Raw genomic sequence first — 68,274 nt, forward strand, 5'->3', positions numbered from 1 at the left:
TTCTCTCCTCTTCCCACACAAAACAGCTCCCTCCCACCCACCCACCCTTTCCCCGAGCTCCATGGCCCCACATCCCAGGCAAGGAGACCTGAACGTGGCTAGGGGGAGAAGGTGGCCCCTTCCTTCCTCTCCCTCTAAGCCCCAGGGCCTGGGGAGCCTGGCAGCATGTCGAGGAGGGCCTGGTACTCGTCCTCACTGAGGGGTGTTTCCAGGGTGGCCTCAACTCCTTCTTCCCCCGCAGGGGACCCCGGGGAAGACCAGGGCGTGTCCTGGATGGCCGTGGCAGCCAAGAGTTCCTCTAGGAGGCTGGGTGGCCCGGGGAGGGCTGGGTGGGGCCCTGCGACGACAGGAGAGGACCCCGGAGAAGGGCCCGGCGAGCCCGGGAGGCCCGCGGCAGCCAGGAGCTCGCCTGGGAGGGCGAGGTGTGCTCGTTCATCGGCAGAGGGCCCCAGGGAAGGCCCCGGCGTGTCCGGGGTGCCCGTGGCCGCCAAGAGCTCGTCTAGGAAGCTGGGTGCCCCTGGGAGGGCAGGGCCCACCCCTTCGTCGGCAGCGGCCCCCGGGGAAGGCGCCCGCGTGTCCGGGACGCCCGTGGCCGCCAAGAGCTCATCTAGGAGGCTCGTCGAGCTTGGAAGGCTGGGGGCCTGGGGCTGTGGCTCTAGCGGAGGGGCCGTGCCTTCGCCGTAGGGTGACTCCGGCCACCGCGGGATGTGTGTCTCCGGCTGCCCAGGCGGCAGGATGGCCCCTTGCCCAGGCTGCCCGGGGGCCGTGACGGCAGGGGAGCACGCGGCCCAGGGAGCTGCTCCCTGGGGAGGAGGCGGTGGCCTCCCACTTGGCTGGAGGGCCACCGGGCTGGGCTGGACCACGAAGATCATCAACGGCTGGCCCACGCAGACCCCAGAGGCAGCCCCGGGCACCCAGAAAGTGGGGGCCCCAAAAGGAGCAGCTGCAGCCAAGGGTGGCATGCTCTCCTGTGGCTGAGAGGGGCGAAGGGGAGGAGAGGTGCTCTGGACAGCGGGTGGGGCCCTTCGGTCCTCTGGAGCAGGAGTCGTCGTCGTGGCTGGCGCGCCGCCTGGCCCCTGGGCCCGGCCGCTGCCGGGCCCGCTTGGGCTCCGCTGGGGGTGCCGAGCTCTTCGGTTTTGAAACCATATCTAGGGGAGCAAAAGGCAGACAGGCACATCAGAAGCCGTGGCCGTCCAGATCACCCACCGTGCTGGCGCCGCCGCGGCGCCCGTTCCACAGCCCGCCCGGCCGCCCGGCCTCTGGTCTGTCAGGCCCAGGGCGACTTCTGCAGGGCCATTTTCTGCAAGCGAATCCCTTGGCCCTGGGAAATGAGGGGTGCCCGCACGGCCAGAAGCGGCCCAAAACCCTCCACTCAGGCCGCCGACTTTCGGCCCCTCCCCCCCCCCCTCCCCCGGCAAGCCCCAGCCCCAGCCCCAGCCTACGTGTATCCAGCTCCAGACGCTTGGCAGGGCTGAACCCTCCTTGCTCCTGGGCCACGTCCCGGGCCCGTGCGCCGGCTGGAGAACTTACCTGGATGCGAGGTTCCGGGATTCCCGTCTGACGAGCCAGTTCCTCCCTGGCGGCAATCCCCGGGAAGCGATCCCTCGTGAAGGCTTGCACGAGGATCCTGGTCTGAGAAGGAGAGATGACTGTCCTCTTTCTCCGGGCCTCTCTGGCCGAGTCTTCTACCAACGAAAGGAACACACCGAGAGGGGAGGACGTTAAGGCCCGTGGGGCGTTCACGGCACAGACACCCTAGAGGGTGTGGAGGGGAGGGAGAGGCCCACACCCCTGAATCACTACAGGTGGCTCTGCCGCCGGGGCAGGGCTCTAAGGAATACACCCACAGATGGATCGCGTGCCTGGGTCCCTGGTGGACGCGTGCGTGTGCACGCACACTCCCCACACACGCATGTCCCTGTGTGTCTCTCTCCTCCTCCGGCCTTGCCGCCGAGTGCCCTGAAGCATGGTCCTCGGCCAAGGCTGCCCGGGCAGCCGGAGCCTAAGGTTCCCGACGGGGGCTGGGGAGGGGGTGCAAAGGGGGAACACTGCGGCCCGCCCACGCCGACTGGGGGCGTCTTGCCCCGATCTGGGACACTGATGGGGGCAGCAACCACACAGCCCTGTTTCCTCCTGCTCCTCACCCCCCCTCCCCCCTAACCCCCCACCCCCACCCCCTTGGTGTTTCTGGGCCTCCCGTGCTCATCCACCAGCAGAGAGTATTCTCTGGCAAGAGGGGGAGGGTTCGGGACCCCCTCTGGGGGAGACTTGCCTTTGGAGAGAACGCTGGCTAATTTACCTTGAGAGGAAGACTGAGGTCGGGGAGGTAGCGACGGTGGCCTGGGCGTGGACGTTGGCCCCCCTTCCCCTTCTTGGCGCACGTGTTCAGACGGCGGCCGGCTCTGCTTTGACCGTCTTCTACGTTGGTTTTGAAACCAGACCTAGGGGCAAACAGAGAGAATTCCTTCTCAGGAGAAAGGCCGCCAGAGGCTTTCAGCTGCCTTGGATCGGCATGGAGAGCCTGAAAGGGAGAACGGGTGGAGAGGCGGGGGGCCTACCTGGACTCTGCTTTCGTCAATGCCGAGCTCTCGGGCCAGTCGTTCTCTGGTCGCTATCCCAGGGTAGGGGTTCTGTTGAAAGAGCGCTTGCAGGGCGTCCTTCTGGCTCGGCTTCAGAACGAGCCTCCTCCTTCGAGATCCTGTGGCGATGGGGCCTGTGGAAGAAGAGAAGAAAGGGAAGCGCCTCAGACCAGAGCACCTGGTGGAGGACTCGACGGAGGAGCCCAAGCATGCTCCCCGCCCAGGGCAGTTGCCCCTGTGCCTGAGCAGAGCCGGGAGCCCGGGGACGGGGTGTGCATTTGGAAGTCGCTTGGCTACAGCCCGACAGCCAGGCTGAGAGGCAAGGGGCGGTAGCCCCCACACCCACCCCCACCCAGGCCGGAATGCAAGAAACGCGAGCAAGCAGAAAGGAAACCAAACCCAGCCCCAAAACAAAGGCGGCAAAGAGTCCCCACCCCCCCAACGAAGACCACGACACTATCCCGCCGCATGTTTCCACCCGTCTGGTCGAGATGCCTGGGAAACGTCTGGATGGGGCTTCTCCCACATTTCCCTCCATCTCGATGCCAACGGGAGGGGACCTGGCTTCTCCGGGCTAACACGAGCACGGGCCATATTTGCCGCCAGTAGCGGCAGAGGAAAGGGAAACGAAGCGAAGCCCAACCCTCAATGGCAGAAGGCACCAGGCCATTGTTGTGAGAAAGCCACTGAAGGAGGCCAAGCCCCAGAGCTCCCCGACTCCCATTCCGGCAGGAAGAGGAGGATAAAGGGCCCCGTCCCAGCCCCCGCAACCCCCACCCCCGCACCCCCTTCAAACAACACCATCTTCCCAGAAAAGAGAAGGGAGAAGCCACGTGTGTGCCAAAGGAGCAAAACGAACAAACGATGCCCCTTTGGGCACAGCCGACTCCTGGGAACCGTGGCCCCAGCCGGCCGGTCCCTGCCGTTCTCGGTGGTGGGTGGACACGTTTGCCGTGAACCCGTGGCCGAGGCGATCCACGGATCCCCCGAGACGTGACCCGACCCCAGGGACCCGAGGGCGAACGTACCGCGTGAGGTGCTGGAGGAGCCGGACGAAGCCATGGTGGGAGAGCCGCACGGACGCTGCAGACTGCTGGCCTAGTGGGCCGGGACCCAGCCGCTCAGGACCTTGGAGAGCGGGAGGCGGCTCCGCCCCTATTTATGTAAATAGGGGTGGGTGCGTAGATGGAGGGGACGCCCCTGGCCTCTTTCGCAGGAGAGACCCTGGACAAGAATCCAGTGGAGCCAGTGGGCTTCCACGGGCCCGGCCCGTGCCCCAGACCCCCAAGGTCCACGGTTGGGCTGGGCGGGCAGTTCGGGGGCTTTGGTTTGTGGCCCTCCCACGCAGCGGGTGGGGTCAACCCCGGGCCCAGGGGCCGTCAGCAGTGCCCAGAGAGCTAACTGCCCGGGAATTCCCCTGGGGTCCCTTTGACGTGGCCGGCCACGCCCCCTTGCCCAGCCTGCCTTGCCTTCCAAACCGCTCTGGGTTTTCCCGCCTTTTCACATTCCACACGTCCCTTGACCTCAATTGCCCCCGCCGGCTCCTGCGAGGCATGGCGGGACACCGGATGCTCTCTCCAATGCCTCCACCTAGATCCCTCGCTTTCCTTGCCTCCGTTTCCCACGCCCCTCCCCAACTCCTCCGTGCCCTCTTGGCGTCCTTTCCCTGCAGCAGTCCCAGACCACCACCCCCAGGGCTTTGAGCCGCCTGGAGCTCAAGGCTCCGGCCAGAGATGTGAAGGGCCAGCGTCTCAAACAGCAGCTCATGCCATTTGGGGCTTCTTCATGTGGAGCCTGAGGCCCGCGTCTCCCCAGCCCACCCCCCAGCCCAAGTGCCCTGGAGATACCCGCCAAAGGGGACAGACAGTGTACAACCTACCCCCCCCCACACACACACACACACACTCACACACACACACTCACACACACACACTCACACACACACTCACACACACACACACACTCACACTCACACACACACTCACACACACACACACACACACTCACACACACACACACACACACTCACACTCACACTCACACACACACACACACACACACACACACTCACACACACACACACTGTTAGGGAGGAGGTTCCACTAAGCCAAGGAAGGAAGCATGGACGTTCTGGACACAACGGAGCCGTCACCCGTGCGCCAACAAGGTGACATGGAAAGAGCGTGTGCTTTCTCGAAGACACGGAGGGCGGCGAGGAGGAGGAGGAGGAGGAGGAAATCAGGAGGCCGGAGCAGACAAAGGAGGAAGAAGGTGGTGTCAAGCACCGCGGGGGATGGACGATGAGAGGCACTTCTCTTTGCGCTGTGAACAGGGTGAGAAGAGTGAACTGAAAAGAAACGAACGAGCCACAGCAGCACACCACCACCGCCCCCCCCCCCAACTCCCCCTGCCCCCACCCCACCCCACCCCACCCCCCACCCAACCGTCTGGGCCGATGTATTCTTTGGCCAGCCGGGCTTCTAAACCCACCACGGGGCTTCACGTGAGAACAGGCAGGCGTTCGTATGTACTTCAAAACCATGGGGCCTGTGAAACTCAGGAACGGGTTTGCAAGTAAAGCACGTATGTCTGTCTGTATGTCTGCCGGTGACGGGAGGATGCTGGCGGCAGGGCGAGCTGAGTCACTGTGCTGTGAGGGTCAGAGAGAGAGACAGGGAGATGACGGGCCTTTGCAGATATACGACCGGGCATGTGGGCACACATGGACAGGGAGTCTGGTCGTGAAAGCGGTTGTGTGGGTAGGTCCCTACTGCTGGCTCCGAGGATCTGACCTCCGGACACCCGCCCAGAGAAGGCACCTTGAAACCCAGGGAAACGTGTCCCTGACGCAGCATTCTAGGGATACCTGCAGGGCGTGCCGGGGGCTTGAAGCTGAGTCCCAGACGCGGGCTCTGCCCACCCCCACCCCCCCTCCCCCGACCCCCCTCTCCCTCCCTCCCTCTGTCCCCAACTCCCCCCGCCTCCCTCCCTCTCCCGCTCTCCCACTCAGCCTTCCCCAACTCTCTCCCTTCGCCCCCCACCCACTCGGCCCCCTCCCACCCTCCCACCTTTGCACTCCCCGGTCTCCCGCTCCCCCTCCCTCTGCTGCCCCCGGCATAGGGAAGGAGTTCTCCTGTGTGGACTGCTGGAAAGACGGGACCAGAAGACAGAAGAGCCAGACACAAAGAACTTGTGCCGGGCACGGGGTTTCTTTCCCGGGCCCATGGAATGTTCCCTCTGAGGCTGCCCCTTGGTCACTGCCATGCAGGGAGGGCTTGAGGCTTCAGGTAGGGTGTCCCCGTTTGGGGCGGGGCCCAGCTTCCCAAAGGTCCAGCACTCGGGTTTGTCCCCAGGGTTGTCCGTAGACATCCCGTCTGTATTCTCTCCTCTTCCCACACAAAACAGCTCCCTCCCACCCACCCACCCTTTCCCCGAGCTCCATGGCCCCACATCCCAGGCAAGGAGACCTGAACGTGGCTAGGGGGAGAAGGTGGCCCCTTCCTTCCTCTCCCTCTAAGCCCCAGGGCCTGGGGAGCCTGGCAGCATGTCGAGGAGGGCCTGGTACTCGTCCTCACTGAGGGGTGTTTCCAGGGTGGCCTCAACTCCTTCTTCCCCCGCAGGGGACCCCGGGGAAGACCAGGGCGTGTCCTGGATGGCCGTGGCAGCCAAGAGTTCCTCTAGGAGGCTGGGTGGCCCGGGGAGGGCTGGGTGGGGCCCTGCGACGACAGGAGAGGACCCCGGAGAAGGGCCCGGCGAGCCCGGGAGGCCCGCGGCAGCCAGGAGCTCGCCTGGGAGGGCGAGGTGTGCTCGTTCATCGGCAGAGGGCCCCAGGGAAGGCCCCGGCGTGTCCGGGGTGCCCGTGGCCGCCAAGAGCTCGTCTAGGAAGCTGGGTGCCCCTGGGAGGGCAGGGCCCACCCCTTCGTCGGCAGCGGCCCCCGGGGAAGGCGCCCGCGTGTCCGGGACGCCCGTGGCCGCCAAGAGCTCATCTAGGAGGCTCGTCGAGCTTGGAAGGCTGGGGGCCTGGGGCTGTGGCTCTAGCGGAGGGGCCGTGCCTTCGCCGTAGGGTGACTCCGGCCACCGCGGGATGTGTGTCTCCGGCTGCCCAGGCGGCAGGATGGCCCCTTGCCCAGGCTGCCCGGGGGCCGTGACGGCAGGGGAGCACGCGGCCCAGGGAGCTGCTCCCTGGGGAGGAGGCGGTGGCCTCCCACTTGGCTGGAGGGCCACCGGGCTGGGCTGGACCACGAAGATCATCAACGGCTGGCCCACGCAGACCCCAGAGGCAGCCCCGGGCACCCAGAAAGTGGGGGCCCCAAAAGGAGCAGCTGCAGCCAAGGGTGGCATGCTCTCCTGTGGCTGAGAGGGGCGAAGGGGAGGAGAGGTGCTCTGGACAGCGGGTGGGGCCCTTCGGTCCTCTGGAGCAGGAGTCGTCGTCGTGGCTGGCGCGCCGCCTGGCCCCTGGGCCCGGCCGCTGCCGGGCCCGCTTGGGCTCCGCTGGGGGTGCCGAGCTCTTCGGTTTTGAAACCATATCTAGGGGAGCAAAAGGCAGACAGGCACATCAGAAGCCGTGGCCGTCCAGATCACCCACCGTGCTGGCACCGCCGCGGCGCCCGTTCCACAGCCCGCCCGGCCGCCCGGCCTCTGGTCTGTCAGGCCCAGGGCGACTTCTGCAGGGCCATTTTCTGCAAGCGAATCCCTTGGCCCTGGGAAATGAGGGGTGCCCGCACGGCCAGAAGCGGCCCAAAACCCTCCACTCAGGCCGCCGACTTTCGGCCCCTCCCCCCCCCCCTCCCCCGGCAAGCCCCAGCCCCAGCCCCAGCCTACGTGTATCCAGCTCCAGACGCTTGGCAGGGCTGAACCCTCCTTGCTCCTGGGCCACGTCCCGGGCCCGTGCGCCGGCTGGAGAACTTACCTGGATGCGAGGTTCCGGGATTCCCGTCTGACGAGCCAGTTCCTCCCTGGCGGCAATCCCCGGGAAGCGATCCCTCGTGAAGGCTTGCACGAGGATCCTGGTCTGAGAAGGAGAGATGACTGTCCTCTTTCTCCGGGCCTCTCTGGCCGAGTCTTCTACCAACGAAAGGAACACACCGAGAGGGGAGGACGTTAAGGCCCGTGGGGCGTTCACGGCACAGACACCCTAGAGGGTGTGGAGGGGAGGGAGAGGCCCACACCCCTGAATCACTACAGGTGGCTCTGCCGCCGGGGCAGGGCTCTAAGGAATACACCCACAGATGGATCGCGTGCCTGGGTCCCTGGTGGACGCGTGCGTGTGCACGCACACTCCCCACACACGCATGTCCCTGTGTGTCTCTCTCCTCCTCCGGCCTTGCCGCCGAGTGCCCTGAAGCATGGTCCTCGGCCAAGGCTGCCCGGGCAGCCGGAGCCTAAGGTTCCCGACGGGGGCTGGGGAGGGGGTGCAAAGGGGGAACACTGCGGCCCGCCCACGCCGACTGGGGGCGTCTTGCCCCGATCTGGGACACTGATGGGGGCAGCAACCACACAGCCCTGTTTCCTCCTGCTCCTCACCCCCCCTCCCCCCTAACCCCCCACCCCCACCCCCTTGGTGTTTCTGGGCCTCCCGTGCTCATCCACCAGCAGAGAGTATTCTCTGGCAAGAGGGGGAGGGTTCGGGACCCCCTCTGGGGGAGACTTGCCTTTGGAGAGAACGCTGGCTAATTTACCTTGAGAGGAAGACTGAGGTCGGGGAGGTAGCGACGGTGGCCTGGGCGTGGACGTTGGCCCCCCTTCCCCTTCTTGGCGCACGTGTTCAGACGGCGGCCGGCTCTGCTTTGACCGTCTTCTACGTTGGTTTTGAAACCAGACCTAGGGGCAAACAGAGAGAATTCCTTCTCAGGAGAAAGGCCGCCAGAGGCTTTCAGCTGCCTTGGATCGGCATGGAGAGCCTGAAAGGGAGAACGGGTGGAGAGGCGGGGGGCCTACCTGGACTCTGCTTTCGTCAATGCCGAGCTCTCGGGCCAGTCGTTCTCTGGTCGCTATCCCAGGGTAGGGGTTCTGTTGAAAGAGCGCTTGCAGGGCGTCCTTCTGGCTCGGCTTCAGAACGAGCCTCCTCCTTCGAGATCCTGTGGCGATGGGGCCTGTGGAAGAAGAGAAGAAAGGGAAGCGCCTCAGACCAGAGCACCTGGTGGAGGACTCGACGGAGGAGCCCAAGCATGCTCCCCGCCCAGGGCAGTTGCCCCTGTGCCTGAGCAGAGCCGGGAGCCCGGGGACGGGGTGTGCATTTGGAAGTCGCTTGGCTACAGCCCGACAGCCAGGCTGAGAGGCAAGGGGCGGTAGCCCCCACACCCACCCCCACCCAGGCCGGAATGCAAGAAACGCGAGCAAGCAGAAAGGAAACCAAACCCAGCCCCAAAACAAAGGCGGCAAAGAGTCCCCACCCCCCCAACGAAGACCACGACACTATCCCGCCGCATGTTTCCACCCGTCTGGTCGAGATGCCTGGGAAACGTCTGGATGGGGCTTCTCCCACATTTCCCTCCATCTCGATGCCAACGGGAGGGGACCTGGCTTCTCCGGGCTAACACGAGCACGGGCCATATTTGCCGCCAGTAGCGGCAGAGGAAAGGGAAACGAAGCGAAGCCCAACCCTCAATGGCAGAAGGCACCAGGCCATTGTTGTGAGAAAGCCACTGAAGGAGGCCAAGCCCCAGAGCTCCCCGACTCCCATTCCGGCAGGAAGAGGAGGATAAAGGGCCCCGTCCCAGCCCCCGCAACCCCCACCCCCGCACCCCCTTCAAACAACACCATCTTCCCAGAAAAGAGAAGGGAGAAGCCACGTGTGTGCCAAAGGAGCAAAACGAACAAACGATGCCCCTTTGGGCACAGCCGACTCCTGGGAACCGTGGCCCCAGCCGGCCGGTCCCTGCCGTTCTCGGTGGTGGGTGGACACGTTTGCCGTGAACCCGTGGCCGAGGCGATCCACGGATCCCCCGAGACGTGACCCTACCCCAGGGACCCGAGGGCGAACGTACCGCGTGAGGTGCTGGAGGAGCCGGACGAAGCCATGGTGGGAGAGCCGCACGGACGCTGCAGACTGCTGGCCTAGTGGGCCGGGACCCAGCCGCTCAGGACCTTGGAGAGCGGGAGGCGGCTCCGCCCCTATTTATGTAAATAGGGGTGGGTGCGTAGATGGAGGGGACGCCCCTGGCCTCTTTCGCAGGAGAGACCCTGGACAAGAATCCAGTGGAGCCAGTGGGCTTCCACGGGCCCGGCCCGTGCCCCAGACCCCCAAGGTCCACGGTTGGGCTGGGCGGGCAGTTCGGGGGCTTTGGTTTGTGGCCCTCCCACGCAGCGGGTGGGGTCAACCCCGGGCCCAGGGGCCGTCAGCAGTGCCCAGAGAGCTAACTGCCCGGGAATTCCCCTGGGGTCCCTTTGACGTGGCCGGCCACGCCCCCTTGCCCAGCCTGCCTTGCCTTCCAAACCGCTCTGGGTTTTCCCGCCTTTTCACATTCCACACGTCCCTTGACCTCAATTGCCCCCGCCGGCTCCTGCGAGGCATGGCGGGACACCGGATGCTCTCTCCAATGCCTCCACCTAGATCCCTCGCTTTCCTTGCCTCCGTTTCCCACGCCCCTCCCCAACTCCTCCGTGCCCTCTTGGCGTCCTTTCCCTGCAGCAGTCCCAGACCACCACCCCCAGGGCTTTGAGCCGCCTGGAGCTCAAGGCTCCGGCCAGAGATGTGAAGGGCCAGCGTCTCAAACAGCAGCTCATGCCATTTGGGGCTTCTTCATGTGGAGCCTGAGGCCCGCGTCTCCCCAGCCCACCCCCCAGCCCAAGTGCCCTGGAGATACCCGCCAAAGGGGACAGACAGTGTACAACCTACCCCCCCCCACACACACACACACACACACACTCACACACACACACTCACACACACACACTCACACACACACTCACACACACACACACACACACTCACACTCACACACACACACACACACACACTCACACACACACACACACACACTCACACTCACACTCACACACACACACACACACACACACACACACTCACACACACACACACTGTTAGGGAGGAGGTTCCACTAAGCCAAGGAAGGAAGCATGGACGTTCTGGACACAACGGAGCCGTCACCCGTGCGCCAACAAGGTGACATGGAAAGAGCGTGTGCTTTCTCGAAGACACGGAGGGCGGCGAGGAGGAGGAGGAGGAAATCAGGAGGCCGGAGCAGACAAAGGAGGAAGAAGGTGGTGTCAAGCACCGCGGGGGATGGACGATGAGAGGCACTTCTCTTTGCGCTGTGAACAGGGTGAGAAGAGTGAACTGAAAAGAAACGAACGAGCCACAGCAGCACACCACCACCGCCCCCCCCCCCAACTCCCCCTGCCCCCACCCCACCCCACCCCACCCCCCACCCAACCGTCTGGGCCGATGTATTCTTTGGCCAGCCGGGCTTCTAAACCCACCACGGGGCTTCACGTGAGAACAGGCAGGCGTTCGTATGTACTTCAAAACCATGGGGCCTGTGAAACTCAGGAACGGGTTTGCAAGTAAAGCACGTATGTCTGTCTGTATGTCTGCCGGTGACGGGAGGATGCTGGCGGCAGGGCGAGCTGAGTCACTGTGCTGTGAGGGTCAGAGAGAGAGACAGGGAGATGACGGGCCTTTGCAGATATACGACCGGGCATGTGGGCACACATGGACAGGGAGTCTGGTCGTGAAAGTGGTTGTGTGGGTAGGTCCCTACTGCTGGCTCCGAGGATCTGACCTCCGGACACCCGCCCAGAGAAGGCACCTTGAAACCCAGGGAAACGTGTCCCTGACGCAGCATTCTAGGGATACCTGCAGGGCGTGCCGGGGGCTTGAAGCTGAGTCCCAGACGCGGGCTCTGCCCACCCCCACCCCCCCCTCCCCCGACCCCCCTCTCCCTCCCTCCCTCTGTCCCCAACTCCCCCCGCCTCCCTCCCTCTCCCGCTCTCCCACTCAGCCTTCCCCAACTCTCTCCCTTCGCCCCCCACCCACTCGGCCCCCTCCCACCCTCCCACCTTTGCACTCCCCGGTCTCCCGCTCCCCCTCCCTCTGCTGCCCCCGGCATAGGGAAGGAGTTCTCCTGTGTGGACTGCTGGAAAGACGGGACCAGAAGACAGAAGAGCCAGACACAAAGAACTTGTGCCGGGCACGGGGTTTCTTTCCCGGGCCCATGGAATGTTCCCTCTGAGGCTGCCCCTTGGTCACTGCCATGCAGGGAGGGCTTGAGGCTTCAGGTAGGGTGTCCCCGTTTGGGGCGGGGCCCAGCTTCCCAAAGGTCCAGCACTCGGGTTTGTCCCCAGGGTTGTCCGTAGACATCCCGTCTGTATTCTCTCCTCTTCCCACACAAAACAGCTCCCTCCCACCCACCCACCCTTTCCCCGAGCTCCATGGCCCCACATCCCAGGCAAGGAGACCTGAACGTGGCTAGGGGGAGAAGGTGGCCCCTTCCTTCCTCTCCCTCTAAGCCCCAGGGCCTGGGGAGCCTGGCAGCATGTCGAGGAGGGCCTGGTACTCGTCCTCACTGAGGGGTGTTTCCAGGGTGGCCTCAACTCCTTCTTCCCCCGCAGGGGACCCCGGGGAAGACCAGGGCGTGTCCTGGATGGCCGTGGCAGCCAAGAGTTCCTCTAGGAGGCTGGGTGGCCCGGGGAGGGCTGGGTGGGGCCCTGCGACGACAGGAGAGGACCCCGGAGAAGGGCCCGGCGAGCCCGGGAGGCCCGCGGCAGCCAGGAGCTCGCCTGGGAGGGCGAGGTGTGCTCGTTCATCGGCAGAGGGCCCCAGGGAAGGCCCCGGCGTGTCCGGGGTGCCCGTGGCCGCCAAGAGCTCGTCTAGGAAGCTGGGTGCCCCTGGGAGGGCAGGGCCCACCCCTTCGTCGGCAGCGGCCCCCGGGGAAGGCGCCCGCGTGTCCGGGACGCCCGTGGCCGCCAAGAGCTCATCTAGGAGGCTCGTCGAGCTTGGAAGGCTGGGGGCCTGGGGCTGTGGCTCTAGCGGAGGGGCCGTGCCTTCGCCGTAGGGTGACTCCGGCCACCGCGGGATGTGTGTCTCCGGCTGCCCAGGCGGCAGGATGGCCCCTTGCCCAGGCTGCCCGGGGGCCGTGACGGCAGGGGAGCACGCGGCCCAGGGAGCTGCTCCCTGGGGAGGAGGCGGTGGCCTCCCACTTGGCTGGAGGGCCACCGGGCTGGGCTGGACCACGAAGATCATCAACGGCTGGCCCACGCAGACCCCAGAGGCAGCCCCGGGCACCCAGAAAGTGGGGGCCCCAAAAGGAGCAGCTGCAGCCAAGGGTGGCATGCTCTCCTGTGGCTGAGAGGGGCGAAGGGGAGGAGAGGTGCTCTGGACAGCGGGTGGGGCCCTTCGGTCCTCTGGAGCAGGAGTCGTCGTCGTGGCTGGCGCGCCGCCTGGCCCCTGGGCCCGGCCGCTGCCGGGCCCGCTTGGGCTCCGCTGGGGGTGCCGAGCTCTTCGGTTTTGAAACCATATCTAGGGGAGCAAAAGGCAGACAGGCACATCAGAAGCCGTGGCCGTCCAGATCACCCACCGTGCTGGCGCCGCCGCGGCGCCCGTTCCACAGCCCGCCCGGCCGCCCGGCCTCTGGTCTGTCAGGCCCAGGGCGACTTCTGCAGGGCCATTTTCTGCAAGCGAATCCCTTGGCCCTGGGAAATGAGGGGTGCCCGCACGGCCAGAAGCGGCCCAAAACCCTCCACTCAGGCCGCCGACTTTCGGCCCCTCCCCCCCCCCCTCCCCCGGCAAGCCCCAGCCCCAGCCCCAGCCTACGTGTATCCAGCTCCAGACGCTTGGCAGGGCTGAACCCTCCTTGCTCCTGGGCCACGTCCCGGGCCCGTGCGCCGGCTGGAGAACTTACCTGGATGCGAGGTTCCGGGATTCCCGTCTGACGAGCCAGTTCCTCCCTGGCGGCAATCCCCGGGAAGCGATCCCTCGTGAAGGCTTGCACGAGGATCCTGGTCTGAGAAGGAGAGATGACTGTCCTCTTTCTCCGGGCCTCTCTGGCCGAGTCTTCTACCAACGAAAGGAACACACCGAGAGGGGAGGACGTTAAGGCCCGTGGGGCGTTCACGGCACAGACACCCTAGAGGGTGTGGAGGGGAGGGAGAGGCCCACACCCCTGAATCACTACAGGTGGCTCTGCCGCCGGGGCAGGGCTCTAAGGAATACACCCACAGATGGATCGCGTGCCTGGGTCCCTGGTGGACGCGTGCGTGTGCACGCACACTCCCCACACACGCATGTCCCTGTGTGTCTCTCTCCTCCTCCGGCCTTGCCGCCGAGTGCCCTGAAGCATGGTCCTCGGCCAAGGCTGCCCGGGCAGCCGGAGCCTAAGGTTCCCGACGGGGGCTGGGGAGGGGGTGCAAAGGGGGAACACTGCGGCCCGCCCACGCCGACTGGGGGCGTCTTGCCCCGATCTGGGACACTGATGGGGGCAGCAACCACACAGCCCTGTTTCCTCCTGCTCCTCACCCCCCCTCCCCCCTAACCCCCCACCCCCACCCCCTTGGTGTTTCTGGGCCTCCCGTGCTCATCCACCAGCAGAGAGTATTCTCTGGCAAGAGGGGGAGGGTTCGGGACCCCCTCTGGGGGAGACTTGCCTTTGGAGAGAACGCTGGCTAATTTACCTTGAGAGGAAGACTGAGGTCGGGGAGGTAGCGACGGTGGCCTGGGCGTGGACGTTGGCCCCCCTTCCCCTTCTTGGCGCACGTGTTCAGACGGCGGCCGGCTCTGCTTTGACCGTCTTCTACGTTGGTTTTGAAACCAGACCTAGGGGCAAACAGAGAGAATTCCTTCTCAGGAGAAAGGCCGCCAGAGGCTTTCAGCTGCCTTGGATCGGCATGGAGAGCCTGAAAGGGAGAACGGGTGGAGAGGCGGGGGGCCTACCTGGACTCTGCTTTCGTCAATGCCGAGCTCTCGGGCCAGTCGTTCTCTGGTCGCTATCCCAGGGTAGGGGTTCTGTTGAAAGAGCGCTTGCAGGGCGTCCTTCTGGCTCGGCTTCAGAACGAGCCTCCTCCTTCGAGATCCTGTGGCGATGGGGCCTGTGGAAGAAGAGAAGAAAGGGAAGCGCCTCAGACCAGAGCACCTGGTGGAGGACTCGACGGAGGAGCCCAAGCATGCTCCCCGCCCAGGGCAGTTGCCCCTGTGCCTGAGCAGAGCCGGGAGCCCGGGGACGGGGTGTGCATTTGGAAGTCGCTTGGCTACAGCCCGACAGCCAGGCTGAGAGGCAAGGGGCGGTAGCCCCCACACCCACCCCCACCCAGGCCGGAATGCAAGAAACGCGAGCAAGCAGAAAGGAAACCAAACCCAGCCCCAAAACAAAGGCGGCAAAGAGTCCCCACCCCCCCAACGAAGACCACGACACTATCCCGCCGCATGTTTCCACCCGTCTGGTCGAGATGCCTGGGAAACGTCTGGATGGGGCTTCTCCCACATTTCCCTCCATCTCGATGCCAACGGGAGGGGACCTGGCTTCTCCGGGCTAACACGAGCACGGGCCATATTTGCCGCCAGTAGCGGCAGAGGAAAGGGAAACGAAGCGAAGCCCAACCCTCAATGGCAGAAGGCACCAGGCCATTGTTGTGAGAAAGCCACTGAAGGAGGCCAAGCCCCAGAGCTCCCCGACTCCCATTCCGGCAGGAAGAGGAGGATAAAGGGCCCCGTCCCAGCCCCCGCAACCCCCACCCCCGCACCCCCTTCAAACAACACCATCTTCCCAGAAAAGAGAAGGGAGAAGCCACGTGTGTGCCAAAGGAGCAAAACGAACAAACGATGCCCCTTTGGGCACAGCCGACTCCTGGGAACCGTGGCCCCAGCCGGCCGGTCCCTGCCGTTCTCGGTGGTGGGTGGACACGTTTGCCGTGAACCCGTGGCCGAGGCGATCCACGGATCCCCCGAGACGTGACCCTACCCCAGGGACCCGAGGGCGAACGTACCGCGTGAGGTGCTGGAGGAGCCGGACGAAGCCATGGTGGGAGAGCCGCACGGACGCTGCAGACTGCTGGCCTAGTGGGCCGGGACCCAGCCGCTCAGGACCTTGGAGAGCGGGAGGCGGCTCCGCCCCTATTTATGTAAATAGGGGTGGGTGCGTAGATGGAGGGGACGCCCCTGGCCTCTTTCGCAGGAGAGACCCTGGACAAGAATCCAGTGGAGCCAGTGGGCTTCCACGGGCCCGGCCCGTGCCCCAGACCCCCAAGGTCCACGGTTGGGCTGGGCGGGCAGTTCGGGGGCTTTGGTTTGTGGCCCTCCCACGCAGCGGGTGGGGTCAACCCCGGGCCCAGGGGCCGTCAGCAGTGCCCAGAGAGCTAACTGCCCGGGAATTCCCCTGGGGTCCCTTTGACGTGGCCGGCCACGCCCCCTTGCCCAGCCTGCCTTGCCTTCCAAACCGCTCTGGGTTTTCCCGCCTTTTCACATTCCACACGTCCCTTGACCTCAATTGCCCCCGCCGGCTCCTGCGAGGCATGGCGGGACACCGGATGCTCTCTCCAATGCCTCCACCTAGATCCCTCGCTTTCCTTGCCTCCGTTTCCCACGCCCCTCCCCAACTCCTCCGTGCCCTCTTGGCGTCCTTTCCCTGCAGCAGTCCCAGACCACCACCCCCAGGGCTTTGAGCCGCCTGGAGCTCAAGGCTCCGGCCAGAGATGTGAAGGGCCAGCGTCTCAAACAGCAGCTCATGCCATTTGGGGCTTCTTCATGTGGAGCCTGAGGCCCGCGTCTCCCCAGCCCACCCCCCAGCCCAAGTGCCCTGGAGATACCCGCCAAAGGGGACAGACAGTGTACAACCTACCCCCCCCCCACACACACACACACACACACACTCACACACACACACTCACACACACACACTCACACACACACTCACACACACACACACACACACTCACACTCACACACACACACACACACACACTCACACACACACACACACACACTCACACTCACACTCACACACACACACACACACACACACACACACTCACACACACACACACTGTTAGGGAGGAGGTTCCACTAAGCCAAGGAAGGAAGCATGGACGTTCTGGACACAACGGAGCCGTCACCCGTGCGCCAACAAGGTGACATGGAAAGAGCGTGTGCTTTCTCGAAGACACGGAGGGCGGCGAGGAGGAGGAGGAGGAGGAGGAAATCAGGAGGCCGGAGCAGACAAAGGAGGAAGAAGGTGGTGTCAAGCACCGCGGGGGATGGACGATGAGAGGCACTTCTCTTTGCGCTGTGAACAGGGTGAGAAGAGTGAACTGAAAAGAAACGAACGAGCCACAGCAGCACACCACCACCGCCCCCCCCCCCAACTCCCCCTGCCCCCACCCCACCCCACCCCACCCCCCACCCAACCGTCTGGGCCGATGTATTCTTTGGCCAGCCGGGCTTCTAAACCCACCACGGGGCTTCACGTGAGAACAGGCAGGCGTTCGTATGTACTTCAAAACCATGGGGCCTGTGAAACTCAGGAACGGGTTTGCAAGTAAAGCACGTATGTCTGTCTGTATGTCTGCCGGTGACGGGAGGATGCTGGCGGCAGGGCGAGCTGAGTCACTGTGCTGTGAGGGTCAGAGAGAGAGACAGGGAGATGACGGGCCTTTGCAGATATACGACCGGGCATGTGGGCACACATGGACAGGGAGTCTGGTCGTGAAAGCGGTTGTGTGGGTAGGTCCCTACTGCTGGCTCCGAGGATCTGACCTCCGGACACCCGCCCAGAGAAGGCACCTTGAAACCCAGGGAAACGTGTCCCTGACGCAGCATTCTAGGGATACCTGCAGGGCGTGCCGGGGGCTTGAAGCTGAGTCCCAGACGCGGGCTCTGCCCACCCCCACCCCCCCCTCCCCCGACCCCCCTCTCCCTCCCTCCCTCTGTCCCCAACTCCCCCCGCCTCCCTCCCTCTCCCGCTCTCCCACTCAGCCTTCCCCAACTCTCTCCCTTCGCCCCCCACCCACTCGGCCCCCTCCCACCCTCCCACCTTTGCACTCCCCGGTCTCCCGCTCCCCCTCCCTCTGCTGCCCCCGGCATAGGGAAGGAGTTCTCCTGTGTGGACTGCTGGAAAGACGGGACCAGAAGACAGAAGAGCCAGACACAAAGAACTTGTGCCGGGCACGGGGTTTCTTTCCCGGGCCCATGGAATGTTCCCTCTGAGGCTGCCCCTTGGTCACTGCCATGCAGGGAGGGCTTGAGGCTTCAGGTAGGGTGTCCCCGTTTGGGGCGGGGCCCAGCTTCCCAAAGGTCCAGCACTCGGGTTTGTCCCCAGGGTTGTCCGTAGACATCCCGTCTGTATTCTCTCCTCTTCCCACACAAAACAGCTCCCTCCCACCCACCCACCCTTTCCCCGAGCTCCATGGCCCCACATCCCAGGCAAGGAGACCTGAACGTGGCTAGGGGGAGAAGGTGGCCCCTTCCTTCCTCTCCCTCTAAGCCCCAGGGCCTGGGGAGCCTGGCAGCATGTCGAGGAGGGCCTGGTACTCGTCCTCACTGAGGGGTGTTTCCAGGGTGGCCTCAACTCCTTCTTCCCCCGCAGGGGACCCCGGGGAAGACCAGGGCGTGTCCTGGATGGCCGTGGCAGCCAAGAGTTCCTCTAGGAGGCTGGGTGGCCCGGGGAGGGCTGGGTGGGGCCCTGCGACGACAGGAGAGGACCCCGGAGAAGGGCCCGGCGAGCCCGGGAGGCCCGCGGCAGCCAGGAGCTCGCCTGGGAGGGCGAGGTGTGCTCGTTCATCGGCAGAGGGCCCCAGGGAAGGCCCCGGCGTGTCCGGGGTGCCCGTGGCCGCCAAGAGCTCGTCTAGGAAGCTGGGTGCCCCTGGGAGGGCAGGGCCCACCCCTTCGTCGGCAGCGGCCCCCGGGGAAGGCGCCCGCGTGTCCGGGACGCCCGTGGCCGCCAAGAGCTCATCTAGGAGGCTCGTCGAGCTTGGAAGGCTGGGGGCCTGGGGCTGTGGCTCTAGCGGAGGGGCCGTGCCTTCGCCGTAGGGTGACTCTGGCCACCGCGGGATGTGTGTCTCCGGCTGCCCAGGCGGCAGGATGGCCCCTTGCCCAGGCTGCCCGGGGGCCGTGACGGCAGGGGAGCACGCGGCCCAGGGAGCTGCTCCCTGGGGAGGAGGCGGTGGCCTCCCACTTGGCTGGAGGGCCACCGGGCTGGGCTGGACCACGAAGATCATCAACGGCTGGCCCACGCAGACCCCAGAGGCAGCCCCGGGCACCCAGAAAGTGGGGGCCCCAAAAGGAGCAGCTGCAGCCAAGGGTGGCATGCTCTCCTGTGGCTGAGAGGGGCGAAGGGGAGGAGAGGTGCTCTGGACAGCGGGTGGGGCCCTTCGGTCCTCTGGAGCAGGAGTCGTCGTCGTGGCTGGCGCGCCGCCTGGCCCCTGGGCCCGGCCGCTGCCGGGCCCGCTTGGGCTCCGCTGGGGGTGCCGAGCTCTTCGGTTTTGAAACCATATCTAGGGGAGCAAAAGGCAGACAGGCACATCAGAAGCCGTGGCCGTCCAGATCACCCACCGTGCTGGCGCCGCCGCGGCGCCCGTTCCACAGCCCGCCCGGCCGCCCGGCCTCTGGTCTGTCAGGCCCAGGGCGACTTCTGCAGGGCCATTTTCTGCAAGCGAATCCCTTGGCCCTGGGAAATGAGGGGTGCCCGCACGGCCAGAAGCGGCCCAAAACCCTCCACTCAGGCCGCCGACTTTCGGCCCCTCCCCCCCCCCCCTCCCCCGGCAAGCCCCAGCCCCAGCCCCAGCCTACGTGTATCCAGCTCCAGACGCTTGGCAGGGCTGAACCCTCCTTGCTCCTGGGCCACGTCCCGGGCCCGTGCGCCGGCTGGAGAACTTACCTGGATGCGAGGTTCCGGGATTCCCGTCTGACGAGCCAGTTCCTCCCTGGCGGCAATCCCCGGGAAGCGATCCCTCGTGAAGGCTTGCACGAGGATCCTGGTCTGAGAAGGAGAGATGACTGTCCTCTTTCTCCGGGCCTCTCTGGCCGAGTCTTCTACCAACGAAAGGAACACACCGAGAGGGGAGGACGTTAAGGCCCGTGGGGCGTTCACGGCACAGACACCCTAGAGGGTGTGGAGGGGAGGGAGAGGCCCACACCCCTGAATCACTACAGGTGGCTCTGCCGCCGGGGCAGGGCTCTAAGGAATACACCCACAGATGGATCGCGTGCCTGGGTCCCTGGTGGACGCGTGCGTGTGCACGCACACTCCCCACACACGCATGTCCCTGTGTGTCTCTCTCCTCCTCCGGCCTTGCCGCCGAGTGCCCTGAAGCATGGTCCTCGGCCAAGGCTGCCCGGGCAGCCGGAGCCTAAGGTTCCCGACGGGGGCTGGGGAGGGGGTGCAAAGGGGGAACACTGCGGCCCGCCCACGCCGACTGGGGGCGTCTTGCCCCGATCTGGGACACTGATGGGGGCAGCAACCACACAGCCCTGTTTCCTCCTGCTCCTCACCCCCCCTCCCCCCTAACCCCCCACCCCCACCCCCTTGGTGTTTCTGGGCCTCCCGTGCTCATCCACCAGCAGAGAGTATTCTCTGGCAAGAGGGGGAGGGTTCGGGACCCCCTCTGGGGGAGACTTGCCTTTGGAGAGAACGCTGGCTAATTTACCTTGAGAGGAAGACTGAGGTCGGGGAGGTAGCGACGGTGGCCTGGGCGTGGACGTTGGCCCCCCTTCCCCTTCTTGGCGCACGTGTTCAGACGGCGGCCGGCTCTGCTTTGACCGTCTTCTACGTTGGTTTTGAAACCAGACCTAGGGGCAAACAGAGAGAATTCCTTCTCAGGAGAAAGGCCGCCAGAGGCTTTCAGCTGCCTTGGATCGGCATGGAGAGCCTGAAAGGGAGAACGGGTGGAGAGGCGGGGGGCCTACCTGGACTCTGCTTTCGTCAATGCCGAGCTCTCGGGCCAGTCGTTCTCTGGTCGCTATCCCAGGGTAGGGGTTCTGTTGAAAGAGCGCTTGCAGGGCGTCCTTCTGGCTCGGCTTCAGAACGAGCCTCCTCCTTCGAGATCCTGTGGCGATGGGGCCTGTGGAAGAAGAGAAGAAAGGGAAGCGCCTCAGACCAGAGCACCTGGTGGAGGACTCGACGGAGGAGCCCAAGCATGCTCCCCGCCCAGGGCAGTTGCCCCTGTGCCTGAGCAGAGCCGGGAGCCCGGGGACGGGGTGTGCATTTGGAAGTCGCTTGGCTACAGCCCGACAGCCAGGCTGAGAGGCAAGGGGCGGTAGCCCCCACACCCACCCCCACCCAGGCCGGAATGCAAGAAACGCGAGCAAGCAGAAAGGAAACCAAACCCAGCCCCAAAACAAAGGCGGCAAAGAGTCCCCACCCCCCCAACGAAGACCACGACACTATCCCGCCGCATGTTTCCACCCGTCTGGTCGAGATGCCTGGGAAACGTCTGGATGGGGCTTCTCCCACATTTCCCTCCATCTCGATGCCAACGGGAGGGGACCTGGCTTCTCCGGGCTAACACGAGCACGGGCCATATTTGCCGCCAGTAGCGGCAGAGGAAAGGGAAACGAAGCGAAGCCCAACCCTCAATGGCAGAAGGCACCAGGCCATTGTTGTGAGAAAGCCACTGAAGGAGGCCAAGCCCCAGAGCTCCCCGACTCCCATTCCGGCAGGAAGAGGAGGATAAAGGGCCCCGTCCCAGCCCCCGCAACCCCCACCCCCGCACCCCCTTCAAACAACACCATCTTCCCAGAAAAGAGAAGGGAGAAGCCACGTGTGTGCCAAAGGAGCAAAACGAACAAACGATGCCCCTTTGGGCACAGCCGACTCCTGGGAACCGTGGCCCCAGCCGGCCGGTCCCTGCCGTTCTCGGTGGTGGGTGGACACGTTTGCCGTGAACCCGTGGCCGAGGCGATCCACGGATCCCCCGAGACGTGACCCGACCCCAGGGACCCGAGGGCGAACGTACCGCGTGAGGTGCTGGAGGAGCCGGACGAAGCCATGGTGGGAGAGCCGCACGGACGCTGCAGACTGCTGGCCTAGTGGGCCGGGACCCAGCCGCTCAGGACCTTGGAGAGCGGGAGGCGGCTCCGCCCCTATTTATGTAAATAGGGGTGGGTGCGTAGATGGAGGGGACGCCCCTGGCCTCTTTCGCAGGAGAGACCCTGGACAAGAATCCAGTGGAGCCAGTGGGCTTCCACGGGCCCGGCCCGTGCCCCAGACCCCCAAGGTCCACGGTTGGGCTGGGCGGGCAGTTCGGGGGCTTTGGTTTGTGGCCCTCCCACGCAGCGGGTGGGGTCAACCCCGGGCCCAGGGGCCGTCAGCAGTGCCCAGAGAGCTAACTGCCCGGGAATTCCCCTGGGGTCCCTTTGACGTGGCCGGCCACGCCCCCTTGCCCAGCCTGCCTTGCCTTCCAAACCGCTCTGGGTTTTCCCGCCTTTTCACATTCCACACGTCCCTTGACCTCAATTGCCCCCGCCGGCTCCTGCGAGGCATGGCGGGACACCGGATGCTCTCTCCAATGCCTCCACCTAGATCCCTCGCTTTCCTTGCCTCCGTTTCCCACGCCCCTCCCCAACTCCTCCGTGCCCTCTTGGCGTCCTTTCCCTGCAGCAGTCCCAGACCACCACCCCCAGGGCTTTGAGCCGCCTGGAGCTCAAGGCTCCGGCCAGAGATGTGAAGGGCCAGCGTCTCAAACAGCAGCTCATGCCATTTGGGGCTTCTTCATGTGGAGCCTGAGGCCCGCGTCTCCCCAGCCCACCCCCCAGCCCAAGTGCCCTGGAGATACCCGCCAAAGGGGACAGACAGTGTACAACCTACCCCCCCCCACACACACACACACACACACTCACACACACACACTCACACACACACACTCACACACACACTCACACACACACACACACTCACACTCACACACACACTCACACACACACACACACACTCACACACACACACACACACACTCACACTCACACTCACACACACACACACACACACACACACACTCACACACACACACACTGTTAGGGAGGAGGTTCCACTAAGCCAAGGAAGGAAGCATGGACGTTCTGGACACAACGGAGCCGTCACCCGTGCGCCAACAAGGTGACATGGAAAGAGCGTGTGCTTTCTCGAAGACATGGAGGGCGGCGAGGAGGAGGAGGAGGAGGAGGAAATCAGGAGGCCGGAGCAGACAAAGGAGGAAGAAGGTGGTGTCAAGCACCGCGGGGGATGGACGATGAGAGGCACTTCTCTTTGCGCTGTGAACAGGGTGAGAAGAGTGAACTGAAAAGAAACGAACGAGCCACAGCAGCACACCACCACCGCCCCCCCCCCAACTCCCCCTGCCCCCACCCCACCCCACCCCACCCCCCACCCAACCGTCTGGGCCGATGTATTCTTTGGCCAGCCGGGCTTCTAAACCCACCACGGGGCTTCACGTGAGAACAGGCAGGCGTTCGTATGTCCTTCAAAACCATGGGGCCTGTGAAACTCAGGAACGGGTTTGCAAGTAAAGCACGTATGTCTGTCTGTATGTCTGCCGGTGACGGGAGGATGCTGGCGGCAGGGCGAGCTGAGTCACTGTGCTGTGAGGGTCAGAGAGAGAGACAGGGAGATGACGGGCCTTTGCAGATATACGACCGGGCATGTGGGCACACATGGACAGGGAGTCTGGTCGTGAAAGCGGTTGTGTGGGTAGGTCCCTACTGCTGGCTCCGAGGATCTGACCTCCGGACACCCGCCCAGAGAAGGCACCTTGAAACCCAGGGAAACGTGTCCCTGACGCAGCATTCTAGGGATACCTGCAGGGCGTGCCGGGGGCTTGAAGCTGAGTCCCAGACGCGGGCTCTGCCCACCCCCACCCCCCCCTCCCCCGACCCCCCTCTCCCTCCCTCCCTCTGTCCCCAACTCCCCCCGCCTCCCTCCCTCTCCCGCTCTCCCACTCAGCCTTCCCCAACTCTCTCCCTTCGCCCCCCACCCACTCGGCCCCCTCCCACCCTCCCACCTTTGCACTCCCCGGTCTCCCGCTCCCCCTCCCTCTGCTGCCCCCGGCATAGGGAAGGAGTTCTCCTGTGTGGACTGCTGGAAAGACGGGACCAGAAGACAGAAGAGCCAGACACAAAGAACTTGTGCCGGGCACGGGGTTTCTTTCCCGGGCCCATGGAATGTTCCCTCTGAGGCTGCCCCTTGGTCACTGCCATGCAGGGAGGGCTTGAGGCTTCAGGTAGGGTGTCCCCGTTTGGGGCGGGGCCCAGCTTCCCAAAGGTCCAGCACTCGGGTTTGTCCCCAGGGTTGTCCGTAGACATCCCGTCTGTATTCTCTCCTCTTCCCACACAAAACAGCTCCCTCCCACCCACCCACCCTTTCCCCGAGCTCCATGGCCCCACATCCCAGGCAAGGAGACCTGAACGTGGCTAGGGGGAGAAGGTGGCCCCTTCCTTCCTCTCCCTCTAAGCCCCAGGGCCTGGGGAGCCTGGCAGCATGTCGAGGAGGGCCTGGTACTCGTCCTCACTGAGGGGTGTTTCCAGGGTGGCCTCAACTCCTTCTTCCCCCGCAGGGGACCCCGGGGAAGACCAGGGCGTGTCCTGGATGGCCGTGGCAGCCAAGAGTTCCTCTAGGAGGCTGGGTGGCCCGGGGAGGGCTGGGTGGGGCCCTGCGACGACAGGAGAGGACCCCGGAGAAGGGCCCGGCGAGCCCGGGAGGCCCGCGGCAGCCAGGAGCTCGCCTGGGAGGGCGAGGTGTGCTCGTTCATCGGCAGAGGGCCCCAGGGAAGGCCCCGGCGTGTCCGGGGTGCCCGTGGCCGCCAAGAGCTCGTCTAGGAAGCTGGGTGCCCCTGGGAGGGCAGGGCCCACCCCTTCGTCGGCAGCGGCCCCCGGGGAAGGCGCCCGCGTGTCCGGGACGCCCGTGGCCGCCAAGAGCTCATCTAGGAGGCTCGTCGAGCTTGGAAGGCTGGGGGCCTGGGGCTGTGGCTCTAGCGGAGGGGCCGTGCCTTCGCCGTAGGGTGACTCCGGCCACCGCGGGATGTGTGTCTCCGGCTGCCCAGGCGGCAGGATGGCCCCTTGCCCAGGCTGCCCGGGGGCCGTGACGGCAGGGGAGCACGCGGCCCAGGGAGCTGCTCCCTGGGGAGGAGGCGGTGGCCTCCCACTTGGCTGGAGGGCCACCGGGCTGGGCTGGACCACGAAGATCATCAACGGCTGGCCCACGCAGACCCCAGAGGCAGCCCCGGGCACCCAGAAAGTGGGGGCCCCAAAAGGAGCAGCTGCAGCCAAGGGTGGCATGCTCTCCTGTGGCTGAGAGGGGCGAAGGGGAGGAGAGGTGCTCTGGACAGCGGGTGGGGCCCTTCGGTCCTCTGGAGCAGGAGTCGTCGTCGTGGCTGGCGCGCCGCCTGGCCCCTGGGCCCGGCCGCTGCCGGGCCCGCTTGGGCTCCGCTGGGGGTGCCGAGCTCTTCGGTTTTGAAACCATATCTAGGGGAGCAAAAGGCAGACAGGCACATCAGAAGCCGTGGCCGTCCAGATCACCCACCGTGCTGGCGCCGCCGCGGCGCCCGTTCCACAGCCCGCCCGGCCGCCCGGCCTCTGGTCTGTCAGGCCCAGGGCGACTTCTGCAGGGCCATTTTCTGCAAGCGAATCCCTTGGCCCTGGGAAATGAGGGGTGCCCGCACGGCCAGAAGCGGCCCAAAACCCTCCACTCAGGCCGCCGACTTTCGGCCCCTCCCCCCCCCCCTCCCCCGGCAAGCCCCAGCCCCAGCCCCAGCCTACGTGTATCCAGCTCCAGACGCTTGGCAGGGCTGAACCCTCCTTGCTCCTGGGCCACGTCCCGGGCCCGTGCGCCGGCTGGAGAACTTACCTGGATGCGAGGTTCCGGGATTCCCGTCTGACGAGCCAGTTCCTCCCTGGCGGCAATCCCCGGGAAGCGATCCCTCGTGAAGGCTTGCACGAGGATCCTGGTCTGAGAAGGAGAGATGACTGTCCTCTTTCTCCGGGCCTCTCTGGCCGAGTCTTCTACCAACGAAAGGAACACACCGAGAGGGGAGGACGTTAAGGCCCGTGGGGCGTTCACGGCACAGACACCCTAGAGGGTGTGGAGGGGAGGGAGAGGCCCACACCCCTGAATCACTACAGGTGGCTCTGCCGCCGGGGCAGGGCTCTAAGGAATACACCCACAGATGGATCGCGTGCCTGGGTCCCTGGTGGACGCGTGCGTGTGCACGCACACTCCCCACACACGCATGTCCCTGTGTGTCTCTCTCCTCCTCCGGCCTTGCCGCCGAGTGCCCTGAAGCATGGTCCTCGGCCAAGGCTGCCCGGGCAGCCGGAGCCTAAGGTTCCCGACGGGGGCTGGGGAGGGGGTGCAAAGGGGGAACACTGCGGCCCGCCCACGCCGACTGGGGGCGTCTTGCCCCGATCTGGGACACTGATGGGGGCAGCAACCACACAGCCCTGTTTCCTCCTGCTCCTCACCCCCCCTCCCCCCTAACCCCCCACCCCCACCCCCTTGGTGTTTCTGGGCCTCCCGTGCTCATCCACCAGCAGAGAGTATTCTCTGGCAAGAGGGGGAGGGTTCGGGACCCCCTCTGGGGGAGACTTGCCTTTGGAGAGAACGCTGGCTAATTTACCTTGAGAGGAAGACTGAGGTCGGGGAGGTAGCGACGGTGGCCTGGGCGTGGACGTTGGCCCCCCTTCCCCTTCTTGGCGCACGTGTTCAGACGGCGGCCGGCTCTGCTTTGACCGTCTTCTACGTTGGTTTTGAAACCAGACCTAGGGGCAAACAGAGAGAATTCCTTCTCAGGAGAAAGGCCGCCAGAGGCTTTCAGCTGCCTTGGATCGGCATGGAGAGCCTGAAAGGGAGAACGGGTGGAGAGGCGGGGGGCCTACCTGGACTCTGCTTTCGTCAATGCCGAGCTCTCGGGCCAGTCGTTCTCTGGTCGCTATCCCAGGGTAGGGGTTCTGTTGAAAGAGCGCTTGCAGGGCGTCCTTCTGGCTCGGCTTCAGAACGAGCCTCCTCCTTCGAGATCCTGTGGCGATGGGGCCTGTGGAAGAAGAGAAGAAAGGGAAGCGCCTCAGACCAGAGCACCTGGTGGAGGACTCGACGGAGGAGCCCAAGCATGCTCCCCGCCCAGGGCAGTTGCCCCTGTGCCTGAGCAGAGCCGGGAGCCCGGGGACGGGGTGTGCATTTGGAAGTCGCTTGGCTACAGCCCGACAGCCAGGCTGAGAGGCAAGGGGCGGTAGCCCCCACACCCACCCCCACCCAGGCCGGAATGCAAGAAACGCGAGCAAGCAGAAAGGAAACCAAACCCAGCCCCAAAACAAAGGCGGCAAAGAGTCCCCACCCCCCCAACGAAGACCACGACACTATCCCGCCGCATGTTTCCACCCGTCTGGTCGAGATGCCTGGGAAACGTCTGGATGGGGCTTCTCCCACATTTCCCTCCATCTCGATGCCAACGGGAGGGGACCTGGCTTCTCCGGGCTAACACGAGCACGGGCCATATTTGCCGCCAGTAGCGGCAGAGGAAAGGGAAACGAAGCGAAGCCCAACCCTCAATGGCAGAAGGCACCAGGCCATTGTTGTGAGAAAGCCACTGAAGGAGGCCAAGCCCCAGAGCTCCCCGACTCCCATTCCGGCAGGAAGAGGAGGATAAAGGGCCCCGTCCCAGCCCCCGCAACCCCCACCCCCGCACCCCCTTCAAACAACACCATCTTCCCAGAAAAGAGAAGGGAGAAGCCACGTGTGTGCCAAAGGAGCAAAACGAACAAACGATGCCCCTTTGGGCACAGCCGACTCCTGGGAACCGTGGCCCCAGCCGGCCGGTCCCTGCCGTTCTCGGTGGTGGGTGGACACGTTTGCCGTGAACCCGTGGCCGAGGCGATCCACGGATCCCCCGAGACGTGACCCGACCCCAGGGACCCGAGGGCGAACGTACCGCGTGAGGTGCTGGAGGAGCCGGACGAAGCCATGGTGGGAGAGCCGCACGGACGCTGCAGACTGCTGGCCTAGTGGGCCGGGACCCAGCCGCTCAGGACCTTGGAGAGCGGGAGGCGGCTCCGCCCCTATTTATGTAAATAGGGGTGGGTGCGTAGATGGAGGGGACGCCCCTGGCCTCTTTCGCAGGAGAGACCCTGGACAAGAATCCAGTGGAGCCAGTGGGCTTCCACGGGCCCGGCCCGTGCCCCAGACCCCCAAGGTCCACGGTTGGGCTGGGCGGGCAGTTCGGGGGCTTTGGTTTGTGGCCCTCCCACGCAGCGGGTGGGGTCAACCCCGGGCCCAGGGGCCGTCAGCAGTGCCCAGAGAGCTAACTGCCCGGGAATTCCCCTGGGGTCCCTTTGACGTGGCCGGCCACGCCCCCTTGCCCAGCCTGCCTTGCCTTCCAAACCGCTCTGGGTTTTCCCGCCTTTTCACATTCCACACGTCCCTTGACCTCAATTGCCCCCGCCGGCTCCTGCGAGGCATGGCGGGACACCGGATGCTCTCTCCAATGCCTCCACCTAGATCCCTCGCTTTCCTTGCCTCCGTTTCCCACGCCCCTCCCCAACTCCTCCGTGCCCTCTTGGCGTCCTTTCCCTGCAGCAGTCCCAGACCACCACCCCCAGGGCTTTGAGCCGCCTGGAGCTCAAGGCTCCGGCCAGAGATGTGAAGGGCCAGCGTCTCAAACAGCAGCTCATGCCATTTGGGGCTTCTTCATGTGGAGCCTGAGGCCCGCGTCTCCCCAGCCCACCCCCCAGCCCAAGTGCCCTGGAGATACCCGCCAAAGGGGACAGACAGTGTACAACCTACCCCCCCCCCACACACACACACACACACTCACACACACACACTCACACACACACACTCACACACACACTCACACACACACACACACTCACACTCACACACACACTCACACACACACACACACACTCACACACACACACACACACACTCACACTCACACTCACACACACACACACACACACACACACACACACTCACACACACACACACTGTTAGGGAGGAGGTTCCACTAAGCCAAGGAAGGAAGCATGGACGTTCTGGACACAACGGAGCCGTCACCCGTGCGCCAACAAGGTGACATGGAAAGAGCGTGTGCTTTCTCGAAGACATGGAGGGCGGCGAGGAGGAGGAGGAGGAGGAGGAAATCAGGAGGCCGGAGCAGACAAAGGAGGAAGAAGGTGGTGTCAAGCACCGCGGGGGATGGACGATGAGAGGCACTTCTCTTTGCGCTGTGAACAGGGTGAGAAGAGTGAACTGAAAAGAAACGAACGAGCCACAGCAGCACACCACCACCGCCCCCCCCCCCAACTCCCCCTGCCCCCACCCCACCCCACCCCACCCCCCACCCAACCGTCTGGGCCGATGTATTCTTTGGCCAGCCGGGCTTCTAAACCCACCACGGGGCTTCACGTGAGAACAGGCAGGCGTTCGTATGTACTTCAAAACCATGGGGCCTGTGAAACTCAGGAACGGGTTTGCAAGTAAAGCACGTATGTCTGTCTGTATGTCTGCCGGTGACGGGAGGATGCTGGCGGCAGGGCGAGCTGAGTCACTGTGCTGTGAGGGTCAGAGAGAGAGACAGGGAGATGACGGGCCTTTGCAGATATACGACCGGGCATGTGGGCACACATGGACAGGGAGTCTGGTCGTGAAAGCGGTTGTGTGGGTAGGTCCCTACTGCTGGCTCCGAGGATCTGACCTCCGGACACCCGCCCAGAGAAGGCACCTTGAAACCCAGGGAAACGTGTCCCTGACGCAGCATTCTAGGGATACCTGCAGGGCGTGCCGGGGGCTTGAAGCTGAGTCCCAGACGCGGGCTCTGCCCACCCCCACCCCCCCCTCCCCCGACCCCCCTCTCCCTCCCTCCCTCTGTCCCCAACTCCCCCCGCCTCCCTCCCTCTCCCGCTCTCCCACTCAGCCTTCCCCAACTCTCTCCCTTCGCCCCCCACCCACTCGGCCCCCTCCCACCCTCCCACCTTTGCACTCCCCGGTCTCCCGCTCCCCCTCCCTCTGCTGCCCCCGGCATAGGGAAGGAGTTCTCCTGTGTGGACTGCTGGAAAGACGGGACCAGAAGACAGAAGAGCCAGACACAAAGAACTTGTGCCGGGCACGGGGTTTCTTTCCCGGGCCCATGGAATGTTCCCTCTGAGGCTGCCCCTTGGTCACTGCCATGCAGGGAGGGCTTGAGGCTTCAGGTAGGGTGTCCCCGTTTGGGGCGGGGCCCAGCTTCCCAAAGGTCCAGCACTCGGGTTTGTCCCCAGGGTTGTCCGTAGACATCCCGTCTGTATTCTCTCCTCTTCCCACACAAAACAGCTCCCTCCCACCCACCCACCCTTTCCCCGAGCTCCATGGCCCCACATCCCAGGCAAGGAGACCTGAACGTGGCTAGGGGGAGAAGGTGGCCCCTTCCTTCCTCTCCCTCTAAGCCCCAGGGCCTGGGGAGCCTGGCAGCATGTCGAGGAGGGCCTGGTACTCGTCCTCACTGAGGGGTGTTTCCAGGGTGGCCTCAACTCCTTCTTCCCCCGCAGGGGACCCCGGGGAAGACCAGGGCGTGTCCTGGATGGCCGTGGCAGCCAAGAGTTCCTCTAGGAGGCTGGGTGGCCCGGGGAGGGCTGGGTGGGGCCCTGCGACGACAGGAGAGGACCCCGGAGAAGGGCCCGGCGAGCCCGGGAGGCCCGCGGCAGCCAGGAGCTCGCCTGGGAGGGCGAGGTGTGCTCGTTCATCGGCAGAGGGCCCCAGGGAAGGCCCCGGCGTGTCCGGGGTGCCCGTGGCCGCCAAGAGCTCGTCTAGGAAGCTGGGTGCCCCTGGGAGGGCAGGGCCCACCCCTTCGTCGGCAGCGGCCCCCGGGGAAGGCGCCCGCGTGTCCGGGACGCCCGTGGCCGCCAAGAGCTCATCTAGGAGGCTCGTCGAGCTTGGAAGGCTGGGGGCCTGGGGCTGTGGCTCTAGCGGAGGGGCCGTGCCTTCGCCGTAGGGTGACTCCGGCCACCGCGGGATGTGTGTCTCCGGCTGCCCAGGCGGCAGGATGGCCCCTTGCCCAGGCTGCCCGGGGGCCGTGACGGCAGGGGAGCACGCGGCCCAGGGAGCTGCTCCCTGGGGAGGAGGCGGTGGCCTCCCACTTGGCTGGAGGGCCACCGGGCTGGGCTGGACCACGAAGATCATCAACGGCTGGCCCACGCAGACCCCAGAGGCAGCCCCGGGCACCCAGAAAGTGGGGGCCCCAAAAGGAGCAGCTGCAGCCAAGGGTGGCATGCTCTCCTGTGGCTGAGAGGGGCGAAGGGGAGGAGAGGTGCTCTGGACAGCGGGTGGGGCCCTTCGGTCCTCTGGAGCAGGAGTCGTCGTCGTGGCTGGCGCGCCGCCTGGCCCCTGGGCCCGGCCGCTGCCGGGCCCGCTTGGGCTCCGCTGGGGGTGCCGAGCTCTTCGGTTTTGAAACCATATCTAGGGGAGCAAAAGGCAGACAGGCACATCAGAAGCCGTGGCCGTCCAGATCACCCACCGTGCTGGCGCCGCCGCGGCGCCCGTTCCACAGCCCGCCCGGCCGCCCGGCCTCTGGTCTGTCAGGCCCAGGGCGACTTCTGCAGGGCCATTTTCTGCAAGCGAATCCCTTGGCCCTGGGAAATGAGGGGTGCCCGCACGGCCAGAAGCGGCCCAAAACCCTCCACTCAGGCCGCCGACTTTCGGCCCCTCCCCCCCCCCCCTCCCCCGGCAAGCCCCAGCCCCAGCCCCAGCCTACGTGTATCCAGCTCCAGACGCTTGGCAGGGCTGAACCCTCCTTGCTCCTGGGCCACGTCCCGGGCCCGTGCGCCGGCTGGAGAACTTACCTGGATGCGAGGTTCCGGGATTCCCGTCTGACGAGCCAGTTCCTCCCTGGCGGCAATCCCCGGGAAGCGATCCCTCGTGAAGGCTTGCACGAGGATCCTGGTCTGAGAAGGAGAGATGACTGTCCTCTTTCTCCGGGCCTCTCTGGCCGAGTCTTCTACCAACGAAAGGAACACACCGAGAGGGGAGGACGTTAAGGCCCGTGGGGCGTTCACGGCACAGACACCCTAGAGGGTGTGGAGGGGAGGGAGAGGCCCACACCCCTGAATCACTACAGGTGGCTCTGCCGCCGGGGCAGGGCTCTAAGGAATACACCCACAGATGGATCGCGTGCCTGGGTCCCTGGTGGACGCGTGCGTGTGCACGCACACTCCCCACACACGCATGTCCCTGTGTGTCTCTCTCCTCCTCCGGCCTTGCCGCCGAGTGCCCTGAAGCATGGTCCTCGGCCAAGGCTGCCCGGGCAGCCGGAGCCTAAGGTTCCCGACGGGGGCTGGGGAGGGGGTGCAAAGGGGGAACACTGCGGCCCGCCCACGCCGACTGGGGGCGTCTTGCCCCGATCTGGGACACTGATGGGGGCAGCAACCACACAGCCCTGTTTCCTCCTGCTCCTCACCCCCCCTCCCCCCTAACCCCCCACCCCCACCCCCTTGGTGTTTCTGGGCCTCCCGTGCTCATCCACCAGCAGAGAGTATTCTCTGGCAAGAGGGGGAGGGTTCGGGACCCCCTCTGGGGGAGACTTGCCTTTGGAGAGAACGCTGGCTAATTTACCTTGAGAGGAAGACTGAGGTCGGGGAGGTAGCGACGGTGGCCTGGGCGTGGACGTTGGCCCCCCTTCCCCTTCTTGGCGCACGTGTTCAGACGGCGGCCGGCTCTGCTTTGACCGTCTTCTACGTTGGTTTTGAAACCAGACCTAGGGGCAAACAGAGAGAATTCCTTCTCAGGAGAAAGGCCGCCAGAGGCTTTCAGCTGCCTTGGATCGGCATGGAGAGCCTGAAAGGGAGAACGGGTGGAGAGGCGGGGGGCCTACCTGGACTCTGCTTTCGTCAATGCCGAGCTCTCGGGCCAGTCGTTCTCTGGTCGCTATCCCAGGGTAGGGGTTCTGTTGAAAGAGCGCTTGCAGGGCGTCCTTCTGGCTCGGCTTCAGAACGAGCCTCCTCCTTCGAGATCCTGTGGCGATGGGGCCTGTGGAAGAAGAGAAGAAAGGGAAGCGCCTCAGACCAGAGCACCTGGTGGAGGACTCGACGGAGGAGCCCAAGCATGCTCCCCGCCCAGGGCAGTTGCCCCTGTGCCTGAGCAGAGCCGGGAGCCCGGGGACGGGGTGTGCATTTGGAAGTCGCTTGGCTACAGCCCGACAGCCAGGCTGAGAGGCAAGGGGCGGTAGCCCCCACACCCACCCCCACCCAGGCCGGAATGCAAGAAACGCGAGCAAGCAGAAAGGAAACCAAACCCAGCCCCAAAACAAAGGCGGCAAAGAGTCCCCACCCCCCCAACGAAGACCACGACACTATCCCGCCGCATGTTTCCACCCGTCTGGTCGAGATGCCTGGGAAACGTCTGGATGGGGCTTCTCCCACATTTCCCTCCATCTCGATGCCAACGGGAGGGGACCTGGCTTCTCCGGGCTAACACGAGCACGGGCCATATTTGCCGCCAGTAGCGGCAGAGGAAAGGGAAACGAAGCGAAGCCCAACCCTCAATGGCAGAAGGCACCAGGCCATTGTTGTGAGAAAGCCACTGAAGGAGGCCAAGCCCCAGAGCTCCCCGACTCCCATTCCGGCAGGAAGAGGAGGATAAAGGGCCCCGTCCCAGCCCCCGCAACCCCCACCCCCGCACCCCCTTCAAACAACACCATCTTCCCAGAAAAGAGAAGGGAGAAGCCACGTGTGTGCCAAAGGAGCAAAACGAACAAACGATGCCCCTTTGGGCACAGCCGACTCCTGGGAACCGTGGCCCCAGCCGGCCGGTCCCTGCCGTTCTCGGTGGTGGGTGGACACGTTTGCCGTGAACCCGTGGCCGAGGCGATCCACGGATCCCCCGAGACGTGACCCGACCCCAGGGACCCGAGGGCGAACGTACCGCGTGAGGTGCTGGAGGAGCCGGACGAAGCCATGGTGGGAGAGCCGCACGGACGCTGCAGACTGCTGGCCTAGTGGGCCGGGACCCAGCCGCTCAGGACCTTGGAGAGCGGGAGGCGGCTCCGCCCCTATTTATGTAAATAGGGGTGGGTGCGTAGATGGAGGGGACGCCCCTGGCCTCTTTCGCAGGAGAGACCCTGGACAAGAATCCAGTGGAGCCAGTGGGCTTCCACGGGCCCGGCCCGTGCCCCAGACCCCCAAGGTCCACGGTTGGGCTGGGCGGGCAGTTCGGGGGCTTTGGTTTGTGGCCCTCCCACGCAGCGGGTGGGGTCAACCCCGGGCCCAGGGGCCGTCAGCAGTGCCCAGAGAGCTAACTGCCCGGGAATTCCCCTGGGGTCCCTTTGACGTGGCCGGCCACGCCCCCTTGCCCAGCCTGCCTTGCCTTCCAAACCGCTCTGGGTTTTCCCGCCTTTTCACATTCCACACGTCCCTTGACCTCAATTGCCCCCGCCGGCTCCTGCGAGGCATGGCGGGACACCGGATGCTCTCTCCAATGCCTCCACCTAGATCCCTCGCTTTCCTTGCCTCCGTTTCCCACGCCCCTCCCCAACTCCTCCGTGCCCTCTTGGCGTCCTTTCCCTGCAGCAGTCCCAGACCACCACCCCCAGGGCTTTGAGCCGCCTGGAGCTCAAGGCTCCGGCCAGAGATGTGAAGGGCCAGCGTCTCAAACAGCAGCTCATGCCATTTGGGGCTTCTTCATGTGGAGCCTGAGGCCCGCGTCTCCCCAGCCCACCCCCCAGCCCAAGTGCCCTGGAGATACCCGCCAAAGGGGACAGACAGTGTACAACCTACCCCCCCCCCACACACACACACACACACTCACACACACACACTCACACACACACACTCACACACACACTCACACACACACACACACACACTCACACTCACACTCACACACACACACACACACTCACACACACACACACACACACTCACACTCACACTCACACACACACACACACACACACACACACACACACACTCACACACACACACACTGTTAGGGAGGAGGTTCCACTAAGCCAAGGAAGGAAGCATGGACGTTCTGGACACAACGGAGCCGTCACCCGTGCGCCAACAAGGTGACATGGAAAGAGCGTGTGCTTTCTCGAAGACATGGAGGGCGGCGAGGAGGAGGAGGAGGAGGAGGAAATCAGGAGGCCGGAGCAGACAAAGGAGGAAGAAGGTGGTGTCAAGCACCGCGGGGGATGGACGATGAGAGGCACTTCTCTTTGCGCTGTGAACAGGGTGAGAAGAGTGAACTGAAAAGAAACGAACGAGCCACAGCAGCACACCACCACCGCCCCCCCCCAACTCCCCCTGCCCCCACCCCACCCCACCCCACCCCCCACCCAACCGTCTGGGCCGATGTATTCTTTGGCCAGCCGGGCTTCTAAACCCACCACGGGGCTTCACGTGAGAACAGGCAGGCGTTCGTATGTACTTCAAAACCATGGGGCCTGTGAAACTCAGGAACGGGTTTGCAAGTAAAGCACGTATGTCTGTCTGTATGTCTGCCGGTGACGGGAGGATGCTGGCGGCAGGGCGAGCTGAGTCACTGTGCTGTGAGGGTCAGAGAGAGAGACAGGGAGATGACGGGCCTTTGCAGATATACGACCGGGCATGTGGGCACACATGGACAGGGAGTCTGGTCGTGAAAGCGGTTGTGTGGGTAGGTCCCTACTGCTGGCTCCGAGGATCTGACCTCCGGACACCCGCCCAGAGAAGGCACCTTGAAACCCAGGGAAACGTGTCCCTGACGCAGCATTCTAGGGATACCTGCAGGGCGTGCCGGGGGCTTGAAGCTGAGTCCCAGACGCGGGCTCTGCCCACCCCCACCCCCCCCTCCCCCGACCCCCCTCTCCCTCCCTCCCTCTGTCCCCAACTCCCCCCGCCTCCCTCCCTCTCCCGCTCTCCCACTCAGCCTTCCCCAACTCTCTCCCTTCGCCCCCCACCCACTCGGCCCCCTCCCACCCTCCCACCTTTGCACTCCCCGGTCTCCCGCTCCCCCTCCCTCTGCTGCCCCCGGCATAGGGAAGGAGTTCTCCTGTGTGGACTGCTGGAAAGACGGGACCAGAAGACAGAAGAGCCAGACACAAAGAACTTGTGCTGGGCACGGGGTTTCTTTCCCGGGCCCATGGAATGTTCCCTCTGAGGCTGCCCCTTGGTCACTGCCATGCAGGGAGGGCTTGAGGCTTCAGGTAGGGTGTCCCCGTTTGGGGCGGGGCCCAGCTTCCCAAAGGTCCAGCACTCGGGTTTGTCCCCAGGGTTGTCCGTAGACATCCCGTCTGTATTCTCTCCTCTTCCCACACAAAACAGCTCCCTCCCACCCACCCACCCTTTCCCCGAGCTCCATGGCCCCACATCCCAGGCAAGGAGACCTGAACGTGGCTAGGGGGAGAAGGTGGCCCCTTCCTTCCTCTCCCTCTAAGCCCCAGGGCCTGGGGAGCCTGGCAGCATGTCGAGGAGGGCCTGGTACTCGTCCTCACTGAGGGGTGTTTCCAGGGTGGCCTCAACTCCTTCTTCCCCCGCAGGGGACCCCGGGGAAGACCAGGGCGTGTCCTGGATGGCCGTGGCAGCCAAGAGTTCCTCTAGGAGGCTGGGTGGCCCGGGGAGGGCTGGGTGGGGCCCTGCGACGACAGGAGAGGACCCCGGAGAAGGGCCCGGCGAGCCCGGGAGGCCCGCGGCAGCCAGGAGCTCGCCTGGGAGGGCGAGGTGTGCTCGTTCATCGGCAGAGGGCCCCAGGGAAGGCCCCGGCGTGTCCGGGGTGCCCGTGGCCGCCAAGAGCTCGTCTAGGAAGCTGGGTGCCCCTGGGAGGGCAGGGCCCACCCCTTCGTCGGCAGCGGCCCCCGGGGAAGGCGCCCGCGTGTCCGGGACGCCCGTGGCCGCCAAGAGCTCATCTAGGAGGCTCGTCGAGCTTGGAAGGCTGGGGGCCTGGGGCTGTGGCTCTAGCGGAGGGGCCGTGCCTTCGCCGTAGGGTGACTCCGGCCACCGCGGGATGTGTGTCTCCGGCTGCCCAGGCGGCAGGATGGCCCCTTGCCCAGGCTGCCCGGGGGCCGTGACGGCAGGGGAGCACGCGGCCCAGGGAGCTGCTCCCTGGGGAGGAGGCGGTGGCCTCCCACTTGGCTGGAGGGCCACCGGGCTGGGCTGGACCACGAAGATCATCAACGGCTGGCCCACGCAGACCCCAGAGGCAGCCCCGGGCACCCAGAAAGTGGGGGCCCCAAAAGGAGCAGCTGCAGCCAAGGGTGGCATGCTCTCCTGTGGCTGAGAGGGGCGAAGGGGAGGAGAGGTGCTCTGGACAGCGGGTGGGGCCCTTCGGTCCTCTGGAGCAGGAGTCGTCGTCGTGGCTGGCGCGCCGCCTGGCCCCTGGGCCCGGCCGCTGCCGGGCCCGCTTGGGCTCCGCTGGGGGTGCCGAGCTCTTCGGTTTTGAAACCATATCTAGGGGAGCAAAAGGCAGACAGGCACATCAGAAGCCGTGGCCGTCCAGATCACCCACCGTGCTGGCGCCGCCGCGGCGCCCGTTCCACAGCCCGCCCGGCCGCCCGGCCTCTGGTCTGTCAGGCCCAGGGCGACTTCTGCAGGGCCATTTTCTGCAAGCGAATCCCTTGGCCCTGGGAAATGAGGGGTGCCCGCACGGCCAGAAGCGGCCCAAAACCCTCCACTCAGGCCGCCGACTTTCGGCCCCTCCCCCCCCCCCCTCCCCCGGCAAGCCCCAGCCCCAGCCCCAGCCTACGTGTATCCAGCTCCAGACGCTTGGCAGGGCTGAACCCTCCTTGCTCCTGGGCCACGTCCCGGGCCCGTGCGCCGGCTGGAGAACTTACCTGGATGCGAGGTTCCGGGATTCCCGTCTGACGAGCCAGTTCCTCCCTGGCGGCAATCCCCGGGAAGCGATCCCTCGTGAAGGCTTGCACGAGGATCCTGGTCTGAGAAGGAGAGATGACTGTCCTCTTTCTCCGGGCCTCTCTGGCCGAGTCTTCTACCAACGAAAGGAACACACCGAGAGGGGAGGACGTTAAGGCCCGTGGGGCGTTCACGGCACAGACACCCTAGAGGGTGTGGAGGGGAGGGAGAGGCCCACACCCCTGAATCACTACAGGTGGCTCTGCCGCCGGGGCAGGGCTCTAAGGAATACACCCACAGATGGATCGCGTGCCTGGGTCCCTGGTGGACGCGTGCGTGTGCACGCACACTCCCCACACACGCATGTCCCTGTGTGTCTCTCTCCTCCTCCGGCCTTGCCGCCGAGTGCCCTGAAGCATGGTCCTCGGCCAAGGCTGCCCGGGCAGCCGGAGCCTAAGGTTCCCGACGGGGGCTGGGGAGGGGGTGCAAAGGGGGAACACTGCGGCCCGCCCACGCCGACTGGGGGCGTCTTGCCCCGATCTGGGACACTGATGGGGGCAGCAACCACACAGCCCTGTTTCCTCCTGCTCCTCACCCCCCCTCCCCCCTAACCCCCCACCCCCACCCCCTTGGTGTTTCTGGGCCTCCCGTGCTCATCCACCAGCAGAGAGTATTCTCTGGCAAGAGGGGGAGGGTTCGGGACCCCCTCTGGGGGAGACTTGCCTTTGGAGAGAACGCTGGCTAATTTACCTTGAGAGGAAGACTGAGGTCGGGGAGGTAGCGACGGTGGCCTGGGCGTGGACGTTGGCCCCCCTTCCCCTTCTTGGCGCACGTGTTCAGACGGCGGCCGGCTCTGCTTTGACCGTCTTCTACGTTGGTTTTGAAACCAGACCTAGGGGCAAACAGAGAGAATTCCTTCTCAGGAGAAAGGCCGCCAGAGGCTTTCAGCTGCCTTGGATCGGCATGGAGAGCCTGAAAGGGAGAACGGGTGGAGAGGCGGGGGGCCTACCTGGACTCTGCTTTCGTCAATGCCGAGCTCTCGGGCCAGTCGTTCTCTGGTCGCTATCCCAGGGTAGGGGTTCTGTTGAAAGAGCGCTTGCAGGGCGTCCTTCTGGCTCGGCTTCAGAACGAGCCTCCTCCTTCGAGATCCTGTGGCGATGGGGCCTGTGGAAGAAGAGAAGAAAGGGAAGCGCCTCAGACCAGAGCACCTGGTGGAGGACTCGACGGAGGAGCCCAAGCATGCTCCCCGCCCAGGGCAGTTGCCCCTGTGCCTGAGCAGAGCCGGGAGCCCGGGGACGGGGTGTGCATTTGGAAGTCGCTTGGCTACAGCCCGACAGCCAGGCTGAGAGGCAAGGGGCGGTAGCCCCCACACCCACCCCCACCCAGGCCGGAATGCAAGAAACGCGAGCAAGCAGAAAGGAAACCAAACCCAGCCCCAAAACAAAGGCGGCAAAGAGTCCCCACCCCCCCAACGAAGACCACGACACTATCCCGCCGCATGTTTCCACCCGTCTGGTCGAGATGCCTGGGAAACGTCTGGATGGGGCTTCTCCCACATTTCCCTCCATCTCGATGCCAACGGGAGGGGACCTGGCTTCTCCGGGCTAACACGAGCACGGGCCATATTTGCCGCCAGTAGCGGCAGAGGAAAGGGAAACGAAGCGAAGCCCAACCCTCAATGGCAGAAGGCACCAGGCCATTGTTGTGAGAAAGCCACTGAAGGAGGCCAAGCCCCAGAGCTCCCCGACTCCCATTCCGGCAGGAAGAGGAGGATAAAGGGCCCCGTCCCAGCCCCCGCAACCCCCACCCCCGCACCCCCTTCAAACAACACCATCTTCCCAGAAAAGAGAAGGGAGAAGCCACGTGTGTGCCAAAGGAGCAAAACGAACAAACGATGCCCCTTTGGGCACAGCCGACTCCTGGGAACCGTGGCCCCAGCCGGCCGGTCCCTGCCGTTCTCGGTGGTGGGTGGACACGTTTGCCGTGAACCCGTGGCCGAGGCGATCCACGGATCCCCCGAGACGTGACCCGACCCCAGGGACCCGAGGGCGAACGTACCGCGTGAGGTGCTGGAGGAGCCGGACGAAGCCATGGTGGGAGAGCCGCACGGACGCTGCAGACTGCTGGCCTAGTGGGCCGGGACCCAGCCGCTCAGGACCTTGGAGAGCGGGAGGCGGCTCCGCCCCTATTTATGTAAATAGGGGTGGGTGCGTAGATGGAGGGGACGCCCCTGGCCTCTTTCGCAGGAGAGACCCTGGACAAGAATCCAGTGGAGCCAGTGGGCTTCCACGGGCCCGGCCCGTGCCCCAGACCCCCAAGGTCCACGGTTGGGCTGGGCGGGCAGTTCGGGGGCTTTGGTTTGTGGCCCTCCCACGCAGCGGGTGGGGTCAACCCCGGGCCCAGGGGCCGTCAGCAGTGCCCAGAGAGCTAACTGCCCGGGAATTCCCCTGGGGTCCCTTTGACGTGGCCGGCCACGCCCCCTTGCCCAGCCTGCCTTGCCTTCCAAACCGCTCTGGGTTTTCCCGCCTTTTCACATTCCACACGTCCCTTGACCTCAATTGCCCCCGCCGGCTCCTGCGAGGCATGGCGGGACACCGGATGCTCTCTCCAATGCCTCCACCTAGATCCCTCGCTTTCCTTGCCTCCGTTTCCCACGCCCCTCCCCAACTCCTCCGTGCCCTCTTGGCGTCCTTTCCCTGCAGCAGTCCCAGACCACCACCCCCAGGGCTTTGAGCCGCCTGGAGCTCAAGGCTCCGGCCAGAGATGTGAAGGGCCAGCGTCTCAAACAGCAGCTCATGCCATTTGGGGCTTCTTCATGTGGAGCCTGAGGCCCGCGTCTCCCCAGCCCACCCCCCAGCCCAAGTGCCCTGGAGATACCCGCCAAAGGGGACAGACAGTGTACAACCTACCCCCCCCCCACACACACACACACACACTCACACACACACACTCACACACACACACTCACACACACACTCACACACACACACACACACACTCACACTCACACTCACACACACACACACACACTCACACACACACACACACACACTCACACTCACACTCACACACACACACACACACACACACACACACACACACTCACACACACACACACTGTTAGGGAGGAGGTTCCACTAAGCCAAGGAAGGAAGCATGGACGTTCTGGACACAACGGAGCCGTCACCCGTGCGCCAACAAGGTGACATGGAAAGAGCGTGTGCTTTCTCGAAGACATGGAGGGCGGCGAGGAGGAGGAGGAGGAGGAGGAAATCAGGAGGCCGGAGCAGACAAAGGAGGAAGAAGGTGGTGTCAAGCACCGCGGGGGATGGACGATGAGAGGCACTTCTCTTTGCGCTGTGAACAGGGTGAGAAGAGTGAACTGAAAAGAAACGAACGAGCCACAGCAGCACACCACCACCGCCCCCCCCCAACTCCCCCTGCCCCCACCCCACCCCACCCCACCCCCCACCCAACCGTCTGGGCCGATGTATTCTTTGGCCAGCCGGGCTTCTAAACCCACCACGGGGCTTCACGTGAGAACAGGCAGGCGTTCGTATGTACTTCAAAACCATGGGGCCTGTGAAACTCAGGAACGGGTTTGCAAGTAAAGCACGTATGTCTGTCTGTATGTCTGCCGGTGACGGGAGGATGCTGGCGGCAGGGCGAGCTGAGTCACTGTGCTGTGAGGGTCAGAGAGAGAGACAGGGAGATGACGGGCCTTTGCAGATATACGACCGGGCATGTGGGCACACATGGACAGGGAGTCTGGTCGTGAAAGCGGTTGTGTGGGTAGGTCCCTACTGCTGGCTCCGAGGATCTGACCTCCGGACACCCGCCCAGAGAAGGCACCTTGAAACCCAGGGAAACGTGTCCCTGACGCAGCATTCTAGGGATACCTGCAGGGCGTGCCGGGGGCTTGAAGCTGAGTCCCAGACGCGGGCTCTGCCCACCCCCACCCCCCCCTCCCCCGACCCCCCTCTCCCTCCCTCCCTCTGTCCCCAACTCCCCCCGCCTCCCTCCCTCTCCCGCTCTCCCACTCAGCCTTCCCCAACTCTCTCCCTTCGCCCCCCACCCACTCGGCCCCCTCCCACCCTCCCACCTTTGCACTCCCCGGTCTCCCGCTCCCCCTCCCTCTGCTGCCCCCGGCATAGGGAAGGAGTTCTCCTGTGTGGACTGCTGGAAAGACGGGACCAGAAGACAGAAGAGCCAGACACAAAGAACTTGTGCTGGGCACGGGGTTTCTTTCCCGGGCCCATGGAATGTTCCCTCTGAGGCTGCCCCTTGGTCACTGCCATGCAGGGAGGGCTTGAGGCTTCAGGTAGGGTGTCCCCGTTTGGGGCGGGGCCCAGCTTCCCAAAGGTCCAGCACTCGGGTTTGTCCCCAGGGTTGTCCGTAGACATCCCGTCTGTATTCTCTCCTCTTCCCACACAAAACAGCTCCCTCCCACCCACCCACCCTTTCCCCGAGCTCCATGGCCCCACATCCCAGGCAAGGAGACCTGAACGTGGCTAGGGGGAGAAGGTGGCCCCTTCCTTCCTCTCCCTCTAAGCCCCAGGGCCTGGGGAGCCTGGCAGCATGTCGAGGAGGGCCTGGTACTCGTCCTCACTGAGGGGTGTTTCCAGGGTGGCCTCAACTCCTTCTTCCCCCGCAGGGGACCCCGGGGAAGACCAGGGCGTGTCCTGGATGGCCGTGGCAGCCAAGAGTTCCTCTAGGAGGCTGGGTGGCCCGGGGAGGGCTGGGTGGGGCCCTGCGACGACAGGAGAGGACCCCGGAGAAGGGCCCGGCGAGCCCGGGAGGCCCGCGGCAGCCAGGAGCTCGCCTGGGAGGGCGAGGTGTGCTCGTTCATCGGCAGAGGGCCCCAGGGAAGGCCCCGGCGTGTCCGGGGTGCCCGTGGCCGCCAAGAGCTCGTCTAGGAAGCTGGGTGCCCCTGGGAGGGCAGGGCCCACCCCTTCGTCGGCAGCGGCCCCCGGGGAAGGCGCCCGCGTGTCCGGGACGCCCGTGGCCGCCAAGAGCTCATCTAGGAGGCTCGTCGAGCTTGGAAGGCTGGGGGCCTGGGGCTGTGGCTCTAGCGGAGGGGCCGTGCCTTCGCCGTAGGGTGACTCCGGCCACCGCGGGATGTGTGTCTCCGGCTGCCCAGGCGGCAGGATGGCCCCTTGCCCAGGCTGCCCGGGGGCCGTGACGGCAGGGGAGCACGCGGCCCAGGGAGCTGCTCCCTGGGGAGGAGGCGGTGGCCTCCCACTTGGCTGGAGGGCCACCGGGCTGGGCTGGACCACGAAGATCATCAACGGCTGGCCCACGCAGACCCCAGAGGCAGCCCCGGGCACCCAGAAAGTGGGGGCCCCAAAAGGAGCAGCTGCAGCCAAGGGTGGCATGCTCTCCTGTGGCTGAGAGGGGCGAAGGGGAGGAGAGGTGCTCTGGACAGCGGGTGGGGCCCTTCGGTCCTCTGGAGCAGGAGTCGTCGTCGTGGCTGGCGCGCCGCCTGGCCCCTGGGCCCGGCCGCTGCCGGGCCCGCTTGGGCTCCGCTGGGGGTGCCGAGCTCTTCGGTTTTGAAACCATATCTAGGGGAGCAAAAGGCAGACAGGCACATCAGAAGCCGTGGCCGTCCAGATCACCCACCGTGCTGGCGCCGCCGCGGCGCCCGTTCCACAGCCCGCCCGGCCGCCCGGCCTCTGGTCTGTCAGGCCCAGGGCGACTTCTGCAGGGCCATTTTCTGCAAGCGAATCCCTTGGCCCTGGGAAATGAGGGGTGCCCGCACGGCCAGAAGCGGCCCAAAACCCTCCACTCAGGCCGCCGACTTTCGGCCCCTCCCCCCCCCCCTCCCCCGGCAAGCCCCAGCCCCAGCCCCAGCCTACGTGTATCCAGCTCCAGACGCTTGGCAGGGCTGAACCCTCCTTGCTCCTGGGCCACGTCCCGGGCCCGTGCGCCGGCTGGAGAACTTACCTGGATGCGAGGTTCCGGGATTCCCGTCTGACGAGCCAGTTCCTCCCTGGCGGCAATCCCCGGGAAGCGATCCCTCGTGAAGGCTTGCACGAGGATCCTGGTCTGAGAAGGAGAGATGACTGTCCTCTTTCTCCGGGCCTCTCTGGCCGAGTCTTCTACCAACGAAAGGAACACACCGAGAGGGGAGGACGTTAAGGCCCGTGGGGCGTTCACGGCACAGACACCCTAGAGGGTGTGGAGGGGAGGGAGAGGCCCACACCCCTGAATCACTACAGGTGGCTCTGCCGCCGGGGCAGGGCTCTAAGGAATACACCCACAGATGGATCGCGTGCCTGGGTCCCTGGTGGACGCGTGCGTGTGCACGCACACTCCCCACACACGCATGTCCCTGTGTGTCTCTCTCCTCCTCCGGCCTTGCCGCCGAGTGCCCTGAAGCATGGTCCTCGGCCAAGGCTGCCCGGGCAGCCGGAGCCTAAGGTTCCCGACGGGGGCTGGGGAGGGGGTGCAAAGGGGGAACACTGCGGCCCGCCCACGCCGACTGGGGGCGTCTTGCCCCGATCTGGGACACTGATGGGGGCAGCAACCACACAGCCCTGTTTCCTCCTGCTCCTCACCCCCCCTCCCCCCTAACCCCCCACCCCCACCCCCTTGGTGTTTCTGGGCCTCCCGTGCTCATCCACCAGCAGAGAGTATTCTCTGGCAAGAGGGGGAGGGTTCGGGACCCCCTCTGGGGGAGACTTGCCTTTGGAGAGAACGCTGGCTAATTTACCTTGAGAGGAAGACTGAGGTCGGGGAGGTAGCGACGGTGGCCTGGGCGTGGACGTTGGCCCCCCTTCCCCTTCTTGGCGCACGTGTTCAGACGGCGGCCGGCTCTGCTTTGACCGTCTTCTACGTTGGTTTTGAAACCAGACCTAGGGGCAAACAGAGAGAATTCCTTCTCAGGAGAAAGGCCGCCAGAGGCTTTCAGCTGCCTTGGATCGGCATGGAGAGCCTGAAAGGGAGAACGGGTGGAGAGGCGGGGGGCCTACCTGGACTCTGCTTTCGTCAATGCCGAGCTCTCGGGCCAGTCGTTCTCTGGTCGCTATCCCAGGGTAGGGGTTCTGTTGAAAGAGCGCTTGCAGGGCGTCCTTCTGGCTCGGCTTCAGAACGAGCCTCCTCCTTCGAGATCCTGTGGCGATGGGGCCTGTGGAAGAAGAGAAGAAAGGGAAGCGCCTCAGACCAGAGCACCTGGTGGAGGACTCGACGGAGGAGCCCAAGCATGCTCCCCGCCCAGGGCAGTTGCCCCTGTGCCTGAGCAGAGCCGGGAGCCCGGGGACGGGGTGTGCATTTGGAAGTCGCTTGGCTACAGCCCGACAGCCAGGCTGAGAGGCAAGGGGCGGTAGCCCCCACACCCACCCCCACCCAGGCCGGAATGCAAGAAACGCGAGCAAGCAGAAAGGAAACCAAACCCAGCCCCAAAACAAAGGCGGCAAAGAGTCCCCACCCCCCCAACGAAGACCACGACACTATCCCGCCGCATGTTTCCACCCGTCTGGTCGAGATGCCTGGGAAACGTCTGGATGGGGCTTCTCCCACATTTCCCTCCATCTCGATGCCAACGGGAGGGGACCTGGCTTCTCCGGGCTAACACGAGCACGGGCCATATTTGCCGCCAGTAGCGGCAGAGGAAAGGGAAACGAAGCGAAGCCCAACCCTCAATGGCAGAAGGCACCAGGCCATTGTTGTGAGAAAGCCACTGAAGGAGGCCAAGCCCCAGAGCTCCCCGACTCCCATTCCGGCAGGAAGAGGAGGATAAAGGGCCCCGTCCCAGCCCCCGCAACCCCCACCCCCGCACCCCCTTCAAACAACACCATCTTCCCAGAAAAGAGAAGGGAGAAGCCACGTGTGTGCCAAAGGAGCAAAACGAACAAACGATGCCCCTTTGGGCACAGCCGACTCCTGGGAACCGTGGCCCCAGCCGGCCGGTCCCTGCCGTTCTCGGTGGTGGGTGGACACGTTTGCCGTGAACCCGTGGCCGAGGCGATCCACGGATCCCCCGAGACGTGACCCGACCCCAGGGACCCGAGGGCGAACGTACCGCGTGAGGTGCTGGAGGAGCCGGACGAAGCCATGGTGGGAGAGCCGCACGGACGCTGCAGACTGCTGGCCTAGTGGGCCGGGACCCAGCCGCTCAGGACCTTGGAGAGCGGGAGGCGGCTCCGCCCCTATTTATGTAAATAGGGGTGGGTGCGTAGATGGAGGGGACGCCCCTGGCCTCTTTCGCAGGAGAGACCCTGGACAAGAATCCAGTGGAGCCAGTGGGCTTCCACGGGCCCGGCCCGTGCCCCAGACCCCCAAGGTCCACGGTTGGGCTGGGCGGGCAGTTCGGGGGCTTTGGTTTGTGGCCCTCCCACGCAGCGGGTGGGGTCAACCCCGGGCCCAGGGGCCGTCAGCAGTGCCCAGAGAGCTAACTGCCCGGGAATTCCCCTGGGGTCCCTTTGACGTGGCCGGCCACGCCCCCTTGCCCAGCCTGCCTTGCCTTCCAAACCGCTCTGGGTTTTCCCGCCTTTTCACATTCCACACGTCCCTTGACCTCAATTGCCCCCGCCGGCTCCTGCGAGGCATGGCGGGACACCGGATGCTCTCTCCAATGCCTCCACCTAGATCCCTCGCTTTCCTTGCCTCCGTTTCCCACGCCCCTCCCCAACTCCTCCGTGCCCTCTTGGCGTCCTTTCCCTGCAGCAGTCCCAGACCACCACCCCCAGGGCTTTGAGCCGCCTGGAGCTCAAGGCTCCGGCCAGAGATGTGAAGGGCCAGCGTCTCAAACAGCAGCTCATGCCATTTGGGGCTTCTTCATGTGGAGCCTGAGGCCCGCGTCTCCCCAGCCCACCCCCCAGCCCAAGTGCCCTGGAGATACCCGCCAAAGGGGACAGACAGTGTACAACCTACCCCCCCACACACACACACACACACACTCACACACACACACTCACACACACACACTCACACACACACTCACACACACACACACACACACACTCACACTCACACTCACACACACACACACACACACTCACACACACACACACACACACTCACACTCACACTCACACACACACACACACACACACACACACACACTCACACACACACACACTGTTAGGGAGGAGGTTCCACTAAGCCAAGGAAGGAAGCATGGACGTTCTGGACACAACGGAGCCGTCACCCGTGCGCCAACAAGGTGACATGGAAAGAGCGTGTGCTTTCTCGAAGACATGGAGGGCGGCGAGGAGGAGGAGGAGGAGGAGGAAATCAGGAGGCCGGAGCAGACAAAGGAGGAAGAAGGTGGTGTCAAGCACCGCGGGGGATGGACGATGAGAGGCACTTCTCTTTGCGCTGTGAACAGGGTGAGAAGAGTGAACTGAAAAGAAACGAACGAGCCACAGCAGCACACCACCACCGCCCCCCCCCCAACTCCCCCTGCCCCCACCCCACCCCACCCCACCCCCCACCCAACCGTCTGGGCCGATGTATTCTTTGGCCAGCCGGGCTTCTAAACCCACCACGGGGCTTCACGTGAGAACAGGCAGGCGTTCGTATGTCCTTCAAAACCATGGGGCCTGTGAAACTCAGGAACGGGTTTGCAAGTAAAGCACGTATGTCTGTCTGTATGTCTGCCGGTGACGGGAGGATGCTGGCGGCAGGGCGAGCTGAGTCACTGTGCTGTGAGGGTCAGAGAGAGAGACAGGGAGATGACGGGCCTTTGCAGATATACGACCGGGCATGTGGGCACACATGGACAGGGAGTCTGGTCGTGAAAGCGGTTGTGTGGGTAGGTCCCTACTGCTGGCTCCGAGGATCTGACCTCCGGACACCCGCCCAGAGAAGGCACCTTGAAACCCAGGGAAACGTGTCCCTGACGCAGCATTCTAGGGATACCTGCAGGGCGTGCCGGGGGCTTGAAGCTGAGTCCCAGACGCGGGCTCTGCCCACCCCCACCCCCCCCTCCCCCGACCCCCCTCTCCCTCCCTCCCTCTGTCCCCAACTCCCCCCGCCTCCCTCCCTCTCCCGCTCTCCCACTCAGCCTTCCCCAACTCTCTCCCTTCGCCCCCCACCCACTCGGCCCCCTCCCACCCTCCCACCTTTGCACTCCCCGGTCTCCCGCTCCCCCTCCCTCTGCTGCCCCCGGCATAGGGAAGGAGTTCTCCTGTGTGGACTGCTGGAAAGACGGGACCAGAAGACAGAAGAGCCAGACACAAAGAACTTGTGCCGGGCACGGGGTTTCTTTCCCGGGCCCATGGAATGTTCCCTCTGAGGCTGCCCCTTGGTCACTGCCATGCAGGGAGGGCTTGAGGCTTCAGGTAGGGTGTCCCCGTTTGGGGCGGGGCCCAGCTTCCCAAAGGTCCAGCACTCGGGTTTGTCCCCAGGGTTGTCCGTAGACATCCCGTCTGTATTCTCTCCTCTTCCCACACAAAACAGCTCCCTCCCACCCACCCACCCTTTCCCCGAGCTCCATGGCCCCACATCCCAGGCAAGGAGACCTGAACGTGGCTAGGGGGAGAAGGTGGCCCCTTCCTTCCTCTCCCTCTAAGCCCCAGGGCCTGGGGAGCCTGGCAGCATGTCGAGGAGGGCCTGGTACTCGTCCTCACTGAGGGGTGTTTCCAGGGTGGCCTCAACTCCTTCTTCCCCCGCAGGGGACCCCGGGGAAGACCAGGGCGTGTCCTGGATGGCCGTGGCAGCCAAGAGTTCCTCTAGGAGGCTGGGTGGCCCGGGGAGGGCTGGGTGGGGCCCTGCGACGACAGGAGAGGACCCCGGAGAAGGGCCCGGCGAGCCCGGGAGGCCCGCGGCAGCCAGGAGCTCGCCTGGGAGGGCGAGGTGTGCTCGTTCATCGGCAGAGGGCCCCAGGGAAGGCCCCGGCGTGTCCGGGGTGCCCGTGGCCGCCAAGAGCTCGTCTAGGAAGCTGGGTGCCCCTGGGAGGGCAGGGCCCACCCCTTCGTCGGCAGCGGCCCCCGGGGAAGGCGCCCGCGTGTCCGGGACGCCCGTGGCCGCCAAGAGCTCATCTAGGAGGCTCGTCGAGCTTGGAAGGCTGGGGGCCTGGGGCTGTGGCTCTAGCGGAGGGGCCGTGCCTTCGCCGTAGGGTGACTCCGGCCACCGCGGGATGTGTGTCTCCGGCTGCCCAGGCGGCAGGATGGCCCCTTGCCCAGGCTGCCCGGGGGCCGTGACGGCAGGGGAGCACGCGGCCCAGGGAGCTGCTCCCTGGGGAGGAGGCGGTGGCCTCCCACTTGGCTGGAGGGCCACCGGGCTGGGCTGGACCACGAAGATCATCAACGGCTGGCCCACGCAGACCCCAGAGGCAGCCCCGGGCACCCAGAAAGTGGGGGCCCCAAAAGGAGCAGCTGCAGCCAAGGGTGGCATGCTCTCCTGTGGCTGAGAGGGGCGAAGGGGAGGAGAGGTGCTCTGGACAGCGGGTGGGGCCCTTCGGTCCTCTGGAGCAGGAGTCGTCGTCGTGGCTGGCGCGCCGCCTGGCCCCTGGGCCCGGCCGCTGCCGGGCCCGCTTGGGCTCCGCTGGGGGTGCCGAGCTCTTCGGTTTTGAAACCATATCTAGGGGAGCAAAAGGCAGACAGGCACATCAGAAGCCGTGGCCGTCCAGATCACCCACCGTGCTGGCGCCGCCGCGGCGCCCGTTCCACAGCCCGCCCGGCCGCCCGGCCTCTGGTCTGTCAGGCCCAGGGCGACTTCTGCAGGGCCATTTTCTGCAAGCGAATCCCTTGGCCCTGGGAAATGAGGGGTGCCCGCACGGCCAGAAGCGGCCCAAAACCCTCCACTCAGGCCGCCGACTTTCGGCCCCTCCCCCCCCCCCTCCCCCGGCAAGCCCCAGCCCCAGCCCCAGCCTACGTGTATCCAGCTCCAGACGCTTGGCAGGGCTGAACCCTCCTTGCTCCTGGGCCACGTCCCGGGCCCGTGCGCCGGCTGGAGAACTTACCTGGATGCGAGGTTCCGGGATTCCCGTCTGACGAGCCAGTTCCTCCCTGGCGGCAATCCCCGGGAAGCGATCCCTCGTGAAGGCTTGCACGAGGATCCTGGTCTGAGAAGGAGAGATGACTGTCCTCTTTCTCCGGGCCTCTCTGGCCGAGTCTTCTACCAACGAAACGAACACACCGAGAGGGGAGGACGTTAAGGCCCGTGGGGCGTTCACGGCACAGACACCCTAGAGGGTGTGGAGGGGAGGGAGAGGCCCACACCCCTGAATCACTACAGGTGGCTCTGCCGCCGGGGCAGGGCTCTAAGGAATACACCCACAGATGGATCGCGTGCCTGGGTCCCTGGTGGACGCGTGCGTGTGCACGCACACTCCCCACACACGCATGTCCCTGTGTGTCTCTCTCCTCCTCCGGCCTTGCCGCCGAGTGCCCTGAAGCATGGTCCTCGGCCAAGGCTGCCCGGGCAGCCGGAGCCTAAGGTTCCCGACGGGGGCTGGGGAGGGGGTGCAAAGGGGGAACACTGCGGCCCGCCCACGCCGACTGGGGGCGTCTTGCCCCGATCTGGGACACTGATGGGGGCAGCAACCACACAGCCCTGTTTCCTCCTGCTCCTCACCCCCCTCCCCCCTAACCCCCCACCCCCACCCCCTTGGTGTTTCTGGGCCTCCCGTGCTCATCCACCAGCAGAGAGTATTCTCTGGCAAGAGGGGGAGGGTTCGGGACCCCCTCTGGGGGAGACTTGCCTTTGGAGAGAACGCTGGCTAATTTACCTTGAGAGGAAGACTGAGGTCGGGGAGGTAGCGACGGTGGCCTGGGCGTGGACGTTGGCCCCCCTTCCCCTTCTTGGCGCACGTGTTCAGACGGCGGCCGGCTCTGCTTTGACCGTCTTCTACGTTGGTTTTGAAACCAGACCTAGGGGCAAACAGAGAGAATTCCTTCTCAGGAGAAAGGCCGCCAGAGGCTTTCAGCTGCCTTGGATCGGCATGGAGAGCCTGAAAGGGAGAACGGGTGGAGAGGCGGGGGGCCTACCTGGACTCTGCTTTCGTCAATGCCGAGCTCTCGGGCCAGTCGTTCTCTGGTCGCTATCCCAGGGTAGGGGTTCTGTTGAAAGAGCGCTTGCAGGGCGTCCTTCTGGCTCGGCTTCAGAACGAGCCTCCTCCTTCGAGATCCTGTGGCGATGGGGCCTGTGGAAGAAGAGAAGAAAGGGAAGCGCCTCAGACCAGAGCACCTGGTGGAGGACTCGACGGAGGAGCCCAAGCATGCTCCCCGCCCAGGGCAGTTGCCCCTGTGCCTGAGCAGAGCCGGGAGCCCGGGGACGGGGTGTGCATTTGGAAGTCGCTTGGCTACAGCCCGACAGCCAGGCTGAGAGGCAAGGGGCGGTAGCCCCCACACCCACCCCCACCCAGGCCGGAATGCAAGAAACGCGAGCAAGCAGAAAGGAAACCAAACCCAGCCCCAAAACAAAGGCGGCAAAGAGTCCCCACCCCCCCAACGAAGACCACGACACTATCCCGCCGCATGTTTCCACCCGTCTGGTCGAGATGCCTGGGAAACGTCTGGATGGGGCTTCTCCCACATTTCCCTCCATCTCGATGCCAACGGGAGGGGACCTGGCTTCTCCGGGCTAACACGAGCACGGGCCATATTTGCCGCCAGTAGCGGCAGAGGAAAGGGAAACGAAGCGAAGCCCAACCCTCAATGGCAGAAGGCACCAGGCCATTGTTGTGAGAAAGCCACTGAAGGAGGCCAAGCCCCAGAGCTCCCCGACTCCCATTCCGGCAGGAAGAGGAGGATAAAGGGCCCCGTCCCAGCCCCCGCAACCCCCACCCCCGCACCCCCTTCAAACAACACCATCTTCCCAGAAAAGAGAAGGGAGAAGCCACGTGTGTGCCAAAGGAGCAAAACGAACAAACGATGCCCCTTTGGGCACAGCCGACTCCTGGGAACCGTGGCCCCAGCCGGCCGGTCCCTGCCGTTCTCGGTGGTGGGTGGACACGTTTGCCGTGAACCCGTGGCCGAGGCGATCCACGGATCCCCCGAGACGTGACCCGACCCCAGGGACCCGAGGGCGAACGTACCGCGTGAGGTGCTGGAGGAGCCGGACGAAGCCATGGTGGGAGAGCCGCACGGACGCTGCAGACTGCTGGCCTAGTGGGCCGGGACCCAGCCGCTCAGGACCTTGGAGAGCGGGAGGCGGCTCCGCCCCTATTTATGTAAATAGGGGTGGGTGCGTAGATGGAGGGGACGCCCCTGGCCTCTTTCGCAGGAGAGACCCTGGACAAGAATCCAGTGGAGCCAGTGGGCTTCCACGGGCCCGGCCCGTGCCCCAGACCCCCAAGGTCCACGGTTGGGCTGGGCGGGCAGTTCGGGGGCTTTGGTTTGTGGCCCTCCCACGCAGCGGGTGGGGTCAACCCCGGGCCCAGGGGCCGTCAGCAGTGCCCAGAGAGCTAACTGCCCGGGAATTCCCCTGGGGTCCCTTTGACGTGGCCGGCCACGCCCCCTTGCCCAGCCTGCCTTGCCTTCCAAACCGCTCTGGGTTTTCCCGCCTTTTCACATTCCACACGTCCCTTGACCTCAATTGCCCCCGCCGGCTCCTGCGAGGCATGGCGGGACACCGGATGCTCTCTCCAATGCCTCCACCTAGATCCCTCGCTTTCCTTGCCTCCGTTTCCCACGCCCCTCCCCAACTCCTCCGTGCCCTCTTGGCGTCCTTTCCCTGCAGCAGTCCCAGACCACCACCCCCAGGGCTTTGAGCCGCCTGGAGCTCAAGGCTCCGGCCAGAGATGTGAAGGGCCAGCGTCTCAAACAGCAGCTCATGCCATTTGGGGCTTCTTCATGTGGAGCCTGAGGCCCGCGTCTCCCCAGCCCACCCCCCAGCCCAAGTGCCCTGGAGATACCCGCCAAAGGGGACAGACAGTGTACAACCTACCCCCCCCCCCCACACACACACACACACTCACACACACACTCACACACACACACACACACACTCACACTCACACTCACACACACACACACACACACTCACACACACACACACACACACACTCACACTCACACTCACACACACACACACACACTCACACACACACACACACACACACTCACACTCACACACACACACACACACACACACACACACTCACACACACACACACTGTTAGGGAGGAGGTTCCACTAAGCCAAGGAAGGAAGCATGGACGTTCTGGACACAACGGAGCCGTCACCCGTGCGCCAACAAGGTGACATGGAAAGAGCGTGTGCTTTCTCGAAGACATGGAGGGCGGCGAGGAGGAGGAGGAGGAGGAGGAAATCAGGAGGCCGGAGCAGACAAAGGAGGAAGAAGGTGGTGTCAAGCACCGCGGGGGATGGACGATGAGAGGCACTTCTCTTTGCGCTGTGAACAGGGTGAGAAGAGTGAACTGAAAAGAAACGAACGAGCCACAGCAGCACACCACCACCGCCCCCCCCCCCAACTCCCCCTGCCCCCACCCCACCCCACCCCACCCCCCACCCAACCGTCTGGGCCGATGTATTCTTTGGCCAGCCGGGCTTCTAAACCCACCACGGGGCTTCACGTGAGAACAGGCAGGCGTTCGTATGTACTTCAAAACCATGGGGCCTGTGAAACTCAGGAACGGGTTTGCAAGTAAAGCACGTATGTCTGTCTGTATGTCTGCCGGTGACGGGAGGATGCTGGCGGCAGGGCGAGCTGAGTCACTGTGCTGTGAGGGTCAGAGAGAGAGACAGGGAGATGACGGGCCTTTGCAGATATACGACCGGGCATGTGGGCACACATGGACAGGGAGTCTGGTCGTGAAAGCGGTTGTGTGGGTAGGTCCCTACTGCTGGCTCCGAGGATCTGACCTCCGGACACCCGCCCAGAGAAGGCACCTTGAAACCCAGGGAAACGTGTCCCTGACGCAGCATTCTAGGGATACCTGCAGGGCGTGCCGGGGGCTTGAAGCTGAGTCCCAGACGCGGGCTCTGCCCACCCCCACCCCCCCCTCCCCCGACCCCCCTCTCCCTCCCTCCCTCTGTCCCCAACTCCCCCCGCCTCCCTCCCTCTCCCGCTCTCCCACTCAGCCTTCCCCAACTCTCTCCCTTCGCCCCCCACCCACTCGGCCCCCTCCCACCCTCCCACCTTTGCACTCCCCGGTCTCCCGCTCCCCCTCCCTCTGCTGCCCCCGGCATAGGGAAGGAGTTCTCCTGTGTGGACTGCTGGAAAGACGGGACCAGAAGACAGAAGAGCCAGACACAAAGAACTTGTGCCGGGCACGGGGTTTCTTTCCCGGGCCCATGGAATGTTCCCTCTGAGGCTGCCCCTTGGTCACTGCCATGCAGGGAGGGCTTGAGGCTTCAGGTAGGGTGTCCCCGTTTGGGGCGGGGCCCAGCTTCCCAAAGGTCCAGCACTCGGGTTTGTCCCCAGGGTTGTCCGTAGACATCCCGTCTGTATTCTCTCCTCTTCCCACACAAAACAGCTCCCTCCCACCCACCCACCCTTTCCCCGAGCTCCATGGCCCCACATCCCAGGCAAGGAGACCTGAACGTGGCTAGGGGGAGAAGGTGGCCCCTTCCTTCCTCTCCCTCTAAGCCCCAGGGCCTGGGGAGCCTGGCAGCATGTCGAGGAGGGCCTGGTACTCGTCCTCACTGAGGGGTGTTTCCAGGGTGGCCTCAACTCCTTCTTCCCCCGCAGGGGACCCCGGGGAAGACCAGGGCGTGTCCTGGATGGCCGTGGCAGCCAAGAGTTCCTCTAGGAGGCTGGGTGGCCCGGGGAGGGCTGGGTGGGGCCCTGCGACGACAGGAGAGGACCCCGGAGAAGGGCCCGGCGAGCCCGGGAGGCCCGCGGCAGCCAGGAGCTCGCCTGGGAGGGCGAGGTGTGCTCGTTCATCGGCAGAGGGCCCCAGGGAAGGCCCCGGCGTGTCCGGGGTGCCCGTGGCCGCCAAGAGCTCGTCTAGGAAGCTGGGTGCCCCTGGGAGGGCAGGGCCCACCCCTTCGTCGGCAGCGGCCCCCGGGGAAGGCGCCCGCGTGTCCGGGACGCCCGTGGCCGCCAAGAGCTCATCTAGGAGGCTCGTCGAGCTTGGAAGGCTGGGGGCCTGGGGCTGTGGCTCTAGCGGAGGGGCCGTGCCTTCGCCGTAGGGTGACTCCGGCCACCGCGGGATGTGTGTCTCCGGCTGCCCAGGCGGCAGGATGGCCCCTTGCCCAGGCTGCCCGGGGGCCGTGACGGCAGGGGAGCACGCGGCCCAGGGAGCTGCTCCCTGGGGAGGAGGCGGTGGCCTCCCACTTGGCTGGAGGGCCACCGGGCTGGGCTGGACCACGAAGATCATCAACGGCTGGCCCACGCAGACCCCAGAGGCAGCCCCGGGCACCCAGAAAGTGGGGGCCCCAAAAGGAGCAGCTGCAGCCAAGGGTGGCATGCTCTCCTGTGGCTGAGAGGGGCGAAGGGGAGGAGAGGTGCTCTGGACAGCGGGTGGGGCCCTTCGGTCCTCTGGAGCAGGAGTCGTCGTCGTGGCTGGCGCGCCGCCTGGCCCCTGGGCCCGGCCGCTGCCGGGCCCGCTTGGGCTCCGCTGGGGGTGCCGAGCTCTTCGGTTTTGAAACCATATCTAGGGGAGCAAAAGGCAGACAGGCACATCAGAAGCCGTGGCCGTCCAGATCACCCACCGTGCTGGCGCCGCCGCGGCGCCCGTTCCACAGCCCGCCCGGCCGCCCGGCCTCTGGTCTGTCAGGCCCAGGGCGACTTCTGCAGGGCCATTTTCTGCAAGCGAATCCCTTGGCCCTGGGAAATGAGGGGTGCCCGCACGGCCAGAAGCGGCCCAAAACCCTCCACTCAGGCCGCCGACTTTCGGCCCCTCCCCCCCCCTCCCCCGGCAAGCCCCAGCCCCAGCCCCAGCCTACGTGTATCCAGCTCCAGACGCTTGGCAGGGCTGAACACTCCTTGCTCCTGGGCCACGTCCCGGGCCCGTGCGCCGGCTGGAGAACTTACCTGGATGCGAGGTTCCGGGATTCCCGTCTGACGAGCCAGTTCCTCCCTGGCGGCAATCCCCGGGAAGCGATCCCTCGTGAAGGCTTGCACGAGGATCCTGGTCTGAGAAGGAGAGATGACTGTCCTCTTTCTCCGGGCCTCTCTGGCCGAGTCTTCTACCAACGAAAGGAACACACCGAGAGGGGAGGACGTTAAGGCCCGTGGGGCGTTCACGGCACAGACACCCTAGAGGGTGTGGAGGGGAGGGAGAGGCCCACACCCCTGAATCACTACAGGTGGCTCTGCCGCCGGGGCAGGGCTCTAAGGAATACACCCACAGATGGATCGCGTGCCTGGGTCCCTGGTGGACGCGTGCGTGTGCACGCACACTCCCCACACACGCATGTCCCTGTGTGTCTCTCTCCTCCTCCGGCCTTGCCGCCGAGTGCCCTGAAGCATGGTCCTCGGCCAAGGCTGCCCGGGCAGCCGGAGCCTAAGGTTCCCGACGGGGGCTGGGGAGGGGGTGCAAAGGGGGAACACTGCGGCCCGCCCACGCCGACTGGGGGTGTCTTGCCCCGATCTGGGACACTGATGGGGGCAGCAACCACACAGCCCTGTTTCCTCCTGCTCCTCACCCCCCCTCCCCCCTAACCCCCCACCCCCACCCCCTTGGTGTTTCTGGGCCTCCCGTGCTCATCCACCAGCAGAGAGTATTCTCTGGCAAGAGGGGGAGGGTTCGGGACCCCCTCTGGGGGAGACTTGCCTTTGGAGAGAACGCTGGCTAATTTACCTTGAGAGGAAGACTGAGGTCGGGGAGGTAGCGACGGTGGCCTGGGCGTGGACGTTGGCCCCCCTTCCCCTTCTTGGCGCACGTGTTCAGACGGCGGCCGGCTCTGCTTTGACCGTCTTCTACGTTGGTTTTGAAACCAGACCTAGGGGCAAACAGAGAGAATTCCTTCTCAGGAGAAAGGCCGCCAGAGGCTTTCAGCTGCCTTGGATCGGCATGGAGAGCCTGAAAGGGAGAACGGGTGGAGAGGCGGGGGGCCTACCTGGACTCTGCTTTCGTCAATGCCGAGCTCTCGGGCCAGTCGTTCTCTGGTCGCTATCCCAGGGTAGGGGTTCTGTTGAAAGAGCGCTTGCAGGGCGTCCTTCTGGCTCGGCTTCAGAACGAGCCTCCTCCTTCGAGATCCTGTGGCGATGGGGCCTGTGGAAGAAGAGAAGAAAGGGAAGCGCCTCAGACCAGAGCACCTGGTGGAGGACTCGACGGAGGAGCCCAAGCATGCTCCCCGCCCAGGGCAGTTGCCCCTGTGCCTGAGCAGAGCCGGGAGCCCGGGGACGGGGTGTGCATTTGGAAGTCGCTTGGCTACAGCCCGACAGCCAGGCTGAGAGGCAAGGGGCGGTAGCCCCCACACCCACCCCCACCCAGGCCGGAATGCAAGAAACGCGAGCAAGCAGAAAGGAAACCAAACCCAGCCCCAAAACAAAGGCGGCAAAGAGTCCCCACCCCCCCAACGAAGACCACGACACTATCCCGCCGCATGTTTCCACCCGTCTGGTCGAGATGCCTGGGAAACGTCTGGATGGGGCTTCTCCCACATTTCCCTCCATCTCGATGCCAACGGGAGGGGACCTGGCTTCTCCGGGCTAACACGAGCACGGGCCATATTTGCCGCCAGTAGCGGCAGAGGAAAGGGAAACGAAGCGAAGCCCAACCCTCAATGGCAGAAGGCACCAGGCCATTGTTGTGAGAAAGCCACTGAAGGAGGCCAAGCCCCAGAGCTCCCCGACTCCCATTCCGGCAGGAAGAGGAGGATAAAGGGCCCCGTCCCAGCCCCCGCAACCCCCACCCCCGCACCCCCTTCAAACAACACCATCTTCCCAGAAAAGAGAAGGGAGAAGCCACGTGTGTGCCAAAGGAGCAAAACGAACAAACGATGCCCCTTTGGGCACAGCCGACTCCTGGGAACCGTGGCCCCAGCCGGCCGGTCCCTGCCGTTCTCGGTGGTGGGTGGACACGTTTGCCGTGAACCCGTGGCCGAGGCGATCCACGGATCCCCCGAGACGTGACCCGACCCCAGGGACCCGAGGGCGAACGTACCGCGTGAGGTGCTGGAGGAGCCGGACGAAGCCATGGTGGGAGAGCCGCACGGACGCTGCAGACTGCTGGCCTAGTGGGCCGGGACCCAGCCGCTCAGGACCTTGGAGAGCGGGAGGCGGCTCCGCCCCTATTTATGTAAATAGGGGTGGGTGCGTAGATGGAGGGGACGCCCCTGGCCTCTTTCGCAGGAGAGACCCTGGACAAGAATCCAGTGGAGCCAGTGGGCTTCCACGGGCCCGGCCCGTGCCCCAGACCCCCAAGGTCCACGGTTGGGCTGGGCGGGCAGTTCGGGGGCTTTGGTTTGTGGCCCTCCCACGCAGCGGGTGGGGTCAACCCCGGGCCCAGGGGCCGTCAGCAGTGCCCAGAGAGCTAACTGCCCGGGAATTCCCCTGGGGTCCCTTTGACGTGGCCGGCCACGCCCCCTTGCCCAGCCTGCCTTGCCTTCCAAACCGCTCTGGGTTTTCCCGCCTTTTCACATTCCACACGTCCCTTGACCTCAATTGCCCCCGCCGGCTCCTGCGAGGCATGGCGGGACACCGGATGCTCTCTCCAATGCCTCCACCTAGATCCCTCGCTTTCCTTGCCTCCGTTTCCCACGCCCCTCCCCAACTCCTCCGTGCCCTCTTGGCGTCCTTTCCCTGCAGCAGTCCCAGACCACCACCCCCAGGGCTTTGAGCTGCCTGGAGCTCAAGGCTCCGGCCAGAGATGTGAAGGGCCAGCGTCTCAAACAGCAGCTCATGCCATTTGGGGCTTCTTCATGTGGAGCCTGAGGCCCGCGTCTCCCCAGCCCACCCCCCAGCCCAAGTGCCCTGGAGATACCCGCCAAAGGGGACAGACAGTGTACAACCTACCCCCCCCACACACACACACACACTCACACACACACACTCACACACACACACTCACACACACACTCACACACACACACACACACACACACACTCTCACACACACACACACACTCACACTCACACACACACACACACACACACACACACACACACACACTCACACACACACACACTGTTAGGGAGGAGGTTCCACTAAGCCAAGGAAGGAAGCATGGACGTTCTGGACACAACGGAGCCGTCACCCGTGCGCCAACAAGGTGACATGGAAAGAGCGTGTGCTTTCTCGAAGACATGGAGGGCGGCGAGGAGGAGGAGGAGGAGGAGGAAATCAGGAGGCCGGAGCAGACAAAGGAGGAAGAAGGTGGTGTCAAGCACCGCGGGGGATGGACGATGAGAGGCACTTCTCTTTGCGCTGTGAACAGGGTGAGAAGAGTGAACTGAAAAGAAACGAACGAGCCACAGCAGCACACCACCACCGCCCCCCCCCCCAACTCCCCCTGCCCCCACCCCACCCCACCCCACCCCCCACCCAACCGTCTGGGCCGATGTATTCTTTGGCCAGCCGGGCTTCTAAACCCACCACGGGGCTTCACGTGAGAACAGGCAGGCGTTCGTATGTACTTCAAAACCATGGGGCCTGTGAAACTCAGGAACGGGTTTGCAAGTAAAGCACGTATGTCTGTCTGTATGTCTGCCGGTGACGGGAGGATGCTGGCGGCAGGGCGAGCTGAGTCACTGTGCTGTGAGGGTCAGAGAGAGAGACAGGGAGATGACGGGCCTTTGCAGATATACGACCGGGCATGTGGGCACACATGGACAGGGAGTCTGGTCGTGAAAGCGGTTGTGTGGGTAGGTCCCTACTGCTGGCTCCGAGGATCTGACCTCCAGACACCCGCCCAGAGAAGGCACCTTGAAACCCAGGGAAACGTGTCCCTGACGCAGCATTCTAGGGATACCTGCAGGGCGTGCCGGGGGCTTGAAGCTGAGTCCCAGACGCGGGCTCTGCCCACCCCCACCCCCCCCTCCCCCGACCCCCCTCTCCCTCCCTCCCTCTGTCCCCAACTCCCCCCGCCTCCCTCCCTCTCCCGCTCTCCCACTCAGCCTTCCCCAACTCTCTCCCTTCGCCCCCCACCCACTCGGCCCCCTCCCACCCTCCCACCTTTGCACTCCCCGGTCTCCCGCTCCCCCTCCCTCTGCTGCCCCCGGCATAGGGAAGGAGTTCTCCTGTGTGGACTGCTGGAAAGACGGGACCAGAAGACAGAAGAGCCAGACACAAAGAACTTGTGCCGGGCACGGGGTTTCTTTCCCGGGCCCATGGAATGTTCCCTCTGAGGCTGCCCCTTGGTCACTGCCATGCAGGGAGGGCTTGAGGCTTCAGGTAGGGTGTCCCCGTTTGGGGCGGGGCCCAGCTTCCCAAAGGTCCAGCACTCGGGTTTGTCCCCAGGGTTGTCCGTAGACATCCCGTCTGTATTCTCTCCTCTTCCCACACAAAACAGCTCCCTCCCACCCACCCACCCTTTCCCCGAGCTCCATGGCCCCACATCCCAGGCAAGGAGACCTGAACGTGGCTAGGGGGAGAAGGTGGCCCCTTCCTTCCTCTCCCTCTAAGCCCCAGGGCCTGGGGAGCCTGGCAGCATGTCGAGGAGGGCCTGGTACTCGTCCTCACTGAGGGGTGTTTCCAGGGTGGCCTCAACTCCTTCTTCCCCCGCAGGGGACCCCGGGGAAGACCAGGGCGTGTCCTGGATGGCCGTGGCAGCCAAGAGTTCCTCTAGGAGGCTGGGTGGCCCGGGGAGGGCTGGGTGGGGCCCTGCGACGACAGGAGAGGACCCCGGAGAAGGGCCCGGCGAGCCCGGGAGGCCCGCGGCAGCCAGGAGCTCGCCTGGGAGGGCGAGGTGTGCTCGTTCATCGGCAGAGGGCCCCAGGGAAGGCCCCGGCGTGTCCGGGGTGCCCGTGGCCGCCAAGAGCTCGTCTAGGAAGCTGGGTGCCCCTGGGAGGGCAGGGCCCACCCCTTCGTCGGCAGCGGCCCCCGGGGAAGGCGCCCGCGTGTCCGGGACGCCCGTGGCCGCCAAGAGCTCATCTAGGAGGCTCGTCGAGCTTGGAAGGCTGGGGGCCTGGGGCTGTGGCTCTAGCGGAGGGGCCGTGCCTTCGCCGTAGGGTGACTCCGGCCACCGCGGGATGTGTGTCTCCGGCTGCCCAGGCGGCAGGATGGCCCCTTGCCCAGGCTGCCCGGGGGCCGTGACGGCAGGGGAGCACGCGGCCCAGGGAGCTGCTCCCTGGGGAGGAGGCGGTGGCCTCCCACTTGGCTGGAGGGCCACCGGGCTGGGCTGGACCACGAAGATCATCAACGGCTGGCCCACGCAGACCCCAGAGGCAGCCCCGGGCACCCAGAAAGTGGGGGCCCCAAAAGGAGCAGCTGCAGCCAAGGGTGGCATGCTCTCCTGTGGCTGAGAGGGGCGAAGGGGAGGAGAGGTGCTCTGGACAGCGGGTGGGGCCCTTCGGTCCTCTGGAGCAGGAGTCGTCGTCGTGGCTGGCGCGCCGCCTGGCCCCTGGGCCCGGCCGCTGCCGGGCCCGCTTGGGCTCCGCTGGGGGTGCCGAGCTCTTCGGTTTTGAAACCATATCTAGGGGAGCAAAAGGCAGACAGGTACATCAGAAGCCGTGGCCGTCCAGATCACCCACCGTGCTGGCGCCGCCGCGGCGCCCGTTCCACAGCCCGCCCGGCCGCCCGGCCTCTGGTCTGTCAGGCCCAGGGCGACTTCTGCAGGGCCATTTTCTGCAAGCGAATCCCTTGGCCCTGGGAAATGAGGGGTGCCCGCACGGCCAGAAGCGGCCCAAAACCCTCCACTCAGGCCGCCGACTTTCGGCCCCTCCCCCCCCCCTCCCCCGGCAAGCCCCAGCCCCAGCCCCAGCCTACGTGTATCCAGCTCCAGACGCTTGGCAGGGCTGAACCCTCCTTGCTCCTGGGCCACGTCCCGGGCCCGTGCGCCGGCTGGAGAACTTACCTGGATGCGAGGTTCCGGGATTCCCGTCTGACGAGCCAGTTCCTCCCTGGCGGCAATCCCCGGGAAGCGATCCCTCGTGAAGGCTTGCACGAGGATCCTGGTCTGAGAAGGAGAGATGACTGTCCTCTTTCTCCGGGCCTCTCTGGCCGAGTCTTCTACCAACGAAAGGAACACACCGAGAGGGGAGGACGTTAAGGCCCGTGGGGCGTTCACGGCACAGACACCCTAGAGGGTGTGGAGGGGAGGGAGAGGCCCACACCCCTGAATCACTACAGGTGGCTCTGCCGCCGGGGCAGGGCTCTAAGGAATACACCCACAGATGGATCGCGTGCCTGGGTCCCTGGTGGACGCGTGCGTGTGCACGCACACTCCCCACACACGCATGTCCCTGTGTGTCTCTCTCCTCCTCCGGCCTTGCCGCCGAGTGCCCTGAAGCATGGTCCTCGGCCAAGGCTGCCCGGGCAGCCGGAGCCTAAGGTTCCCGACGGGGGCTGGGGAGGGGGTGCAAAGGGGGAACACTGCGGCCCGCCCACGCCGACTGGGGGCGTCTTGCCCCGATCTGGGACACTGATGGGGGCAGCAACCACACAGCCCTGTTTCCTCCTGCTCCTCACCCCCCCTCCCCCCTAACCCCCCACCCCCACCCCCTTGGTGTTTCTGGGCCTCCCGTGCTCATCCACCAGCAGAGAGTATTCTCTGGCAAGAGGGGGAGGGTTCGGGACCCCCTCTGGGGGAGACTTGCCTTTGGAGAGAACGCTGGCTAATTTACCTTGAGAGGAAGACTGAGGTCGGGGAGGTAGCGACGGTGGCCTGGGCGTGGACGTTGGCCCCCCTTCCCCTTCTTGGCGCACGTGTTCAGACGGCGGCCGGCTCTGCTTTGACCGTCTTCTACGTTGGTTTTGAAACCAGACCTAGGGGCAAACAGAGAGAATTCCTTCTCAGGAGAAAGGCCGCCAGAGGCTTTCAGCTGCCTTGGATCGGCATGGAGAGCCTGAAAGGGAGAACGGGTGGAGAGGCGGGGGGCCTACCTGGACTCTGCTTTCGTCAATGCCGAGCTCTCGGGCCAGTCGTTCTCTGGTCGCTATCCCAGGGTAGGGGTTCTGTTGAAAGAGCGCTTGCAGGGCGTCCTTCTGGCTCGGCTTCAGAACGAGCCTCCTCCTTCGAGATCCTGTGGCGATGGGGCCTGTGGAAGAAGAGAAGAAAGGGAAGCGCCTCAGACCAGAGCACCTGGTGGAGGACTCGACGGAGGAGCCCAAGCATGCTCCCCGCCCAGGGCAGTTGCCCCTGTGCCTGAGCAGAGCCGGGAGCCCGGGGACGGGGTGTGCATTTGGAAGTCGCTTGGCTACAGCCCGACAGCCAGGCTGAGAGGCAAGGGGCGGTAGCCCCCACACCCACCCCCACCCAGGCCGGAATGCAAGAAACGCGAGCAAGCAGAAAGGAAACCAAACCCAGCCCCAAAACAAAGGCGGCAAAGAGTCCCCACCCCCCCAACGAAGACCACGACACTATCCCGCCGCATGTTTCCACCCGTCTGGTCGAGATGCCTGGGAAACGTCTGGATGGGGCTTCTCCCACATTTCCCTCCATCTCGATGCCAACGGGAGGGGACCTGGCTTCTCCGGGCTAACACGAGCACGGGCCATATTTGCCGCCAGTAGCGGCAGAGGAAAGGGAAACGAAGCGAAGCCCAACCCTCAATGGCAGAAGGCACCAGGCCATTGTTGTGAGAAAGCCACTGAAGGAGGCCAAGCCCCAGAGCTCCCCGACTCCCATTCCGGCAGGAAGAGGAGGATAAAGGGCCCCGTCCCAGCCCCCGCAACCCCCACCCCCGCACCCCCTTCAAACAACACCATCTTCCCAGAAAAGAGAAGGGAGAAGCCACGTGTGTGCCAAAGGAGCAAAACGAACAAACGATGCCCCTTTGGGCACAGCCGACTCCTGGGAACCGTGGCCCCAGCCGGCCGGTCCCTGCCGTTCTCGGTGGTGGGTGGACACGTTTGCCGTGAACCCGTGGCCGAGGCGATCCACGGATCCCCCGAGACGTGACCCGACCCCAGGGACCCGAGGGCGAACGTACCGCGTGAGGTGCTGGAGGAGCCGGACGAAGCCATGGTGGGAGAGCCGCACGGACGCTGCAGACTGCTGGCCTAGTGGGCCGGGACCCAGCCGCTCAGGACCTTGGAGAGCGGGAGGCGGCTCCGCCCCTATTTATGTAAATAGGGGTGGGTGCGTAGATGGAGGGGACGCCCCTGGCCTCTTTCGCAGGAGAGACCCTGGACAAGAATCCAGTGGAGCCAGTGGGCTTCCACGGGCCCGGCCCGTGCCCCAGACCCCCAAGGTCCACGGTTGGGCTGGGCGGGCAGTTCGGGGGCTTTGGTTTGTGGCCCTCCCACGCAGCGGGTGGGGTCAACCCCGGGCCCAGGGGCCGTCAGCAGTGCCCAGAGAGCTAACTGCCCGGGAATTCCCCTGGGGTCCCTTTGACGTGGCCGGCCACGCCCCCTTGCCCAGCCTGCCTTGCCTTCCAAACCGCTCTGGGTTTTCCCGCCTTTTCACATTCCACACGTCCCTTGACCTCAATTGCCCCCGCCGGCTCCTGCGAGGCATGGCGGGACACCGGATGCTCTCTCCAATGCCTCCACCTAGATCCCTCGCTTTCCTTGCCTCCGTTTCCCACGCCCCTCCCCAACTCCTCCGTGCCCTCTTGGCGTCCTTTCCCTGCAGCAGTCCCAGACCACCACCCCCAGGGCTTTGAGCCGCCTGGAGCTCAAGGCTCCGGCCAGAGATGTGAAGGGCCAGCGTCTCAAACAGCAGCTCATGCCATTTGGGGCTTCTTCATGTGGAGCCTGAGGCCCGCGTCTCCCCAGCCCACCCCCCAGCCCAAGTGCCCTGGAGATACCCGCCAAAGGGGACAGACAGTGTACAACCTACCCCCCCCAAACACACACACACACACTCACAAACACACACTCACACACACTCACACACACACACTCACACACACACTCACACTCACACACACACACACACACACACAGACACACTCACACACACACACACTGTTAGGGAGGAGGTTCCACTAAGCCAAGGAAGGAAGCATGGACGTTCTGGACACAACGGAGCCGTCACCCGTGCGCCAACAAGGTGACATGGAAAGAGCGTGTGCTTTCTCGAAGACATGGAGGGCGGCGAGGAGGAGGAGGAGGAGGAGGAAATCAGGAGGCCGGAGCAGACAAAGGAGGAAGAAGGCGGTGTCAAGCACCGCGGGGGATGGACGATGAGAGGCACTTCTCTTTGCGCTGTGAACAGGGTGAAAAGAGTGAACTGAAAAGAAACGAACGAGCCACAGCAGCACACCACCACCCGCCCCCCCCCAACTCCCCCTGCCCCCACCCCACCCCACCCCCCACCCAACCGTCTGGGCCGATGTATTCTTTGGCCAGCCGGGCTTCTAAACCCACCACGGGGCTTCACGTGAGAACAGGCAGGCGTTCGTATGTCCTTCAAAACCATGGGGCCTGTGAAACTCAGGAACGGGTTTGCAAGTAAAGCACGTATGTCTGTCTGTATGTCTGCCGGTGACGGGAGGATGCTGGCGGCAGGGCGAGCTGAGTCACTGTGCTGTGAGGGTCAGAGAGAGAGACAGGGAGATGACGGGCCTTTGCAGATATACGACCGGGCATGTGGGCACACATGGACAGGGAGTCTGGTCGTGAAAGCGGTTGTGTGGGTAGGTCCCTACTGCTGGCTCCGAGGATCTGACCTCCGGACACCCGCCCAGAGAAGGCACCTTGAAACCCAGGGAAACGTGTCCCTGACGCAGCATTCTAGGGATACCTGCAGGGCGTGCCGGGGGCTTGAAGCTGAGTCCCAGACGCGGGCTCTGCCCACCCCCACCCCCCCCTCCCCCGACCCCCCTCTCCCTCCCTCCCTCTGTCCCCAACTCCCCCCGCCTCCCTCCCTCTCCCGCTCTCCCACTCAGCCTTCCCCAACTCTCTCCCTTCGCCCCCCACCCACTCGGCCCCCTCCCACCCTCCCACCTTTGCACTCCCCGGTCTCCCGCTCCCCCTCCCTCTGCTGCCCCCGGCATAGGGAAGGAGTTCTCCTGTGTGGACTGCTGGAAAGACGGGACCAGAAGACAGAAGAGCCAGACACAAAGAACTTGTGCCGGGCACGGGGTTTCTTTCCCGGGCCCATGGAATGTTCCCTCTGAGGCTGCCCCTTGGTCACTGCCATGCAGGGAGGGCTTGAGGCTTCAGGTAGGGTGTCCCCGTTTGGGGCGGGGCCCAGCTTCCCAAAGGTCCAGCACTCGGGTTTGTCCCCAGGGTTGTCCGTAGACATCCCGTCTGTATTCTCTCCTCTTCCCACACAAAACAGCTCCCTCCCACCCACCCACCCTTTCCCCGAGCTCCATGGCCCCACATCCCAGGCAAGGAGACCTGAACGTGGCTAGGGGGAGAAGGTGGCCCCTTCCTTCCTCTCCCTCTAAGCCCCAGGGCCTGGGGAGCCTGGCAGCATGTCGAGGAGGGCCTGGTACTCGTCCTCACTGAGGGGTGTTTCCAGGGTGGCCTCAACTCCTTCTTCCCCCGCAGGGGACCCCGGGGAAGACCAGGGCGTGTCCTGGATGGCCGTGGCAGCCAAGATTTCCTCTAGGAGGCTGGGTGGCCCGGGGAGGGCTGGGTGGGGCCCTGCGACGACAGGAGAGGACCCCGGAGAAGGGCCCGGCGAGCCCGGGAGGCCCGCGGCAGCCAGGAGCTCGCCTGGGAGGGCGAGGTGTGCTCGTTCATCGGCAGAGGGCCCCAGGGAAGGTCCCGGCGTGTCCGGGGTGCCCGTGGCCGCCAAGAGCTCGTCTAGGAAGCTGGGTGCCCCTGGGAGGGCAGGGCCCACCCCTTCGTCGGCAGCGGCCCCCGGGGAAGGCGCCCGCGTGTCCGGGACGCCCGTGGCCGCCAAGAGCTCATCTAGGAGGCTCGTCGAGCTTGGAAGGCTGGGGGCCTGGGGCTGTGGCTCTAGCGGAGGGGCCGTGCCTTCGCCGTAGGGTGACTCCGGCCACCGCGGGATGTGTGTCTCCGGCTGCCCAGGCGGCAGGATGGCCCCTTGCCCAGGCTGCCCGGGGGCCGTGACGGCAGGGGAGCACGCGGCCCAGGGAGCTGCTCCCTGGGGAGGAGGCGGTGGCCTCCCACTTGGCTGGAGGGCCACCGGGCTGGGCTGGACCACGAAGATCATCAACGGCTGGCCCACGCAGACCCCAGAGGCAGCCCCGGGCACCCAGAAAGTGGGGGCCCCAAAAGGAGCAGCTGCAGCCAAGGGTGGCATGCTCTCCTGTGGCTGAGAGGGGCGAAGGGGAGGAGAGGTGCTCTGGACAGCGGGTGGGGCCCTTCGGTCCTCTGGAGCAGGAGTCGTCGTCGTGGCTGGCGCGCCGCCTGGCCCCTGGGCCCGGCCGCTGCCGGGCCCGCTTGGGCTCCGCTGGGGGTGCCGAGCTCTTCGGTTTTGAAACCATATCTAGGGGAGCAAAAGGCAGACAGGCACATCAGAAGCCGTGGCCGTCCAGATCACCCACCGTGCTGGCGCCGCCGCGGCGCCCGTTCCACAGCCCGCCCGGCCGCCCGGCCTCTGGTCTGTCAGGCCCAGGGCGACTTCTGCAGGGCCATTTTCTGCAAGCGAATCCCTTGGCCCTGGGAAATGAGGGGTGCCCGCACGGCCAGAAGCGGCCCAAAACCCTCCACTCAGGCCGCCGACTTTCGGCCCCTCCCCCCCCCCCTCCCCCGGCAAGCCCCAGCCCCAGCCCCAGCCTACGTGTATCCAGCTCCAGACGCTTGGCAGGGCTGAACCCTCCTTGCTCCTGGGCCACGTCCCGGGCCCGTGCGCCGGCTGGAGAACTTACCTGGATGCGAGGTTCCGGGATTCCCGTCTGACGAGCCAGTTCCTCCCTGGCGGCAATCCCCGGGAAGCGATCCCTCGTGAAGGCTTGCACGAGGATCCTGGTCTGAGAAGGAGAGATGACTGTCCTCTTTCTCCGGGCCTCTCTGGCCGAGTCTTCTACCAACGAAAGGAACACACCGAGAGGGGAGGACGTTAAGGCCCGTGGGGCGTTCACGGCACAGACACCCTAGAGGGTGTGGAGGGGAGGGAGAGGCCCACACCCCTGAATCACTACAGGTGGCTCTGCCGCCGGGGCAGGGCTCTAAGGAATACACCCACAGATGGATCGCGTGCCTGGGTCCCTGGTGGACGCGTGCGTGTGCACGCACACTCCCCACACACGCATGTCCCTGTGTGTCTCTCTCCTCCTCCGGCCTTGCCGCCGAGTGCCCTGAAGCATGGTCCTCGGCCAAGGCTGCCCGGGCAGCCGGAGCCTAAGGTTCCCGACGGGGGCTGGGGAGGGGGTGCAAAGGGGGAACACTGCGGCCCGCCCACGCCGACTGGGGGCGTCTTGCCCCGATCTGGGACACTGATGGGGGCAGCAACCACACAGCCCTGTTTCCTCCTGCTCCTCACCCCCCCTCCCCCCTAACCCCCCACCCCCACCCCCTTGGTGTTTCTGGGCCTCCCGTGCTCATCCACCAGCAGAGAGTATTCTCTGGCAAGAGGGGGAGGGTTCGGGACCCCCTCTGGGGGAGACTTGCCTTTGGAGAGAACGCTGGCTAATTTACCTTGAGAGGAAGACTGAGGTCGGGGAGGTAGCGACGGTGGCCTGGGCGTGGACGTTGGCCCCCCTTCCCCTTCTTGGCGCACGTGTTCAGACGGCGGCCGGCTCTGCTTTGACCGTCTTCTACGTTGGTTTTGAAACCAGACCTAGGGGCAAACAGAGAGAATTCCTTCTCAGGAGAAAGGCCGCCAGAGGCTTTCAGCTGCCTTGGATCGGCATGGAGAGCCTGAAAGGGAGAACGGGTGGAGAGGCGGGGGGCCTACCTGGACTCTGCTTTCGTCAATGCCGAGCTCTCGGGCCAGTCGTTCTCTGGTCGCTATCCCAGGGTAGGGGTTCTGTTGAAAGAGCGCTTGCAGGGCGTCCTTCTGGCTCGGCTTCAGAACGAGCCTCCTCCTTCGAGATCCTGTGGCGATGGGGCCTGTGGAAGAAGAGAAGAAAGGGAAGCGCCTCAGACCAGAGCACCTGGTGGAGGACTCGACGGAGGAGCCCAAGCATGCTCCCCGCCCAGGGCAG

At 65.0% G+C, this 68,274-nt stretch overlaps 1 protein-coding gene across 1 annotated transcript; it reads right to left on the reverse strand.

The window, feature by feature from the left end:
* Nucleotides 1–12,320: 12,320 nt before the first annotated feature.
* Nucleotides 12,321–59,064, reverse strand: LOC147367948 (uncharacterized; the record flags this gene model as incomplete). The annotated part of the gene is made up of 4 exons (XM_086413525.1): nucleotides 59,029–59,064; nucleotides 24,250–24,633; nucleotides 18,300–18,512; nucleotides 12,321–12,558 (listed from the first exon to the last, which is right to left on the reverse strand). Coding segments are annotated over exons 1-4 (871 nt in total), but the record flags the coding sequence as incomplete, so codon positions are not given.
* Nucleotides 59,065–68,274: the final 9,210 nt, after the last annotated feature.

The sequence above is a fragment of the Bos grunniens genome, chromosome 7, assembly GCF_055505025.1.
Source record: "Bos grunniens cultivar Pamir isolate PY7600 chromosome 7, Bosgru_T2T1.0, whole genome shotgun sequence".
NCBI lineage: Eukaryota > Metazoa > Chordata > Mammalia > Artiodactyla > Bovidae > Bos > Bos grunniens.